The sequence below is a fragment of the Grampus griseus genome (assembly GCF_964374135.1).
Source record: "Grampus griseus genome assembly, chromosome: 19".
NCBI lineage: Eukaryota > Metazoa > Chordata > Mammalia > Artiodactyla > Delphinidae > Grampus > Grampus griseus.
This window is the reverse complement of record NC_139013.1, coordinates 910,301-981,789: the sequence shown is the minus strand read 5'-3', so window position 1 is coordinate 981,789 and position 71,489 is coordinate 910,301. Positions and strand designations below refer to the sequence as shown.

General features: G+C 44.5%; 3 protein-coding genes across 7 annotated transcripts in view; 2 read left to right on the top strand and 1 right to left on the bottom strand.

The window, feature by feature from the left end:
• The window catches only part of LOC309837080 (uncharacterized protein), a 21,157-nt gene extending 16,449 nt beyond the window's left edge, over window positions 1-4,708 (bottom strand). Inside the window, exons 1-2 of the mRNA XM_082677416.1 lie at window positions 4,482-4,708; window positions 1,789-1,918 (exon numbers count right to left, since the gene is read on the bottom strand). Of these exons, the coding sequence (XP_082533542.1) occupies window positions 1,789-1,918; window positions 4,482-4,520 (169 nt within the window). The 5' untranslated portion in view covers window positions 4,521-4,708. The remainder of the gene's footprint in view (window positions 1-1,788; window positions 1,919-4,481) is intronic.
• Window positions 4,709-15,472: 10,764 nt separating this feature from the next.
• On the top strand, window positions 15,473-32,652 carry ZNF671 (zinc finger protein 671). 5 transcript variants are annotated; one of them, XR_014298209.1, is made up of 4 exons: window positions 15,473-15,752; window positions 23,853-23,914; window positions 24,226-24,310; window positions 25,644-26,078. XR_014298209.1 is itself a non-coding variant. In XM_082677431.1 (4 exons), the coding sequence occupies exons 1-4, from the start codon at window positions 15,681-15,683 to the stop codon at window positions 31,946-31,948; spliced, it is 1,536 nt and encodes a 511-aa protein (XP_082533557.1). In that variant the 5' UTR covers window positions 15,473-15,680; the 3' UTR covers window positions 31,949-32,652. The 5 variants fall into 5 exon arrangements, 3 of the variants coding, with proteins under 3 accessions (XP_082533557.1, XP_082533558.1, XP_082533559.1); XR_014298210.1 differs by having other exon boundaries at window positions 25,120-26,078; XM_082677431.1 differs by lacking the exons at window positions 23,853-23,914; window positions 24,226-24,310; window positions 25,644-26,078 and adding exons at window positions 29,253-29,379; window positions 29,997-30,119; window positions 30,735-32,652.
• A 20,365-nt stretch (window positions 32,653-53,017) lies between these two features.
• On the top strand, window positions 53,018-61,119 carry LOC309836622 (uncharacterized protein; the record flags this gene model as incomplete). The annotated part of the gene is made up of 2 exons (XM_082676731.1): window positions 53,018-53,021; window positions 57,261-61,119. The coding sequence occupies 2 exons, from the start codon at window positions 53,018-53,020 to the stop codon at window positions 60,029-60,031; spliced, it is 2,775 nt and encodes a 924-aa protein (XP_082532857.1). The 3' UTR covers window positions 60,032-61,119.
• Between the last annotated feature and the right edge of the window lie 10,370 nt (window positions 61,120-71,489).

Sequence of the window (71,489 nt, the reverse complement as noted above, 5' to 3'; positions counted from 1 at the left end):
CAAGTAAGGAAATTGAACCAGTAAGCAAATCTTCCAACAAAAAAAATAGGCCATGACCAGATAGATTTCATTGGTGAAATTTATATTTTAATATGTAAAACACTGATATATAAGGTACTCTACAACTCAACAGGAAAAGAACAATCTGATTAAAAAGTGGACATTTTATCAAAGATAAAATGGCTGAACAGACATTTTATCAAAGATCTACAAATGGCTAACAGGTATATGAAAAAATGTTCCTCCTGGGTTTCCCTGGTGGTGCAGCGGTTGAGGGTCTGCCTGCTGATGTGGGGGACGTGGGTTTGTGCCCCAGTCTGGGGGCATCCCACATGCCGTGGAGCGGCTGGGCCCATGAGCCATGGCCACTGAGCCTACGCGTCCAGAGCCTGTGCTCTGCAACGGGAGAGGCCACAACAGTGAGAGGCCCGTGTACAGCAAAAAAAAAAAAAAAGTTCCTCTTCACTAATCATCTCACTGATCATCAGGAAAATGCAAATCAAAACCAAAATGAGGGGCTTCCCTGGTGGTGCAGTGGTTGAGAGTCCGCCTGCCGATGCAGGGAACACAGGTTCATGCCCCAGTCCAGGAAGATCCCACATGCCGCAGAGCAACTAAGCCCGTGAGCCACAACTACTGAGCCTGCGCTCTGGAGCCCACGAGCCACAACTACTGAGCCCGCGTGCCACAACTACTGAAGCCTGCATGCCTAGAGCCTGTGCTCTGCAACAAAGCCACCTCAATGAGAAGCCCGCACACCACAACAAAGATTAGCCCCCACTCACCGCAACTAGAGAAAGAATGTGCACAGCAACAATGACCCAATGCAACTAAAAATAAATAAATAAATTTATTAAACAAAACAAAAAACCAACACTGCAAGGACTTCCCTGGTGGTCCAGTGGGTAAGACTCCACACTCCCAACGCAAGGGGCCCAGGTTCAATCCCTCGGGGAACTAGATTCCACATGCAGGCAACAACTAAGAGTACACATGCTGCAACTAATAAGTCTGCATGTCACAACTAAGAGTCCACATGCTGCAATTAAATATCCCGCATGCCACATTGAAGACCCAGTGCAGCCAAAATAAATAAATAATTAAAAAAAAAACTTTGGATAAACGTATATTAAAAAAATAAATAAATAAACACTACAAACCTTGCAGTAGGACACTGAAAAGTAGCTCATCGTTCAAGTAAGTAATGACCATGATAATGCCTGCATGCCTGGCACAGGCAGGCACAAAGAAATGTTAGGTAAATGAAGGGATCAAGGGAGTTCCCTGGCGGTCCAGCGGTCAGGACTTGGTGCTTTCACTGCTGTGGCCCTGGTTCAATCTCTGGTCGGGGAACTAAGATCCCCCAAGCCATGCAGCTCAGCCAAGAGAAGAAAAAATATATATATAATTAAATTAAATTAAAATAAAAACAAGTAAATAAAAGAAGGGATCAAATCTTGGACACAGAGGTGAAAAGGATCTAGACACACTGACCCAGACAGAGAGAAGGAAGTAAGGTAGAATCCATTAAGCTCACTGCAATACTACTGGCTTGGAATCCTTTTCCTAAGAGTGTTCAATACAGCAGGTATCGGGGTTGATATTGCAGGAGAAGGTAGAGGGCAGTGCAAACAGCCCAGTCCTAGCTACCACAGCAACTACACGGAAAGCTTGGGAAGCAAGTAGTGCCCACAGTTCACATGTATAAGAACAGAGCACCCCCTGGGAAAAGGAGGGTGAGGTGGGATAGAGCCTAGTCCAGGACGCTGGGAAGGCTTTGAGTCTTACCCAGTGAGGATATAAGTGCAAAGTTCTCCAGCATCACATCGAGGTACAGGCGTCTCTGAGTCTCATCAAGGAGCCTCCATTCCTCCCAGGAGAAGTACACAGCAATGTCCTCAAAGGTCACACTGCACGTCTATGAGAGAGAAAGAATGAGCTATGAACATTCTCTCCCTAAGCTCCCACAATCCATCTCATCACACACCTATCCCACCTTCATCCTCTTCCAGAGCTCTCCACCGAACAGGAATTTCAGGCCTAAGTGCCACTGATGCCCACCTATCCCTCAGGGTCTCTTCATTCACTGTGTTCAGCCCTCAACACCACTGGACAGGACAGCACAGAGATGTCATCCAAGCTCTGGTCCTGGCCTGTAGGGTCCCATCCATCCTGTCAATCAATTCCCCTGGGGTCTCTAGGCTGTGACTCACAGACACAACCAAACTTGGGTTCAAGCTTCAACCTTCAGTCCCCAATAACAGGGCCCTGGTGCCATGAGCTAGCACTTCCTCTTAGTGTGCCCATCATTCTGTAGACTGTACCTCTCTCACATCTTCAGTCCCCACAGTTGCACTCCCACAACTATGCACATGGGGAAAACTGCTTTGAAGGCCTCCTTCATACTTTTATTGATCCTTGCTTCAATTTTAACCACCCAGAAGCACATGTGATTACAGATGCCCATGACCCACTTCCACTTTTGTGCTGCACTCCCTGTCCCCTCAGCGGCCATCACTGTCCTCTCTCCCTCAACCTTCCTTGGAATCCTGGCCCTGACAGTGTCCATTCCAGGCACAGTGACTCTCACAAATGACCATATTTGCCCCAGACCTACCCACCATCAAGATCAAACACACCACACCACACCACACCAAACCTCACCACAAAATTCTGGTGAACCTGTACATTAGTGAATTAGCAGGAGCCCTAGCCTCATCATCTTGTTTCAATTACTCCAACGCCTCCACAGCCATCTCATGTCCACTAATCTCACAAAAGCTTTAGTCGCCTGTCAAACCATTCTCTTCAATTCAGTTACCCATTCTCTTCCATATGGTTACCATGTTCACTTCTATCCTTCACCTGCATTTGTGTGCTCAGCAACCCTGATCAGGTGTGGAGCAGGGAAACCACTCATCATGCACTCTCCTCTTTCAGACCAGCGAACAGCATTGCCAGGATGACCTGCATTCCCCCACATAAATGGGATCCACAGTTCCTCCCTGTTCCACACAAGAGCCACCTTCCTCCCCAGATTTCCAGACACCCAACTGCTGCCTCCACTCGCTTTCTCTGAAACATCTCAGACTCTTGACAAGGCCAAAACAAAACATCTGATATTCTCAAGTAAAATTAACCTACCATAACTTTCCCATCTCAGTTGATGGAGCTTTCATCCCATTAGCTCCTAAAACCGGAAACACTGGGGTCATCCCTGACTCTTCCCTTTCTCTCCCTCACCCGCAACATCTAAAAATCTACTTGACTCTCCTTAAAACATGGATGGAAAGTCCAACTTCTTTCCCACCTCTGTGGCCACCACCCTGGTCCAACACTCATCTGGATTATAGTAAATGCCTCCTTGGCAGCTCCCTGCCTCTTATATTACTCATACAGTCTGTTCTCTTCTTTGCAGGCAATGGAACTCACTAAGACCTGCATAAGAATCAACCCCTTCCGCTTATCCAAACCTCTCATTATCTCCATAACAGACGTCCAAATTCTTGACAATTACAGACCTGATTCTTGACACTCAGCTCTTTGGTCCTAATAAAATGGAAACTGACTGTACCCTATCTCCAGCATAGTCATACGTCCAAACATTTGCGCATGTCAGTATCTGGTCCTGTCACAACATTTCACACGTGTTTATATTGACTGACAGCAATAGCAATACCTCCGTGTAACCCTTGGCCTGCACTCAGGACTGGGCTTGAGGTATCCCCAGGGTCCCCACACCCACGAGCTTGGAAAAAAGCAAGGAAGACGTTAAAGACATTACAATCCCAGACACCATTTGGGTGGTGTCAGGGACAGTGAGTGACTGGGACAACCTCCTCTTCCGTGTATAGGTTTCCTAAGTGCTTTTCATCCTTCAGAACCTGCGAAGAGGGGTAGGCAACAAGGACTGGGCTCCAGATGAGGTCAGGCCTCCCCTGTATCCCCGTCCAGCCCTGGATTCCGGTGACCTCGGGCTAAGTGACTAGCTTCTGCGTCTCAGTCCTCAATGCTGCTTCTTACTAGCGCCTTGGGCCTCACTGTCGTTTTCAGCTCCATTCTAGTTTGTTCTCTCTTTAATCAGTTTTTGGAAAACTTTTGAAACCCTAATACAGACTGTATTCCTCTTCTGTCCACTACCCTCCATGGCATCCAGGTCCCTCAGAATGAAGAAAAAACCTCTCCGCCAGCCAGTACAGGGGTCACGCTACCACACACTTCCCTGCAGATATCAGACGGACCCCAGGTTTCCCAATACTCCCGGCTCAATCCAACCTCCAAGCCTTTGCACCTGTCAATACCTCCGCCTGTCACCCTCTCTCACGCGGCCATCACACTATCAAAAACAGACCCACCCACGAACGCCCCACCATCCCGGACACCGCGTCCTGGGCTGCGAGCACGTGAGCAGGCGCCCCGCACTCGGGGCTTTAGTGTCTGGTGGGGTGAGGGCGGTGAGGGCCCGGAGGATGAGCGTTTACCTGAGGCGGGGTCCTCAGCGCCGTCGCTGCCAACGCCATCAGAGTCTGGGGGCAGAGCGGGGCCGGTAGCGGCGGGAGAGGCGGGTGGACGCGGGCACGGCAGGCCCGGGACACCCCCGGCGGCGTCGCTGAACTTCAGACCGGCCTCTATGCAGCGGAGACAGCGGCTCCTCTTGGACCTTCTCAACCCTGTCACCCAAGTCCCGGCCCAGCGTTCCGGAGCGACAACAGATACGAAAGCAATAAAAATGGCCGCCACGAAGAGGACGCCGGAAGTCCCACCCTGATGAGATGCGCACGCACGGAAATGCCTTTATCTTGACCTTTTATTGGCTCAACTCGGCGCACTACCTTCTGGGTAGTGTAGTTCCTAGCGATCTAGAGCCCCTCCCCCAACCCCCCACCCCCGCCCCAGGAAATGTGTTCTCCATCTTGACCACCAGAGAGTGGTCCAAGCGGTACTCTGGGGAGTACTTGAGAGTAGTCATCCTACATAGATGGATTTACTCGCTGTGAACGCAGGAGAAAGACGTAGTTTCATACTCCGTGAAGGTCAGCCTGCTACCAGGGAATAAAATTGAGATGCTCCCAAATCTACTTATCTAAATGGCTATATCATTCCACAGAGTAATTCAGACATAAAATAGTCCACCTATAGTTGGAGACATTGTGCTATTCCTCTTGAAATACGTGTAGCCCGAGGCATTAGTAAGTTTTGTAAATTCTACTATGATTGGCTGGGAACAAAGGAAAAGACTGTACAGAGACATGACTGAGAAGAAAGAAGATGGGTGTTTGGCCACCCTGAAACAAACATGATCTCTGCCTCTGGTTCCCACAGAAAACTCTACCTTGCCTATATAGTTAGCAATTGTGTCCTACCCATTGAGGAACACTTTTTTATTTATTTATTTATTTATTTGATTGCACCGGGTCTTAGTTGCAGCAAACAGTCTTCTTAGTTGCGGCTCACCAGCTCTTTAGTTTCAGTGTGTGGGTTCCTTAATTGTGACATGAGAACTCTTAGTTGCAGCATGCATGTGAAATCTAGTTTTCTGACCAGGGATTGAACCCAGGTCCCCTGCATTGGGAGCGTGGAGTCTTAACCACTGCACCATCAGGGAAGTCCCATTGAGGAACACTTTTATCCATATAATATTTCTTACTGTATATCCTTAAATATACTCAACTCCATTTAGTAAACTGACATCTATCTCAGATGGAGACCAATGTAACTAATGCTGTTTTGGCTGGGGTCAGTGACTGCAGCTTTCAGAGTCACAGCGTGTCTGTGTTACCGAACCAGGTTTGTTTGCCCCACATTCAGAAAGTAAAAGGCCAAGACGTTGAGGTTTGCAGCAGAAAAAGTGTTTATTCGTGTGGCATCAAAGGGAGGAGTCAGGAGAACTAGTCTCAGATCCACCCCCCAACAGGAGGGTGTTGAGATATTTATGGCCTAGAGGAGGAGGGTGGTCTCAGGCCTAGGGAATGTAGGCAAGAAAGAAGTGAAGAAATCTGTGTTCTGCACAGGCATATCTGAGCTACATGCTTCTTCATGGGAAACATATTCAGAAAATGGTAGCATTAGCATGATCTAAGGGTGGACACTCACACAGGCCCAGTTGAATGGTTGGTGGTCTTGACCAGTTTGAACTGGACAAGACTAACTGCATGTTCCTGAACAACAATTTAAGGAACTGTTACCATAGCCACCCATACCTCAGAGATGTTATCTGTAAGGATTTTTGATATATTGTCTAAGCTAGGTGAAGCTTGGAGGGTATGTAATTTGCAAAAACAATTAAAGCAAGAGTCAGTGAAGGTAGGTTACAGGATATTATTTATAAAGCAAGTTAGAGTTTCAGGGAACTAATTGATAACTGCCCTTGGTTTCATCTGCTAAGGGAACATCTGAACCCCATGATCTCATATTGTTGCTGGTAAGTGATTATCATTCTCCAGTGATTGCTGGTACAGCTCTGCAAGGGGAATTGAGATTATCTCAGAAAAACAATTTGAAATGCAAATATCAGGAAATTAGAAATAGTATTGAGACATTTATTCAAATATAATGTCAGAAATAGCTCTGGGGAAATATCATGGGATTTTTTAAAAAATAAATTTATTTATTTATTTATTTATTTATTTATTTTTGGCTGTGTTGGGTCTCCGTTGCTGTGCGTGGGCTTTCTCCAGTTGTGGTGAGTTGGGGGGCTACTCTTTTTGTGGTGCGTGGGCTTCTCATTGTGGTAGCTTCTCTTGTTGCAGAGCATGGGTTGTAGGCTCACAGGCCTCAGTAGTTGTGACACACAGCCTCAGTAGTTGTGGCTCACGGGCTCTAGAGCACAAGCTCAGTAGTTGTGGCACACCAGCTTAGTTGCTCTGCGGCATGTGGGATCTTCCTGGACCAGGGCTCGAACCCTTGTCCCCTGCATTGGCAGGCAGATTGTTAACCACTCCACTACCAAGGAAAACGGGATTTTTAAAAATAAATTTATTTATTTGGCTGCATTGGGTCTTCATTGTTGCGCGTGGGCTTTTCTCTAGTTGCAGTGAGTGTCGTTGCAGTGCATGAGCTTCTCATTTGTGGTGGCTTCTCTTGTTGTGGAGCATGGGCTGAAGGCATGCAGTCTTCAGCAGTTGTGGCATACGGGCTCAGTAGTTGTGGCTCGTGGGCTCTAGGGCGCAGGCTCAGTAGTTGTGGTGTACAGGTTTAGTTGCTCCGCAGCATGTGGGATCTTCCCCGACCAGGGCTCGAACTCGTGTCCTCTGCATTGGCAGGTGGATTCTTTTTTTTTTTTTTTTTTTGCGGTATGCGAGCCTCTCACTGTTGTGGCCTCTCCCGTTGCGGAGCACAGGCTCCAGACGCGCAGGCTCAGCGGCCATGGCTCACGGGCCCAGCCGCTCTGCGGCATGTGGGATCTTCCTGGACCGGGGCACGAACCCGTGTCCCCTGCATCGGCAGGTGGACTCTCAACCACTGCACCACCAAGGAAGCCCTGGCAGGTGGATTCTTAACCACTGTGCCACCAGGGAAGTCCTGCATGTATGTAATTTTAAAAGGGATGAATAAATGAGTTATGTAATGAGGGTAATTCAAGATTACATTAACACCTTGAAAGAGGCTCACAGAAGAGAAGGAGCACAGATCATGAGAAACACAGGTTAGTGTCGTGGTCCGAACGTGAGTTGGAAAAGAATTTCCAGACACAAGGCAGAATGTAAAGAGGATAGAATTTATTAGAGGGAATGGTTGCTGCCAGAACAGTGGGCCGACTTCAGAGTAGTCTGGGAGAGCCGACCCCAAACATGTGCTATTAGTCAGTTTTTATAGCCAGGGGAAAAAGGAATGTTCCAAGGTGAAAATTTCATTTTCTGATTGGTCGAGGCACATATACCTTCCTTCTGTAGGGTGGGAGTGGGACAGGGCAGATGCCTTTCCTTATTTGGGACGAGAGAGGATCAGGTCCCATCGCCCAGGTGGGCTCAGGAATTTCGTAACCATCGCAACATGGCAGGGAGAGTGACAAGAGCCCGGTAGGGTATGTGACCCTGAAACTTTTTCAGGTAGGGTTGTCCTTTCTTCCTGACCATTGTCTTTGGAGCACCACAGTCACAACCTGGACTTCCAATTGGTGCCTGAAGTCGGGTGGGGGGGGGTCATAGGAGGGTCAGTCTTGTAGGACTGAGCCCTTAACCTTGGAATCTGATGCTATCTCAGGGTAGACAGCGTCAGAATTGTTAAATTGTGGGACACCAAGCTAGTGTCGGAGAATTGGTTGGTATTGTGTGGAAATCCACCCCTCCCCCATATACATTGGAAATTGGGGCAGAACCTTCTGGTGGTAAGCAGAGAACCTTGAGTTCTAAATTGTAAAAGAATTAAGTTGAGCCCATGACTATGCTGGAAATTTGGCGACTGAGAAATTTTTGTTTTTACAAAGTGTATTTTTTTTTCACTCATGAGAAGCTTAAGGAGAATTAAACTTGGAGGGAAAGAAATAATCAGATGAAAATAGAAAGAGGTGAAAGTGTGGAAGGAAGCTACCACCTTGTGCTGTTTCATTGCTTCAAAACCATGTACTGAACATCTCACCAGCTTCAGAGACAGGTCTAGACGTGTGTTATATATCAGTGAAGAAAGAAATATGTCCTCCTGTAGTGTCCTTCAAAAGCCTTTATTGAGGAGAGTAACGAATAAGTCACAAAGAAAATGCTACATATTATAGTAAATTATAAGGTGACAGGTAGAAATGCAAAAAAAAAAAAAAAAAAAAAAAAGATCAGCACCAAGGAATAACAAGAATGTGGAGTCAGGAGGATTTCAGTAGGAAACAGAGGGCTGTTCTCATAAGGAGATGATATTTGAGCACACAGTTAAAGGAGGGGAGGAAGGGAATTCCCTGACGGTCCAGTGGTTAGGACTCTGCACTCTCACTGCCGAGAGCACGGGTTCAGTAATCCTTGGTTTGGGAACTAAGATCCCACAAGCCATGCAGCTCAGCCAAAAAAAAACAGGATTCACGGAGAAGAAACAGTCAGTACAATGTCCTAGTCCCAAGGTCCAGAAATTGGATGTGATTGTTGTTTGACATTAGTTTTTTTTAAATATTTTTTGATGTGGATCACTTTTTTAAAGTCCTTATTGAATTTGTTACAATATTGCTTCTGTTTTATGTTTTTGGTTTTTTGGCCACGAGGCATGTTGGATTTTAGTTCCCCAAACAGGGATCGAACCCTCACCCCCTGCATTGGAAGGCGAAGTCTCAACCATTGGACTGCCAGGGAAGTCCCTGTTTGACATTGTTAGTGATATACTTTGGTGAATTTTAATAATTCATACAAAATGTGCCTACTGTGTGCACAGTTCCATAAATACATCCATATGTCTCTACTGCAGACCTCCTTTCAACAACCTTCTCAACTTTTCCTTCCTTACCAGGGCAGATCATTGGCTGCTATCCTGGAATCTATATATATGGTCACCTTTGAATAACGATTCTTCCACACAAAATGGATGGCCAGATCATAGCATAACCCATTGGAAAAACGTTTCTACTCCATTATCTTTCAGGGACACCCTGAATGTGGCTGTGATGCGGCCACTGTCGATTTTACGTGCACCCATAAAACAAAATGAGCCAAGCAGAACCCCAGCTCAAGCTTTCTCCTCTCCCCTATGGCTGTGCAGGGCACCAAGACAGCCACGGAAGTGAGTTGTGACCATGTTGGTGGAGTCTCAACTACCTATTCATGCAGCCTAGTTGTGTTCTCTAGACCTGATCTGGCTCAATCCTGGCTGTACATTTCTACCTTATAATGGAATACAGCAGTGTCCGTAGACTTCATGACTTGGTTGGTCCAATCAGGGTCCTTAGACTTCATGACTTGGTTGGTCCAATAGAGCAACGACCCTCATAGTGGGTCGTTCTGGATGCATGGATATCTGATGTCCCCTACTCAAGTGTTCTGTTCTTATTCTGCTACAGTGACCCATCAGGAGCTGTTTCAAAATGATGTATAAATCTGCCCTGCAGATGGTACGGACTTCCTCCAGAGCCCCAGGAGGCTGCATTGTGATTGTGTGGCTGGTGCTTGAGAATACGATTCCTACTCAACTTGGGTGAAACTTATAGGATTTAAGCTATTATATTGTATGTTAAGTAGTTGAAAAAGAATTCACAGTGGCCAAAGTGAACGTCCATGTTAGTTGTTTTGAAACATCTGCTGTGGGATTGCTAGTGTTACTTTAGATAAAAAATTTGATTGACAATGTACCTCACTGAAACAGACAAAGCAAATGATAGAGACGAGACCTCCTGGGGCATAACCACTACACTCACTGACAGACTCCTTAAAAAGAAACTACTGGACTTCCCTGGCGGTCCAGCGGTTAAGACTCCATGCTTCCAATGCAGGGGATGAAGGTTCAATCCCTGGTCAGGGAACTAAGATTCCACATGCCTCATGGTGCAGCCGAAAAATTTAAAAAGAAAAAGAAAAAAGGGAGAAGGAAGGAAAGAAAGAAAGAAAGAAAGAAGGAAGGAAGGAAAGAAAGGGAAAGAAAGAAAAGAAACCACTGAACTGAACGACCTGAAGCCTCTTCACTGGAGGACCCCACTCCACACTGCTGAGAACTGTTCCAGACGGACACTGCCAGAGCCCTGTCGGAGCAGAAGGTGACCTTCCACTCACTCTTGTTGCGAGACCAGTTGCAGAACTGTTCCAGATGGACACTGCCAGAGCCCTGTCGGAGCAGAAGGTGACCTTCCACTCACTCTTGTTGCGAGACCAGTTGCAGACCTGGAGACAGCTGCTGGTGCTGAGATACCTCGTTCGCAGACGTAGTGGATGTTAACCCCTTTCCTATTTTCCCTACTTTGTGCTAATTGTGTGCAATAAACCCGAATGATTCTCGAGTTGAGTATTGGCTACTTTTGGTATATTTCCAATTCCGTGATTCTTACCTGGCCTTACTGCTGGGTCCTGCAATAAACATCCTATCTTGAGGAGGCCTTGGTAGCTGTGCAAGTTTGTGTTGTGCTGTTTTCATGACCCAAAATATAATGAACCGCTGGTATGGAGAGTCACGTGCTCAGGGTCTAGAGAGTTTCTGTTTCTGGGAGAGCCCAATGGGTAACTAGTCATTTGTTGTTTTGCTGTTTTAATGATTTATTTATAGAGTTGAGGAGGGCTAGATTTTTTTCATCAGAAGTTCAGGGGTAACTAATGACTATCATAAGTCGTCCAGAGACTCAACAGGGCATGAGATGGGGTTACTGAAGTTTCTTTAGTGCAGGAATCTCTGAGTGCACAAATGGGAGTGGCTGCTGATTTCAGTTTGGAGGTAAAATTTATAAATAAGAATATGTTGCCATCAAAAGTACTAAAAGATGTTGGACTTGTATGTCCATGATGAGTGTGTCAAATAAGTCTTTATGGAGGTAGATGTCCTCAATGTAAGGTCACACCTGTGCTCCTGGAGAAAGATGAGTACAATGATGATCCTGTCTGAAAGAATTGTGTGTGATGACAAAGCTGTTGATGTACCCGATGGGCATCCTGGAAAGGATGTATTGTGTCACTTCGGAGGTGAAGGCAAACTACAGCTGAGAGGCTGTTGATCTCAAGGGAATTCTCCCAGTTACCACACCACCTACACCAGGTTTTCAGCTCAAGCCTGACAACTAGTGAGCCTGGTTTAGGTGCAGAGGTGTCAGCTTCTGCTACTCCAGGGAGCCTTTATAAATAATTAGTCAGTTTGTCCAGGCAGACTTGCATGATGGGGAGAGATAGCATTGACTATTCGTCCCCTTACCCCTGCCAAGCTTTGACAGGGGCCAGGTCCTGCAGAGTTGTCACAGGCCCAGCAATTTAGGGTAGGAAGATAAAGTCACTCTTGGAACAGACAATGCAGAGCCTCACAAAGTATTGCCCACAGGACTTCCCTGGTGGTCCAGTGGTAAGACTCCAAGCTCCTAATGCAGGAGGCCCAGGTTCGATCCCTGGTCAAGGAACTAGATCCCGCATCATGCCACAACTAAGAAGCCTGCAGGCCACAACTAAGACCCGGCCCAGCCAAAAAAAAATACTAAATAAATAAATATTAAACCAAAACAAAAAAAATCCAAATTAGTGCCCACGACTGCCAGCAAAAGGTAGAGTTTTCCCAGTGTTAAAATAAAAAACAGAGACGAGCCTTGAAAATTCCGCGAGCAGACAAAACCAGTTTAATCTTACAAAAACAGCGCTTAATTTAGCTTATTTTGCAAGACTAATTTGTCCTGGGTCATTTCTGGCTATGCCTTCAGAAATTATAAGCAAAACTTGAACTGTTTCTCAAGGTTGGTGTGAGGTAACTACTGACCAATTTCCTATCATTTAAGAAAATTCTAATACCATAAGCAATCAATAAGATGAATAAACAGTCCCTGGTTTCTCATTATCTAAGTTGCTTTGTAACAATATACCCCTGCGTCTTATACTACATTTTGGTATGAGTGTTCCTCGTTTGCATACTGTCTTTTTGGTGTGTGTACAATAAACTTTCACAAATTACTGCTTTGGTGATTCATTGGTTTTATTTCTGTTATTCATGAACTTTTGACCTCAGATGGTGTTGCTAGTAATCCCTGAGCATCATGGGGCTCTCCTCCTGTCCCAAACTAAACCATTCTCTCCATGAGGACACTTGTTCTAAAAATAGAAATGCTGGATATGGTACAGTAATGTCACTGTGGCCACAAAAGTAAGGGAGAATGAGGCTTGGAAGGAAGAAGTTTATTTTGCTCACAGTGTCCAGAGGGGAGTTGTTACCATATGCCACCCAGTGCCATATTTCACCCAGGGAAAAACACCAGAGTTGTCAGGAGGCAGAAGAAATGAGGGAGGGGAAGGTCTACGCCAGATCCTTTATGGGGTTTCAAGGCAAAGGAAGGCAAGGGCAGAGTAAACAGTTTAAGATTGGGTACTTGAATAACTCATGTGAGACTTAGGGCACAGGGGTGATCTCTAGTTGCCTGGAGCCTGGCCCTGGGATGATTAGGGCAGAGGAATATTGTGGAGTAAGATATGTAATATGGATTAAACAGTGTTCCTTGTTGAGTAGGACACAGTCACTGTCAATACAGGCAAGGGAGACATTGGTTATCAATAGTCTGAAACCTGCACAAAGCACATAGCTACTATCGAAATTGAGAGGAGTCGTCAGTTAGATCCATTAAACTATAACTTGCTTAATAAATACTGAATTGTAAAATGCCTTCACTGATCAAATTTGCTTCAGTTGTTTCTATAAAAACTTGAATGTCATCCAAGCATCACACGGCCTAAACAATTAAGATGTTTGCCAGAGATTTTTTTCACGAACTTGGAGTCAGCTGGGTCCAGTTCAAGCTTGAGCCAGTCAAGACTGATTGGGACAACAAACTCTTCAACTGGGCACGCACAAGTTATCCAATCAGTTACCATTTGACATCAGAGGGCCAAAGACTCCACCCTTAGAACATGCTAACGTCGCCATTTTCTGAACATGTGTCCCATGGAGAAGCATGTAGCTTTGTTGTGCAAAACCATGATTACTTCACCTTTTTCTTATCTCTAATCACCTTCCCCCATGCTCCCCACACTTCAGGTTTATCCCATAAGTATTCAGAGCCTCTCACCTTCAGGGAGATGGATTTGCGATTTGTTCTGTCTCCTTGTTTGGCTGCCTCATGAATAAACCCTTTATCTGCTCAGCTTCATTCTCTCAGTTTTCATACTTCAGTACTCAGGCTCAAAATTACCTTTTTACAGCTATTGTAAATGTTTCCTCAGAGCTATTTTCTCCACTCTCTTCAAATACCTGCAGAATCATTATCAATAACTCTCGGGAATTTTTTTCACTGATAATGTCAACTCCCTGTGCAGATCCCTGGTGCACACCCCTGGTGATCACGTCACAGCAAGGAGATGACCTCATGGTGTCCCAAACATTTATCTCAGGTATCATATGACCCATTTTGGGCTCATGCTCCCAATGTGATGATGATGGTCACTGTTCAGGCAGGAAATAGCATTCAAATGGTAGCACTTCTTTTCTAAGAGGTCTCAGATGTTAAAAGCAATTCTATATATGGTGGTATTGTTACAGACCAGAGTTCTTGGCCTTCCCCAATAAATAGAAATTGACTAGAGTCCAGACAAGAAATTCAGGCAAGGCTTTATTGAGACCCCTGCTGCAGCAGGGGGCAGTGAGAACAAACAACAAGTTCCCTTGCTTGCCGGATCCCCAAGGGGGAGCAAGCTTGTTCCTTATATGGGGTGAGGGAAGGGGTGTGTCCAGGGGTCTGGCTGGAGGGGCGGCTTAGGTGTTTTGCCCACACCTTATGTGGTGCTGTATGCAGGGGGGCTTGCACAGTACCCTGCTCTTGCTCCCAACACCCTGTTTTTGCTCCAGGCCCTTCAAAAATGGCAGTTGGGTTTTTTTGGTCTCTTTGTATCTTTTGGTTCCAGAATTTGCCCCAACCGAGCGTGCACGCAGTTATTTTCAGTCCCATACAGTTTCTTCGTATTTTGTTGCTTGAGGAAAGGTGTGTCCAGGTGCAAGAACTTCAGCACTGCAACAAAGGGTCCCAGGTCCCAGCCCGTCTCAGTATACCAAGTAAGAAATATTACCTGGAAAAAAGTGCTGCTTCCTGGGATGAATACAATCACTGATTATACAGGCAGGAGAAAAGTTTTCTGAGGAAATCTATCTACTGGCTCCAGAGTACCTCAACATCCCTCTCTCTTCTTCCACTCCATGGCCCTGTCTGGAATATTTCCTCTTTTGTCCCTAACAAGAACTGAAAGTAACAACACTGAACCTAAAGCTTCAGTCCAAATGTATTTTTTTTAACATTAAAAATACATTTATTTATTTGTTTTGGCTGCGCCAGGTCTTAGTTGCAGCATGCGGGATCTTTAGTTGTGGCATGCATGTGGGATCTAGTTCCCCGACCAGGGATGGAACACAGGGCCCCTGCGTTGGGAGCGTGGAGTCTTACCCACTGGACCACCAGGAAAGTCCCCAGAATGTATTTAAAAGGCAACAAGGTAATGGTTACTAGCTCCCAGGTATGAATGGACGAGAGAAACTTGGTGTGGTGTGTCCTTTTGGTTTTGCAGCTTTCCAGACAATCCGAAATAATATGACTCCAAACACTTATTTAATTAGTGCAGACAGCAATCCACTGAATCTGCGTGCGGGCCCTTGAAGAGGAGCTAAGCCTCGCCCATCCTCGGGAATTAGGTGTACCACTTACAAACTCCTTTTGTGGTACCCAGCCTTTCCCCAGGAGCTCAGGCCCAGGCCCTGAATCTGAACCTGTGCCTAGGCCGATGGTTCACCAAGAACTACATTACCCAGAAGGCTCTGCGCCACACGTCCAATGAAGACCCGGGAGAGGGGCGTTTCCGTGCGTGCGGAAGACGTCGGAGCGGGACTTCCGGCATCTTAGGCGCAACCAGACATTTTGTCGGTTCTTGTGCGGATCTAAGCGCTAGGGGGCTCTTGAATGCTTGGTCTGGACCGAGGGTGGAGGAATCGGGAAGACGCGTGAGTAGGCGTTGTCCCCCCCGCTCGGAGGCGAGACAAAGTTCGGCGGTGGCGACGCCTGCCTTGACCCTGCCGCCGGGACAGGGCTTGGGACCGCGGTATCCAGGTCCTCAATCCGGATGCCTGCCTCTCCCTGCGCACTCCGCCCACAGACCCCGATGACGGCGGCCGCGCTGAGGGAACTCCCTCAGGTACACGCTCCTCCTCCGGGCCCTCAGCGCCCTCACCCCACCAGACACTAAAGCCCCGAGTGCGGGGCGCCTGCTCCCGTGCCTGCAGCCCAGGCCCGGTGTCCGGGATTGTGGGGTCCCTGTTTCTGACAGTGTGATTGTGCGTGTGAGAGGGGGTCAGGCAGAGGGATCGACAGGTGCAAAGGCTTGGAAGTCGGACTGAGCCAGAGGCATTTGGGAGATCGGGGATCCGTGTCGTGTCAGCATCGAGCAGGATGTGAGGAGTCACACCTGGGTTGAGGAGTTGTATTTTCATTCTGAGGGCTCTGGGAGTCATAAGAGTTTCGAATAGAAGGAGTACTTGATCTGAGTGGAGATTTTAAAACTATCCCACATTTTGCGCTGGGCGAAACAGATTAGGTTGGGGCAGGGAATGTGAGGATGAATGCGTGGAGATTGGTAAAGACGCCACTGCAGCGGCTTCAAGAAATGTTTTGACGGTGGATGGACTCGAGAGCCAGGAGAGGGGGAAGAAGTGATCAGGTTCTGGATTTATTTTAAAGATACCAACAACAACATTTCCTCCTGCATCAGATGAGGCTGTGATTGATAGTAAGTGAAAAAACAAGTTTTAAATTTTTTCTTTTTTGTTTTCATGGACATTTTTTTTTTTTTTTTTGCGTTGTATGTGGGCCTCTCACTGTTGCGGCCTCTCCCGTTGCGGAGCACAGGCTCTGGACGCGCAGGCTCAGCGGCCATGGCTCAAGGGCCCAGCCGCTCCGCGGCATGTGGGATCTTCCCGGACCGGGGCACGAACCTGTGTCCCCTGCGTCGTCAGGCGGACTCTCAACCACTGCACCACTAGGGAAGCCTTCATGGACATTTTGAAAACGGAAATCAGGAAGTCAAACTAGAGAGCAGGTTTCAGAGTGGACATGGTTGATTCTGAGATATCCCAGAGTGGAGGTGTCACATGAGCAGCTGGACTGGAAGGTCTGGCGTTCTGCAGAAGGGGCTGGGTTGGAGATGTCCACAGGGTGTAGAGAGTGGTCTGGACTAGGTCAAGGCCTGGAGATCAGATTTAGGGGTAGCAATCCTTTTTTTTATATATAAATTTATTTATTTTTAAAATTTGTGCCTGCGTTGGGTCTTCGTTGCTGCGCATGGGCTTTCTCTGGTTGTGGCGAGTGGGGGCTATTCTTTGTCGCGGTGTGCAGGCTTCTCACTGTGGTGGCTTCCCTTGTTGCGCAGCACAGGCTTTAGGCGCACGGGCTTCCGTAGTTGTGGCTCGTGGGCTCAGTATTTGTGGCTCGTGGGCTCTAGCGTGCGGGCTCAGTAGTTGTGGCACACGGGCTTAGTTGCTCCGCAGCATGTGGGCTCTTCCCAGACCAGGGATTGAACATGTGTCCCCTGCATTGGCAGGATGATTCTTAACCACTGTGCCACCAGGGAGGTCCCATGGGTAGCAATCTTAAGTATGTTATTTCAAATGGTCCTTGGGGTGAGACGGGAGGGCTGTGGATGGAGGTGGGGGGGGAGGGTGGGCATTTCTGAGACTTCCCTCCACAAAGGAGGGGCATTCTGTTTATCCAGTGTCTGCATGAGGAGAATGCTTTGTAGGGCACAAGGAACCTGGCCTGGCAGAAGAAGATGGGGTGTCGTAAAATAGCTGCCTGATGACAGTTACCCTTGCTTTTGAACAACCTGTTGTAAGAGAAACACACACTGAAAATCTCCTCCAGTGTCAGGAGTGATTCCACTTTACTCAGTCTTGCCAAAGCCACAAAATCCCTCAAATGCCGTATGATAGATTGTCCCAGCCTGTGTGTGTGTGTTTAATTAATTTTTATTGGAGGGTAGTTGCTTTACAATGTTGTGTTAGTTTCTACTGTACAGCAAAGTGAATCAGCTATATGTAGACATATGTCTCCCCTTTTTGGGATTTCCTTCCCATTTAGGTCACTGCAGAGCACTGAGTAGAGTTCCCTGAGCTACACAGCAGGTTCTCATTAGTTATCTCTTTTATACATAGTATCGATAGTGTATATATGTCAATTCCAACCTCCCAATTCATCCCACCACCACCCCCTTTCCCTCCTTGGTGTCCATACGTTTGTTCTCAAAGTCTGTGTCTCTATTTCTGTTTTGCAAATAAGATCATCTATACCATTTTTCTAGATTCCACATATATATGTTAATATACAATATTTGTTTTTCTCTTTCTGACTTACTTCACTCTGTATGACAGTCTCTAGGTCCATCCACATCTCTACAAATAACCCAATTTCGTTCCGTTTTATGGCTGAGTAATGCATTGTATATATGTACCACAGCTTTATCCATTCCTCTGTTTATGAACATTTAGGTTGCTTCCATGTCCTGACTATTGTGAATAGTGCTGCAGTGAACATTGGGGTGCCTCCTTGTGTTTTAGTCTTTGTTATTTATTTATTTATTTGGTTGTTCCGGGTCTTAGTTGTGGCGGGATCTTCGATCTTCATTGCAGCTTGTGAGATATAGTTCCCTGACCAGGGATCGAACCCGGGCCCCCTGCATTGGGAGCACAGAGTCTTAGCCACTGCACTACCAGGGAAGTCCGTCTCCTTGTTCTTGACTAAATGTTCCAAGGAGGACATGCTTCTTGCCTCACAGGAAGTTCCTACCAAAGAATTCCTCTAACAAGTTGTCCCAACACAGGAAATGTTTCTGCCCACACTTCTGTATACTATTTGTAATTTTAATTAGTGTAGGAGAGGCAAAATTCTATCTCTGCCAATCTTAGGTTTTCAGCTGGGTCTCCTTAAGAAAAAAACAGACTAATGAGAAAAACAGTATATTAATATGTGCAGCACACAACACATGAGAGAAACCTAAACCAAAAGTAACTGGAATTGGTGACTTAGAATTCTAGTTTATATTAGTATCTTCGACAAAGAAGAGTAAATTTGTAGACAAATGACAGAATGAAGAAAAGCAGTTTTAGTGCTTCCAAGGGCAGCAAACCGAGAAGGTAAATATGGAGGAGGAACCTAATATTGTGTGGTTTGATTGCAGATTCCTTTGGTGCCAGTCTCTGTGCTGATAATCTGTCTCCAATAAAAGGAGAATTTATATCTTGCCTTTAGGTAGAAAAGGGGGAGCTTTTTCTGTGTTTGCTGTTTCTCACTGCCTTCAGCTCAAAATAATTTTTATGTCAAAGAGGCATATTTTGGGGTGATATTATTCTGATCTTCTTCATGAGCTACAAAACAGCCAGGAAAGATAGTTTGTGTTATTGAAATTCCTATATTATTCTCCCTTTGTATACTCTATCCAATTGATTTTATGAGAGAATTAAGCATTAGTTTCCCAAGGAATCCATTGTAGGTAGTGAACTGATTATTCTTATATGCATTTAGACTGGTCCTAGGCATGTACTTTCCTTCGGGTATTTAAGACAGTATCCACTGAAACCATTTTCTGTGGGCACAAATTCTCTCATGGAACCCCATTTGAGAAAGGCTGCTAAAGATTATGGTCTCACCAATTCTATTGTGTATGGGTGGGTTTTCTTACACCAATAAGCAATTCTCCCACGTCAGCTGAGTGTCCTATAATTCAAGTCAATTCTGACACTGTTTACACAGAGATAGCATCAGATCCCACAGGTTAAGGTCTCAGTCCCATAAGACTCCCCCCACCCCACACACACCCTTTCAGACACCAGTCGTTAAGTCCATGTTTTCACCTGGGTTTCTGAACTGATTGGAGGTTCCAACAGCCTCCTTTTCAGGTTCAATCAATTTTCTTATAGTGGCTCACAGAACTCAGAGAAACATTTTACTAACTAGATTACCAGTTTATTATAAAAAGATATAACCCAAGAACAGCCACATGAAAGAGATGCATACAGGGAAAGGTATGGGGAAAGGGTGCAGAGTTCCCATGCACATTGCTCTTCCTGCATCTCCATGTGTTCGTCAACTTGGAAGCTCTCTGAACCCTATTCTTTTGGGGTTTTATGGAGGCTTCATTTCACAGGCATGATTGATTACATCCTTGACCATTGGCGATCGAACTCAGTCGCCGACCGCTGTACCCCCTCAGAGGTCAGGGGCTAGGACTGAAAATTCCAACCCTCTAATCATGTGGTTGGTTCTCCTGGAAACCAGCCCTACCATCCTTTTGTGCTTTCCCAAAGTAACCTCATAAGGGCATTTTTATTGCTCTTCTCACTTAGGAAATACCTAAGGTTTTAGGAGTTCTGTGCCCAAAACCTGGACAAAGACCAAATACGGGAACTTCCCTAGTGACACAGTGGTTAAGAATCCGTCTGCCAGTGCAGGGGACACGGGTTCGAGCCCTGGTCCGGGAAGATCCCACATGCTGCTGAGCAACCAAGCCCGTGCGCTACAACTACTGAGCCTGTGCTCTAGAGCCCGTGAACCACAACTACTGAAGCCCGTGCTCCACAACAAGAGAAGCCACTACATTGAGAAGTCCGTGCACCACAACAAAGAGTAACCCCCACTTGCTGCAACTAGAGAAAGCCCACGCGCAGTAACAAAGTCCCAACGTAGCCAAATAAATTTATTTTAAAAATTAAAAGACCAAATACGTATTTATTGTTATAAATCATATTATTACACTGCTCTAGTAAACAAATATACATATATTCATAGAGAATTCATAAAACTTGAGATCTGTGTTGTGGCTTCATTTTCCCTTTGTGAATGTAATTTTTCAAATGTTCAACTGTGTAAAATCAAGATGAATGTGTATCTTCTGAATGTTATAGTATTATTATTTTTTTAAAATATTGACATGTCGTGAATTTTTAAATTTATTTATTTATTTATTTATGGCTGTGTTGGGTCTTCGCTTCTGTGCGAGGGCTTTCTCTAGTTGTGGCAATCAGGGGTCACTCTTCATCGCGGTGCGCAGGCCTCTCACTATCGCGGCCTCTCTTGTTGCGGAGCACAGGCTCCAGACGCTTAGGCTCAGTAATTGTGGCTCACGGGCCCAGTTGCTCCGTGGCATGTGGGATCTTCCCAGACCAGGGTTCGAACCCGTGTCCCCTGCATTGGCAGGCAGATTCTCAACCACTGTGCCACCAGGGAAGCCCTGAATGTTATATTTTTAATATCATTTATATGCTTATTCTTTGTCTGATTTATCCCTTTCTAAGAAGATAAGAGCAAGTAAGTTATACATTTGTACCCACAATTCTTTTTCAGTTTTATTGCTTTAAATATCTCATATATTTAAATTATAGGGAGAGATTGTCAGACTGTATTAAATGCATGGGCAAACTCCATGCAACGTATAACAAATGATCCTTAATTACAAACATAAGTATATGCTAAAAGGAATGGAATGAAATAAGACATGAATATTAACCATAAGAAGGTTGGAGAAGTGGACTTCCCTGGTGGTGCAGTGGTTAAGAATCTGCCTGTCAATGCAGGGGACACGAGTTTGAGCCTTGGTCCGGGAAGATCCCATATGCCACGGAGCAGCTACGACCATGCGCCACAAGTACTGAGCCTGAGCTGTAGAGCCTGTGAACCACAACTACTGAAGCCCGCGCACCTAGAGCCTGTGCTCCGCAATGAAAGGCCACCACAATGGGAAGCCTGCACACCGCAACGAAGAGTAGCCCCTGCTCACTGCAACTAGAGAAAGCCCGCATGCAGCAACAAAGACCCAACGCAGCTAAAAATAAATAAATAAATAAATTTATTTTAAAAAGAGGGTTGGAGAGGTTATAGTAATATAAGAAAATGTCAACTTTAGGAAAAATAACATTACCAAAGATAACATAGGGACATCTTATTAAACACGTAATTTAAATCAAGAAGATTTTAAAATGCTAAATGGGGAATTACCTGGTGGTCCAATGGTTAGGACTCTGTGCTTCTACTGCAGGCGGCACAGGTTCTATCCCTGGTCAGGGAAGAAAGATCCCACTAGCCATGTGGTGCTGCCACAAATGAATGAATGAATGAATGAATGAATGAATGAATATGCTAAATGTATTTGTACCTGAGAACAGGCTTTCAAAACTCTTTCAATAATTAATAGAATAGGCAGGAAAACCGTAAGGATATACAAGACATGACCAATATCATCAGCTAACTTGATTCAGTAGATATGTATAAAACATTACTCCAGTCTATAGCAGAATACACATTCTTTTCAGGTACACATGGTACATTCCTCCAAGATAAACCAAATGCTAGGGACATAAAATAATTTTCAGTAAGCTTTAAAATTGAAGCAGTATAGAATATATTCTCTAAATAAAGCAAAACTAAATTAGAAATTTTAAAATATCCTAGAAAATCCACAGACATTTAAATTTTAAAGAACTGTTAAGTATCAAAGAGTAAAAGAAATAAGGAAACCAATAGAAGATAAATTAGGAGCATATTTTTGTGAAACAGGCAAGAATAATTTTTTTTTTAACTTTTTTTTGGCCGTGCCATGCAGCATGTGAGATTGAACCTGTGTTCCCTGTATTGGAAGCACGGAGTCTTAACCACTGGACTGCCAGGGAAGTCACAAGAACAATTTAAATGTATCAGTAACAAGCAAAATATATTGTGTCGAAAATTAATGAATGTATTTCTTTTAGAATTGCAGCCTTCTATTCTGTAAAGCCCGTGACAGCCAAAATTTAAAGCGTGAAAGACTGGGGCTTCCCTGGTGGCGCAGTGGTTGAGAGTCCGCCTGCAGATGCAGGGGACACGGGTTCGTTCCCCGGTCCGGGAAGACCCCACATACCACGGAGCGGCTGGTCCCGTGAACCATGGCCGCTGAGCCTGGGCGTCTGGAGCCTGTGCTGCGCAACGGGAGACGCCACAACAGTGAGAGGCCCGCGTACTGCAAAAAAAATAAATAAATAAACAAAGAGTGAAAGACTATCTTGAATGTCTAAAACTGCCAAGGGATGAACACACAGGGCATAGGAGGAAATCGTATTAGTTAGAACAACAAATACAACTCCAACCTAAATGACCAAAATAGGAGCAATCAATGGAAGAAGGAATCAAGGTGATTATCAGGCATATGACAAGATTTACAAACACATTGATATTTTAGAACTGCATACCAAATACAGCTGTCTTTACAGAACACATAATAGAATGTAAAGATGGGCTTCCCTTGTGGCGCAGTGGTTAAGAATCCGCCTGCCACATGCCGCAGAGCAGGTAAGCCTGTGCGCCACAACTACTGAGCCTGTGCTCTAGAACACGTGAGCCACAATTACTGAGCCCACGTACTGCAACTACTGAAGCCCGCGTGCCTAGAGCCCGTGCTCCACAACAAGAGAAGCCACTGCAGTGAGACGGCTGTGCATCGCAACAAAGAGTAGCCCCCCTCGCCACAACTAGAGAAAGCCTGCGCGTGGCAATGAAGACCAAACACAGCCAAAAATAAATAAATAAAATTAATTAATTAAAAAAATAGAATGTAAAGAAAATTGTAAGACATCTGAAAATTTTAGTAGAACTATCCTCATGAAAATAGATATAAATATCATTAAGATAGTATTAGCAAATAAAATTCAGCAGTGTGTAAAAAGAATTATATATCATGACCAAGAGAGATTTCTTTCAGTGGTGCCAGGTTTGTTTAATATTAGAAGAGCAAAGAATGTTATCCAACATATTAACAGGCTAAAGAAAAAAAAAGAAGAAAAATCATATCATATCAATTGATGCAGAGGACTCACTAGCATAACAATGTAGCAAAGTGCTGTGTACAGTTCTCTTTCTCTTTATATATATGTATAAATACACGTGTGTGTGGTAGACAGGGATATAGATGTAAATGAACTGTGTTCTATATGTTAACAATACACAGAAAGCAAAAATTGAATGATTAAAATTTACAAATCTATAGTATAAAAAATACTTAGGAATGAATATAATGAAACATGTACATGTTCTTTCATTATATTCATTCCTAAGTATTTTATTGAAAACTACAAAGTTATTTTCTCAGTATTACTGAAAACTTCAAAGTTTAGTTGAAATCTACAAAAACACTTCTGCTGAGGGAAGTTAAAGATGATCTAGACAAATGGAGCAATCTTTTCCATAGAATTCAGTGACTGCACTTTTTCCCTTTTCCCAGGGTTTAGTGCTCACTTTGGACCCAAGTATCAAGTGGTGGAATCCTGTTGGAGACTGGATCTGGTAAGCTTGAGTCATGGGAATTCAGGCTGAGCTTCCACTTACTACACAGATCCAACTGGAGCCAGTTTACCTTAGGATAGTTGGGGGAGGGGGGGTCTGGTGGGGGTGAGGTTCTGGTTCCTGGAGGAATTGAGCACCTGAAACCCTCTGAATCAAGTCAAGAGAATGTGGATGGTCAGGAGTCATTTTCTGTCCTCCATTGGGAAGGGTTTGAAGCACTGTTGGAAGAATGACCAGAGGATGTCATGTAATTCCCCAGGTAATAATCCCAAAAACCATGTGCTGTGAATACTGTTATTTCCCCGTTTCAGAAATGAGGGGACTGAAGCTTGGAGGAGTGAGGCTTTCTGCATAAGGTACTATAATCAGTAATGGGGTTACCAGCTGCAAACCCAGGTAAGCCTCCCCCTAGAGCTCAGCCTGTGAAGTCAGACACTGGACACCATGTGCTAGATTGCATTGAATTTGAAGCCAAACACAACATGATTGGTTCTAATGCAAGTTCAAAGATTGTGAATTTGAAAGTAAGATATAGAAGAATTATGCTACAACACTATGCTGTACTTACTCCTGAGGGAAAAATTTTTTTAGATTATTTATTTATTTATTTTATTTTGGTTGCATCGGGTCTTAGTTGTGGTATGTGGGATCTTTCATTGCAGCGTGTGGGTTTCTCTCTAGTTGTGGTGCGCAGGCTCTGTAGCTGTGGCACGTAGGTTACAGAGCATGTGGGCTCTGTAGTTTGTGGCATGCAGGCTCTCTAGTTGAGGCACACGAGCGCAGTAGTTGTGGCGCATGGACTTAGCTGCCCCACAGCATGTGGGATCTTAGTTCCCTGACCAGGAATCGAAGCCTCATCCCCTGCACTGTAAGGCGGATTCTTTACCACTGTACCGCCAGGAAAGTCCCAGGAAAATATTTCTTAAACTGTAAATCTTGAATCATCTTGTCTAGAACATATCCCTAGTGCAACTGGCTACCTGAAATTGATAACGTCATTCTGTATGTGTGATTATTTTTTTCTTGAAATAATTTTAAATGGCACAGATTGTACACTGCTATCCTGTAAAATTTTAAATCATTCCTGTTAAGGCTACTCGTAGGTTCAGGGTATGTGTATGTGAATTTTTTCTTTTTCTTTTCTTTTTTTTTTTCGCGGTACGTGGGCCTCTCACTGTTGTTGCCTCTCCTGTTGCGGAGCACAGGCTCCGGACGCGCAGGCTCAGCGGCCGTGGCTCACAGGCCCAGCTGCTCCGCGGCATGTGGGATCTTCCCGGACCGGGGCACGAACCCGTGTCCCCTGCATCGGCAGGCGGACTCTTAACCACTGCGCCACCAGGGAAGCCCTGTGTATGTGAATTTTGACAGATGCTGCAAGTAGGCAGCCTTGACTCACCTCCTACCACATGGGTACCTGAGAGCCCAGGTTTGTGATGATAAGGACCATGTATTCAGCACTAATCATGCACCTTGCACTGGTTTAATCACTTGATACTTAACCTCACCAAGGTATGGGCACTATTTTTTTCTGCTGTTTTAGTGAATGGACGTTTATGTTTGAGGAATATTTAAACAATTTCACAGAGGTCTGCTAGGGAGGTTTTGTCTTCATTTTACATTTCACAACATGGAGGTGAAACTGCTGGCCTTGGGTCCCAAATTCGGAAGGATGAGGCTGGGATTTGCAGGCTGTGAACCTCCAAAACAGCTAGCGTTGTATCACGCTCAGGATATGAAGCGCGCACTGGAGATTTTATATGAAGCCGACCCCCACCGGAGGAAAACTGCTGACCGCAAGCACGTAGACCCCAGACGGGTTGAAACCAGAAGATTGCTGATGCTCGAAACTTCACCTTGATGCCAACCAATCTGAGAATTGAACACAAGTGGATCATGCACCCTGCAGCCCCTCCCTCACATGGCCTTTAAAACCTTTGTCTCCTAACCAGCAACTTGGAGATGGTCTTAGGACATTAGTCCACCAGCTTCCCAGATTGCTGGCCTCCTGAATAAAGCAACTTTTCCTTTTCCACCAACACTTGTTTGTCGAGTATTGGCTTTTCGAGTGGCGAGCAGCTGAACTCGGGTTTGGTACCAACCTCATCCAGTTACAGAGACTCTGAGGTATGAAATGCAGCCTGAGGCTCGGGAGCAACTGGCAGGCTAAGACAGTAGGCACTCAATTCCTTTGCCTTCCACCTTCTGACCACAGGCTGCCCCTCAACACCTGGTGTCGAGGTGGAGACTGCAGTACCCAGAATTCTCAGTGCCACAGGGTGTCAGCTCTCTGCCAATCATGGCCCAGGAGAGGGGCCTTTTTCTGTGAGCACTTCACTTTGGGGCAGGGCTTCCGGTACCCCATCTCGTTTCTGGGGTTGTAGAATCCTGGAGACGGGAATAGCACCTCCATCCCCTGGTGTGATATGGGCTGTTCCGATCCCTTTTGCCCACAGGCTCCAATGACAGTGGCCAAGCTGATAGCTGAGCCCTCACCTTCCCAATATGTGGGATTACGTGTCTTTGCTCTCCCCTGTCCCAGCAGTTGTGTCTGCAGGCTCTGAGGAGGCAGTCTCCGTCTAAGCCATCGTTACATGGAGAAGTTTCTGTAGAACCCAGAGAGATGAGGGATGGAAGGCGTCCCAGGCATGTTCAGATGCTTGGAGTTGAAGCTGAGCTGTGAGTGTCCAACAAACAATTAGTCTCTTTCCTTTCTGGGGGAGACAACATGGGGACAGGTTTCAGGCCTGAAATGGCCAGCTGAGCGTCTTGCCCTCTATTCTGAGGATGATGGGAGCCATGGGGAAAGTGGAGCAGAGTCTCAGCAGTCTTCCTCTGGCAGCAGAGAGAACAGACAGTGAAGGGCTAGAGTGATGGTGGAGACGGAGTGATGGTAGGTGTGGAAATTATTCACATTTATTCAGAGCTTGCTAATAGCAAGGGGGTTGGGCATCATCACTTGCCTTTGGCTGAGGCTCGAGGGCAGGGGAGAGGGAAAGCTGACTGGCCCCTAAGTTGGAAATGGGTGTAAAGGGAAGAGGGCAGTTTTGGGGTTTTTTAAAATAAATTTATATATATATTTATTTTTTGGGTCCTTTGGGTCTTTGTTGCTATGCACGGGCTTTCTCTAGTTGAGGCGAGTGGGGGCCGCTCTTCGTTGCAGTGCGCGGGCTTCTCATGGTGGTGGCGTCTCTTGTTGCGGGGCATGGGCTCTAGGGGCATGGGCTTCAGTAGTTGTGGCATGCAGGCTCTAGAGCACAAGCTCAGTAGTTGTGGCGCACGGGCTTAGTTGTTCCGCGGCATGTGGGATCTTCCCGGACCAGGGCTTGAACCTGTGTCCCCTCCATTGGCAGGAGGATTCTTAACCACTGTGCCACCATGGAAGTCCCAGGAAGGCAGTTTTTATGAGATTTCTGACCGTTTCGGTTCAGTTGCTGCAGAGGTTATAGGTGAGAATTTTATTTTTATATATGGTCACACCACAGGGAAATCAGGGAGGAGACTACTGCAGCAGTCTAAATGAGCATTGATGGGCTGCACCAGAGTGATTGCTGTGAAGGTGGCACAGAGGTTGTGTTCTCATGCTGATACTTTACTAGGGCTGATTTTATTTTCTGAAGTGGATTGTGAGAGAAGGAAGTAAAGGAGAGATGACCCAAAGCTTTGGGTTTAGCTGCTGGAAGGATGGAAATGCCAGCCACTGAAATGGGGAGGTCTGTTGTAAAGTTAATTTTCAGATAATTAAGTGTAGGAAAGTTGTGACTGGTGTGGGGACAACATGTATGTGATAAGCAGCTTAATGACCTCCCAAAGATGTCCATTTTCTAATCCCTAGAAGCTTCGGACGTGTTATCTCACATGGCAACAGGGACTTTTTTTTTTTAATGTTTATTTATTTATTTGGTTGTGCTGGGTCTTAGTTGCAGCGGGCAGGCTCCTTAGTTGAGGCTCACTGCTCCTTAGTTGTCCAAACTCTTGGTTGCCGAACGCATGTGGGATCTAGTTCCCTGACAAGGGAACGAACCCAGGCCCCCTGAATTGGGAGCGCGAAGTCTTAACCGCTGTGCCACCAGGGAAGTCCCGCAACAGGGACTTTATATATGTGATTAAGCTAATGATCTTGAGATGGACAGATTATCCTGGGTTATCCCGTGGACCCAGTGTAATCACAGGAGGATCAGAATCAAAGAAGGAGATTTGAGGAATGAAACAGATGTCAGAATGATAGTTGCTGACTTTGCCGATGGAGGAAGGGGCAAGGACTCAAGGATGCAGGAGGTTTTTTAGAAGCTAGAAAAGCTAAGGAAACAGATTCTTCTGTGGAGCTGCCAGAAGGAATATAATGCTGCTGACATCATTTTTTTTTTTTTTTTGGTCTTAGTTTCGGCAGGCAGGCTCCTTAGTTGTGGCATGCAAACTCTTAGTTGTGGCATGCATGTGGGATCTAGTTCCCTGACCAGGGGTCGAACCCAGGCTCGCTGCATTGGAAGGTGGATTCTTAACCACTGTGCCACCAGGGAAGTCCCAATCCTGCTGACATTTTGATCTTTAGCCTAGTGAAGCCCATTTTGGACTTACAACCTCCAGATGTAAGATGATAAATTTGAGTTGATTTAAGCCACCGAGCTACTAGTGATTTGTTACAGCAGTAATAGGAAACTTAATACAGTGTACAACTGAGAAATGGAAGAGGGCTCAGAGTAACTGAGGTGTGCATGTGGTTCTGGGTGCCCGTGATTTGAAGAAAGGAAAAGGGCCAGATTGGGAGGGTTTTAAAGCAGGAATGGGGGCTTTGGCAGTGGGGGCCACTGGAGGTTTGGGACAAGATAGCATCCTGATTGTATTGCCAAGTGTTCTCTCCATGCTGTGTACAGAGTGACATCTGGGGAGTCCAGGGTAATGTCTGTGGTGTGGGCCAGAAAGTTGGTTTTAGGTAGCTGAAGATGTGAGGCAGGCATGGTCCAAAGAGTGATGTGCAGGAGAGGAGGGAGTGTAAACTGATTGGCCTAGGACCCTGTTTTGAGGGGCTTAAGTGAAAAGAGTGAGTGCAGGTTTAGGAAGTATGTCCAGGGAGTATGCTGTGGGGTTCCCCAGGGGAACTGGGCCAGGCTCAGAGCTTAAATGGCATCTATCTCCCAACCTGCTTGTTGTTGCTGTGGGCTGACACAGTGATCACTGGGGGTAGTCAGGAGAGAGAAAGGACCGATGGTATCAATGCCTGGTACTTCGTTTGACTTGGGGACCTCGGGACATGGGTGAGCAAGACATTGTTGTGCGTAGGTAGAGTGGGGATACTCACTTGAGACACTTTTCATGGACCTTGCTGTCCCCATCTTTGCAGGGCTGTGCCATCTCTGAGGACGTGTTTGTGTACTTCTCCCGGGAAGAATGGGTGCTCCTTGATGAGGATCAGAGACTCCTGTACCGGGATGTGATGTTGGAGAACTTTGCACTTTTAGCCTCCCTGGGTAAGACCCTCACACCAACTCCATCTCCTTTCTCCTTTCCCACAGGGACCACTCTGTCCTTCCCACACAGCTTTCTTGCCATGTTTCCTGGAGTAGGTGCCATGGCTGCCAGGGCTATGCTCGATGGTGTGTCCTCACTTCTTACTGAGCAGCCCCGAAGCCACGCAGCAAAAGGTTTGGGGGTCACAAGACATAGTTTTCCCAATGGAACCCATAGTCTTGGTCACTTTCTGGGCTGGTGAATCTGTCTAGAATTATGACACCCCTGTGCCCAAGGTTCTGCCCCTTTCCTCCAGGTGACATTTTCTGGGGTTCCATTATACCAGGAGTTACAGGCACTCACATAGTCACTACTTATGTAGACTCTTGGATGCTTCCTTCATGGTTCTTTTTGTAATAATTATAATTATTATTATTATTTTGGCTGAGTAGTGTGGCATGCAGGATCTTAGTTCCCTGACTAGGGATTGAACCCACACCCCGTGCAGTGGAAGCACAGGGTCTTAACCACTGGACTGCCAGGGAAGTCCCAGTAATAATTATTATTCTTTAACTTATGGTCTGTCATAGGGTGGGTTTCTCTGAGCCAGTACTCACCAGTGCTGGGTTTCGCTTAGGAATTACATCCTCCAGATCATATTTAGTCACGCAGCTGGAGCAAGGGGAGGAGCCCTGGATGCCTGCCCAGGTGGATATGACTCCAGCCACAGAGAAAGAGGTTCAGAAGGGACCTGGACCTGGTGAGTGGACACCAAGGAAGGGCATGATGTCAAGGTTGGGTTCAAATCCAGAGATATTGACTGTTTCCACCTGTGTTTGATTTCAAGGCCTGTGGACACACAGTGTTTCTACATGTCCTTCCCCATTCTGGACACTGTGACTTATTTCTAGTCTGATTTCTAGCCCCTGGCATCCACCTTGCATCCATACCTCCTTACTGCTCACTCCGCATTCGTCTGCAACATTGGCCTGCACTTAATGTGTCACGAGATGTGCACATATCCTTCAGTAATCTTTGAACACCAGTTGCTTACTTGTGATTGTAGTTTCCTGGGCCTGGACATGCCCTTCTGCCTAGCACTCGCCTGTCCCAACAGCCAACGTCCTACTGGAAACTGTTTGCTCTATTCTGTCCTCATTCTGCCCTCATGTCCTTGCCTTCAGGAGGCCTCCCCCATTCTGTGACCTTCAGAGGCCCTGCACTGCATAGCAATCCCTTCCTCAACCTATCCCTGCCTCTCTGTCCTGTAAACGGTCCCATGGACTTATCCTCGGTGTGTTAGATACATTTATGATGGGGTTGTCCCCTCCTTCAAAGTCAACATGCATCTCATTGGGCACTTCTCTGCTTTCAGGTTGTTGGTGTGGAGTGGAGGCTGAGGCTGTTTCCTCTGAGCAGAGTGTTTATTTAGAAGGAGTGTCACAGTTCAGGACTCCTGTGGCAGGTCTGAAAACCCACCCATGTGACATGTCTGGCCCAATATTGAAAGACTTCTTACATCTGACTGAATACCCATGGGGGAAAGCCAGGCAGGAACCACACATATGTGAGGCACATGGGAAGCAGTTCTGGTTCAGTGCAGACCTTCACCAGCACCACAAGCAGCACAGTGGAGAGAAATTCTTCAGGAGGGATGAGGGCAGGGACACTGTGAAAAGCTGCAGAATCTGTGTGCCAGAGAAGACCTACATACATGGTGAGGGCAGAGTGGACTTACCAGCCACCTCTGGCCTTCAGCACCAGGTTTCTCATGACAGAATGAAGCCCCATAAGAGCACTGAGCTTGGGGGAGCCCTTAGCACTGGACAGAAGCTTCATAAATGTAGTGAATGTGGGAAAGTGTTCACTCGGAAAGACACACTTGCAAGGCACCAGAGAATCCACACTGGAGAAAGGCCTTATGAGTGCAGCCAATGTGGGAAATTCTTTAGCCAAAGCTGTGACCTTTTTAAACATCAGACAGTCCACACTGGAGAAAGGCCTTTTGAGTGCAGTGAGTGTGGGAAGTTCTTTAGACAAGTCTCTGGTCTTGTTGAACACAGGCGAGTTCACACAGGTGAAAGGCTCTATCAGTGCAGTAACTGTGGAAAATTCTTTAGCAGCAAGTCTAACCTCATTCGACACCAGGAGGTTCACACAGGAGCAAAGCCTTATGTGTGCAGTGAGTGTGGGAAAGAATTCAACCGCAGACACACACTGGTTCTGCACCAGAGGACTCACACTGGAGAAAGGCCTTATGAGTGCAGGGAGTGCGGGAAGTCCTTCAGTCAAAGCTCCCACCTTAACGTACACTGGCGAATTCATAGCAGTGATTATGAATGCAGCAGATGTGGGAAAGCCTTTAGCTGCATCTCCAAACTCGTTCAGCACCAAAAAGTTCACTCTGGAGAAAAGCCTTACGAGTGCAGCAGATGTGGGAAAGCCTTCACCCAAAGGCCAAACCTTATTCGGCACTGGAAGGTTCACACTGGAGAAAGGTCCTCTGAGTGCAGGGAGTGTGGGAAGGACTTCAACCACAGACACACACTTGTTCTCCACCAGAGGACTCACACTGGAGAAAGGCCGTGAGAGTACAGTGAGTGCAGGAAGCCTTTTAGCCAGCACTCCCAACTTGCTGTACACTTGAGAGTATCTAGCAGTGCTTGTGAGTGCAGCAGACGTGGGAAAGCCTTCACCCAAAGGCCAAACCTTATTCGGCACAGGAAGTCCATGCTGGACAAAGGCTTTAGAGTACAGGGAATGTACTGTCTCCTTGTTCAACCTAACAACTGTCCCCAGAGTGAAGCCCTGAATGTGGGTTTTGTGAGAGAGCCGTCAGTCAGAAGTGAAACCTCATACATACAAACATCCACAACAGGAAGATTCCTGATGAGTGCCACACACGTGAGGTGCTTTTAGAAGCTGTGGCGCACATTCTAAACTGCTTAGTGCCTTTCCCGGTTGGTAGAAGGCATCCTGCTGTTCCCATCTGTCAAAGTCCCACAGGGTGTGTCAGTTACAAGCTTAGGCAGACCTCTGCCATCTCTCCAGTCCCTGGAAGGAGTCATGACTGGCCTCAGTGGCCTACAGGGGGCGTCATTTTCACCCTTTGACTGGCTTAGGTGTGGAAAGAATCAGCTCATAAGATGGGCTCTCCAGGGAGCTTGCAGAGATATACCTTCGTGTATTTCTTGGTCTCATTGTGGATGTATACAGTCTCCAAGTCCCACAACCCTGGAACTCTGTGTCCCACATTTGCTCGTGTTTGTACAATAATAAAGTCCTTACTCTGAGCTGCCTTTAATCTTGAGGGCTCTGTTCATTGTGTGGAGTGTGTTGAGGACACAACTGTGTTCTACCAGCATGAAATGATAAACAGATTTTGTGGGAATCCTTGGTTTTCTGTGCTTCAGAGAGGACAGCATGATGGCAAAGAATAGCTGTCCACTATTGGCCCAATTTGCATTGCTACCCAAGACCTTCTAGGAATGACTTCAGGGCTCTGTGAGACATACCATGTGGCCTGGAGGCTAGTTTTATTTGTGGGTCCATAAGTAAGTATGAAGAAGAGCAGTTGGTCCCTTGTTCCTATAGAATGTTTCCTATTCCCAAGCATTATTAAGAGGCAGCTGGCCTCTGGTACCTGCCAAGGAGCCTGAGTTCAGAATTCGGTAGGCAGGTGTCACTGGCTGGAAGACCTACAAGAGCCAGGTGGAAACCATATGGTTCAGAAACATTGGGTGTGAATAATAAGTAGTTGGAGAGATTACAACACCCTAGAGAGATATACCTGCTAAAGGTACCTGCTAAGATATTCTCCTGCTATGGCTGTGTAGGATGAGAAGGTACAGAAATTGTCAGGACCTTCAGAGCTATTATCTATCCTATGGTCAATATCACTTGCAGGACAATCTATAAACATTTTGTGGATTCCCTTAGATTCAGTGAATCAAGTCAAGGCTATTGCTGTGCAGGCAGGAAAATGGTTGAGAGAATGGAGATCTAGGATTCCAGAGATGTGGGTTTTGTGACTTATCCAGTGTTTTTGGTGACTCCCATTGAAAGAGGTTTATTATAGGGCTGCCTGTAGGATTTAGCTTGTCCTTTCTATTTTCTTAAGGTGGACTGTGTCATTTATTTGAGAACCCCCTTCTAATGTAGTCATTTATTCTGTAAGTTTCCCTGTAAGTAGTACTATATCAGCAGCATCCCATAAATTTTGATATATTGTGCACTTGTTTCATGTAAGGTAGAATTTGTTTAAAACTGGACTGGAAAAGTTCTAACTTTATCTCTAGGGACTTCTGAATATCTGGCTTTGACCCTTTGCTAAGATAAGGACAGCAGGATTTATTTTGTGTTGTTTAATATCCAAAGATCCTGTGACAACTCTAGGGTCACTTTGATTGCTAATGGTAATGTTTATGCAGTCTGGCTCGACTGTTACCAGAAGGGCATAAAAATCCCTGCTGGTATCTTCTGACTTGAGCTCTCCTCAAGCCACAGTTCACCACTCAGATGTCTGTGGCTTAATTTGGAAGTGAATCACAGCACTGTGTGAATAAGAGTCTGGGAAACTGCCTGGAGGTCTCTGACCCCCAATATAGTCTTGCATTTTCTTTGTCTTTCTATGTCACATGCTTTGCTTTATTTTTTTTGTCCGTGCTGTGCAACATGTGGGATGTTAGTTACCGAACCAGGGATTGAACTGCGCCCCCTGCAGTGGAAGCCGGGGGTCACCAAGGAAGTCCCTCCCATGCTTTGCTTTTAAGAAAACCTCATAGGAGTCCGCTCTGTGGAGTCTTGAAAATATCTTCAATTATAATACTTGTGGGGACTTCCCTGGTGGCACAATGGTTAAGAACCTGCCTGCCAATGCAGGGTACACAGGTTCGATCCCTGGTCCAGGAAGATCCCACATGTCGTGGAGCAACTGAGCCTATGCGCCACAACTACTGAGCCTGCGCTCTAGAGCCTGGGAGCCACAACTACTGAAGACTATGCGCCTGAACCCGTGTCCCGCAACAGAAGTCACCACAATGAGAAGCCCGCGCACCGCTCGCTGCAACTAGAGAAAGCCTGCACGCAGCAATGAAGACCCAATGCAGCCAAAAATAAATAAATAAATAAATAAATTAAAAAAATACTTGTGAAAGGTTTGCACTTGGTGATAAGAATACAATATTTGATACGACCCCTTATTTTAATTCAAATAATGACTAAGTGGTTTTTGTGCAGAAAGAAAGACAGAGGGTCGTGAGGAAGGATTTTTGTTAACAAGCTGGTTTCCAGGGCATCCCTGGGTTGAGTTTGCGCAAGAGCTGCACTCAAGACTAGGAGGAGAAACATATGTGAGATGTGGAGTCTGTAGGTCCTGCTAAATGGATTGCAAATGAAATACACTGAGGGGGACTTCCCTGGCAGTCCAGTGGTTAAAGACTCCAGGCTCCCAGTGCAGGGGGCGCAAGTTCAATCCCTTGTCAGGGAACTAGATCCTGTATGCATGCTGCAACTAAAAACAAAAACAAAAAGATCCTGCAGGCTGCAACGAAGACCCCGCACAGCCAAATAAATAAATTAAAAAAAAATACACTGACGGGCTTCCCTGGTGGCGCAGTGGTTGAGAATCTGCCTGCCAATGCAGGGGACACGGGTTCGAGCCCTGGTCTGGGAAGATCCCACATGCCGCGGAGCAACTAGGCCCGTGAGCCACAACTACTGAGCCTGCGCGTCTGGAGCCTGTGCTCCGCAACAAGAGAGGCCACGATAGTGAGAGGCCCGCGCACTGCGATGAAGAGTGGCCCCCGCTTGCCACAACAGGAGAAAGCCCTCGCACAGAAACGAAGACCCAACACAGCCATAAATAAATAAATTTAAAAAAATACACTGAGGGGATGTCAGCCAAGAATATGGTTCCTTGGCTGCTTCCCACCCCCTATTCTAGCAAAAATATAGCCATCAAGGAAGCAGCTAGAGGATATTAGAGCTGTAAATGGCACCCCATGATTCAGAATGATACTGTACCTTTTATCTCCCTCCCTCTGAGCCAGCTGATGATTGACACCACGATAAAACCGGAGACCAGGGAATTCCCTGGCGGTCCAGTGGTTAAGACTGCGCTTTCACTGCCGATGACTCGGGGTCAATTCCTACAAGCTGCGCGGCATGGCCAAAAACAAAAACAAAATGGGAGACAGTATGATGTGAGGCATGATGTTATGGATCTCCTTAGTCAGCTCTGTTGAGGAGGGCTTAATGCTGGGGAGAAAGGTAAGGATTATTCAGAAGAAAGGTAACAATATAAATAAGATGAAAGAAACCTCAGAATTGAATCAGAAAAAAATGTTCAGGTGGTTCGTGAAAAGTGACATTAACAAGAAGATAGATGGAGTGGCTACTAAAATTGTGATGGATCACTGTAAAAAAAATAGGTAATCTGTTCAAATAACTGGGACAAATTCAATTCATCCTAGTCTTAACTAATTTTTTAAGTATTAAGATTATAAAAAGGAGGAATCTTATCTTTTCAGAACCTGTTCTGATTATAACCAGCCAGGGAAATGTGGAGGATTATGACTGAGCAATAGGCAGGCCAGGGTCTCATGAACTCCAGATGGGACCCCAAGTTCACTTTTATTGATATTGGTAATACAAAGACGTGAGGACGTAAAAAAATTTATAGTTGCTAGGCCCTGATGATCAGTGTATTGTTATAACTTAAATAGCTAACAAAAAACTTAGAGGGCAATATAATTAAAGAAATATGGTAATACTATAGAAGGCTTGCAGGTGAAAGCACGGTTTATGAAGGAATTTATGGGCAGACATTATGTATGGTTGTTGCCTCACTCTGACTGTAATGCATTATTGGAATTAAAATTGCCAATAGGAGTAATAATATGATTAGTAAAGATTTAAGCCAAGATCCTCCTGAACCAAGCCATTTTCCCAGTATTTCCCACAAACTGGTATCAATCAGAGTGGAAATTTGATTCTTCATATATTATAAGATGGGTTATCTTAGAAGACTCATCAGGGACTTCCCTGGTGGTCCAGTGGTTAAGACTTCACCTTCCAATGCAGGGGGTGTGGGTTCGATCCCTCGCCAGGAAGCTAAGATCCCACATGCCTTGCAGCCAATAAACCAAAATATAAAACAGAAGCAATATTGTGACAAATTCAATCAAGAGTTTTAAAAAAATGGCCCACAAAAAAGAAAAAAAAAAAGACTCATCAGACTTTATAAAAACACAACATTCATCATGGATCATAACACAAGTTCCCCCTTGGGAAGCAGTTGATATATAGAGGGCCATGCAATTCTGTAGGATCACTTTTATCATGGAGACTTCCAAATTGAGCAAGCTAATGGCTTGATTACTATCGTTTAAGTCTTGCTGGGCGAATTTTGTTAAAGCCTCTATGTGAATAATGAAATCTTCTACTCTAAGTGAAGGAATAAATACTGTGGCCAAATAATCATGTTGGAAAACTGATAGAACCCAGTGAGCCCACATTAAAGGCAAGTTGGCAGGGGCTGTTTCTGAGGCTACCCATAGATGACTTTAAGCCCAAGGGAAACCAAATGTGCATCTTTCTAACCAACTCAGGAGGAGCCAAGGCCATAAACTTGTTCCATAATTCCACTGAATCCCATTAGGAACAACCCAATATATTTAACATCCTGCGAAAAGGAATATTTAGGGTCCAGGTTCAGAACAGGTATCATTTTTTAAAAATTAGATAATACCCTTTTTAAAAATCAATTTATTTATTTATTTTTGGCTGCATTGGGTCTTCGTTGCTGCTTGCAGGCTTTCTCAGGTTACGGTGAGCAGGGGCCACTCTTCATTGTGGTGCACAGGCTTCTCATTGCAGTGGCTTCTCTTGTTGCAGAACACAGGCTCTAGGCGCATGGACTTCAGTAGTTGTGGCGCACGGGCTTAGTTGCTCCGTGGCACGTGGGATCTTCTGGACCAGGACTCGAACCCGTGTCCCCTGCATTGGCAGGTGGATTCTTAAGCACTGTGCCACCAGAGAAGTCCCAGAACAGGTATCATTAATAGGCCATGTTAGAAGGTCCCATTTAGTGATATTGGGAGTGGCTTACACAGCACTAGAATTTCTTCTAAGATAAATCCCTAAGGGCTAGCCAGTCTGAACCCTGGAGAGGTGAAATCCACTGGGGTAGTCCAGAAGTGCTGGACATAGGTAATTGGTCACAAACCCAGCAATTGAATTGAATTTTTGAAACTTGCATATTATTGAGACAAAGGAAAATAAGTTTGGTTCACAAGGAGAAGTCTGAGCAATTAACAAAGTAATTAGTATACAGGCCTGGTCTGGCATTTTGGGTCAGCTCTCTATTTCCAATGTTGTCTTCTCATCCTGGTCTGGTAGTGCTGGTCTCAGTTAGTTGAAGCCAAGTGTTAGAAACAAAGACTTGCATTCAGGAGAGGTGGCCTGATATGGCCCCTTCCAATGTGACTGTAAAGAGTCCTTTATCTGATGTTTTTTTCAATACGCATAATCTCCTGGTTGCAGGTCATAGGGCATTCGACCTTCATCCAAAGATAGATTACTGTGTGTTGGGCTGCACCCCACAGGCCTGCAAGCTCTGTACTTTCCCAGCCTCAAGACTGAAGAGACAGCCCAGAGTCAGTGACAGAGATATCAATAGTTTATTGGATAGGGGATCTTAACAAGACTGAAGTAAAAGGTCCTGGACCAACATCCCACTGTGATAGCAGGCAGGACATGGCAGCAAACTTCGCTACTTGGGGGAGAAGGAGGCTACCGTTTATAGGAGGAATTGACGTCAGGTTGCCTCAACAGTTACCAGGGAAACCAGCAGATGAGGCCGGGGGCAAGCACATAAGCAGTTACTGATTAAGTCCTATAATTAAGAGGATTGGATAGCCGTGTGAGTGAAGCAGGGACTGGTCAATCAGGGGAGGTACAGAGAACAAGAACAAGCCAGGGTTCAGCAGCCATCTTGAATGGCTTGACTGTAATAAGCTTCAGAAACAAACTTAGAATATCCTTTTAATAATTCAGTTAAAATTTACAATAATGTAACAGTAATGAGGAGCCATCCAGGAAGTGAGTCTCAGACAATTAAACAACACTAGAATTCAATAAGTATCAACAAAGATTGATACTTATTGATACTTATATTGGGGACTTCCCTGGTGGCCCAGTGGCTAAGACTCTGTGCTCCCAATGCAGGGAGCACGGGTTCGATCCCTGGTCAAGGAACTAGATCTCACATGCCGCAACTAACATGCAACTAAGAGTTCGCATGCTGCAACTAAAAATCCCGCATGCCACAACTAAAGATCCCGCATTCTGCAACGAATATTCCGCACCAGCAATGAAGATCCCACGTGCCGCAACTAAGACATGGTGCAGCCAAAAAAAAAAAAAAACCTCATATGTTGGGCTTCCCTGGTGGCGCAGTGGTTAAGAATCCACCTGCCAATGCAGGAGACACAGGTTTGAGCCCTGGTCCAGGAAGTTACCACATGCCGCAGAGCAACTAAGCCTGTGCGCCACAACCATTGAGCCTACGCTCTAGAGCCCGCGAGCCACAACTACTGAGCCCGCATGCCACAACTACTGAAGCCCCCGTGCCTAGAGCCCATGTTCTGCAACAAGAGAAGCCACCGCTGTGAGAATCCCTGAGAAGTCCGCTCATCGCAACAAAGAGTAGCCCCCACTCACCGCAACTAGAGAGAGCCCATGCGCGCAGCAATGAAGACACAATGCAGCCAAATAAATAAATAAATACATTTATTTTAAAAAGAGATAATTAAGTTAAAATGAGGTAATTAGTGTGGACTCTTATGCAATATGACTGGTGCCCTTATAAAAACAGGAGATGAGGATACAGATGCGCACAGAATTAAGACCATGTGAAGAAAGGAAGATCACTATCTACAAGCCAAGGAGAAAAGCCTCAGAAGGAACCAGTGATGAACCAAGTCCAGATTTCTTTTTTTTTAAATTTTTTAAAAATTAATTATTTATTTTTGGCTGCATCGGGTCTTTGTTGCTGCATGCAGGCTTTCTCTAGTTACTGCGAGCAGGGCCACTCTTTGTTGCGGTGCACAGGCTTCTCATTGTGGTGGCTTCTCTCGTTGTGGAGCATGGGCTCTAGGCGTACAGGCTTCAGTAGTTATGGCACGTGGGCTCAGTAGTTGTGGCTCCCAGGCTCTAGAGTGCAGGTTCAGTAGTTGTGGCTCACGGGCTTAGTTTCTCCGCGGCATGTGGGATCTTCCCGGACCAGGGCTCGAACCCGTGTCCCCTGAATTGGCAGGTGGATTCTTAACCACTGCGCCACCATGAGGGAAGCCCCTGGAGGCTTCGCCTTTTTTTTTTTTAACAACTTTATTCGAGTATAATTGCTTTACAATGGTGTGTTGCCCCTGGAGGCTTCTTAAAACACTGGTACTTGGACCTTTCTTCCAAGGTGTCTGTCAATAGGTCTGAGTTCTGAACTGAAAATTAGCATTTCCAATGGGTCCCTAGGTGATGCTAATGGATAGGGTCAGTGCAGAGATGAAACTGTGAGAAGTTGTCTCAGAAAGGCCAGGCTGCCTGCCTCTCAGCCCCAGTCTGTGGGCCTGTAGATATGCAGACTCTAAGAGAACAGCAGAGTTAAGTTTTCTAATGGACACCCAGTGAGAGTCTCTGCAGTGAGCCAAGCAGGCCAATGGCTAAAAGGACTGGACCTCCTGAGGACACCTGTGGGAGCCCCACACACTGAAACCATGTAGCACCTGCTTCTTTTGCTTGGAACTGTAATTAAACAAGGAAGCCATTAGACTGAGGTGGCTCCAATGTTTTAACAGCCTTGTAAGCAAAGGGAAACCTGAACCAGAGTAAATTCTTGTAAATGCCTCCAAGGGAAGAAATAGAAACTTAAGAACAACTGATCAAAAACAGCCCACTAGGCTTTCCCAAATAAGGCTATGCCTTAAGCTAGAGGCAATCAAATAATTTCCTTGTTTTGTTTCCCTTCCTGCTCTGCAAAAGTCTTCCCCTAGTTTTGGTTTGGTTTGGGGCTGTCCAGTTTGAACTGATGTTTGCTCAAAAGATCTCCTCAAAATTTTAATGTACCTCACTTATCTTTTAATAGAACAACAACATAAAACCTCACAGGGCTCATCCTTGCTCAGTTGTGCTCTTATTAAGGAGTCTTCCTTACTGCTCTGTGTAATATTACATCCCCTCCCCTCTGCTCAGGAAAATCGCCTTCTCTCCTTGTTTCCATTGCAACATATTCTAACATACTATATAATTTAGTATTTCTTATTTCATGTTTCTTGTGTTTTCTTAAACATAATAGAAACTGCACAAAGGCAGGATCTTTGTTTCTCTTGTGCCTTAATTTCTCACATGCACCTAGAAAAAGATCCTGAAAATCCAGTTTGTGCCCGATGATCATTTGTTAGAGCAGTGAATAAACATGACACCTCAATTTCTCTCTTACTTTTACTATTCCAGGCACTTTTTTTTTCCCCATGCATCATGCAGCATGCAGGATCTGAGTTCCTGACGAGGGATTGAACTCATGGACTGCCAGAGAAGTCCCTATTCCAGGTACTCTTAATGTCCTCTTTAACTATCACTGCAAAGTAGTATTGCTCCATGTTTTCAGGAATGAAAGAATCACATTTTGGAGATGAAATTCACACAATTATTAATGTTTAGGACAATCACATGCTCAGCTTGATTCTATCATTTTTGACTTCACAGTGCTTCCTTCTAAACATGTCTGAAATTTTTTCACCCTTTACTGATGTGTCCTTAGAGCTATTTCTGCTACTGTCTTTAAAGAACTACATAAACATTATTAACTTCTTTCTGAAATGCACATTTTGCAATTGTTTTTCTGAGATAATCTCAACTCCACATACAAAACGTCATACCAGGGCCTGTAGAAATAATCATCACTTCCTAGCAGAAAGATGAGATCATGGGGTTCAGATACCCTTTTATTTCAGGGTTCACGTGCTGCCTTTTGCATATGTGCTTCAACTGAAAAATCACACCTTCTGTGCATTACCCAAACTAGCATCAATTAAGTTGCTTTTTGTTTGATTCCTAAGAGGAATTGCATGTATCTGGGGATATGGATAAAAAGTATTACATGGATAAAAGTGTTCCTCAATGAGTGAGACAATCCCTAACTATACAGGCAAGAGAGAGGTTTTGCGTGGAACCAGAAGCAGACCTTGTTGTCCATCTTTTTCAGGATGGCCCACCATTTGTTCAAAAGAAAACCACAGGCTCAAAATGGGTTACTTATGATAGGCCATGACACAAAATTGGGCCTTGATACCTAACCTAATTGAAGCTTCAACTTTCCCTGGGAATGTAGCCTTAACCAGTCAGTTAAGAATTTTCTGGTTGGCACCAATGAGGTAATCTGTCACATGGGGCCTCTCCATCTCCCCAAGGGAAGATGAGGTAACCTGGCACATAGACCCTTTCCATTCCCCAAAGGTAGGTTACCTAAACCTTAAATCATCTTTTTTATTGATGACTTCCTCGTTGTACCTTAAAAAAACCTTTCCTGTTCTGTAGCCCTTTGGAGCTCCCCTCTACTCATTCGTTAGATGGGATGATGCTTGATTCGTGAACCAATCTCTAAAGCCAATTATATTTTTAAAATTTACTCAGTTGATTTTTTTTTTTGATTCTGAAACCCGGTGTTGAAGTTTTTGTTTGTTTGTTTGTTTTTTAACATATCCCTCTTCTTTCTTGCCAGTCAGGACCTGAATGGGATCTTTTCTATTGTTCTTAACCAATCACACTGAAACTCACAAAACTGACTCTAATGCTTCAGGCTACAAGTATTGGAGAGCAGTAACATCAATTTTCCAGCTATGTATGTACTCATTTATGTCTGAATGGCTCTGTCGAACGATGTGCCGCTTACCTCAGTTGTGGACTGAAGAGGAACACACAACCTAATAGTTTCTAGTTTTTTCAGGGATCTTACTCAGGACTATAGCTCTGGAGACAACCTTTCAGATCGCTCTGAGGAACTGCTCCATAGAGGTAAGGGAGAATCCAGGATATAGAGGAGTTTTTTGTTTCTTGCTTTTTTTTTTTTTCTGGAAAAAACAGGTAGTCGAACATTAAGGGACTGCTGGTAATCACAAAGAACAGACAACTCAAGTTAATGATTTCAGTGCTTTTCTGTGTATGAGAAGATGCAAGAATCTGGCTTCCTTGAAACTCGTCCTTAGATATGCATCTTAACTATTAAGGGTCATTGTCCAAATTACAGAGTGCTTCCTGCCTTTCTCCATCTTGATTTCCCCTCAGGGCACACCTTTGGGGAACGGCTGCAGTGGGGGCTGGCTTGATCCTTTTAGAAGTGGAATGGGTGGGGGGGGGGCAAAATTCTCTGCCCACACAGTAATAGAATTTGGAAACGTCTAAAATAATAGACTTGTCCTCTGAGAGCAGGCTGAACTTCAAGGAGTCTAAAACAACGTCTCTTCACGCCTTTCACAAGGAGCAAAGCCCCTCCCTCTGGGTAGGAGCACCATTTCTCCCGCATTCCTCGGGGTACCTCCCAGCCAACGTTCTGGCGGTAAGGATGGAGAACACCCTTCCCTGAGGTCTCCAGAGCTCTGAGAACGATATTACCCGGAAGAGCCTAGGCACAGAGACACCAGGCATGAACCAATGAGGGATCAGGATGAGGGCTTTCCCCGAGTGAGCATGCGTCAGGGGCGGGACCTCCGGCATCCTGTCCTGGCGATCATTTTGCTTGGTGGGGGGTCAGGCGGAGCAGGGAACTGTGCTCGGATACCGTCGTCCTCTGTCCGGGGCTGTTGTCCTCACGGCGTAGTGTGGGAGGAAGGGGACACCACCTAGCCAGCCAAGTCGCGCTCATTTTGGCGTCTCTCTCGTTGGCTCGCTGGTCGGGAACGGGAAGGTCCGAAAGGAGGCTGTGTCCCCGCTGCACAGAGGCGTGTCAAGTTCGGCGATGCAGTCCGGGGTGCCGCGCGCCAGACCCGGGATAAGGGACGCCGCTCCCAGCCCTCTGAGATCACAGAATCCGATGGCGGCGGCGCTGAGGGACCCGCCTCAGGTAAACGCTTGTCCTCCGGGCCCTCACCGCCCTCACCCCACCAGACACTGAAGCCCCCAGTGCGGGGCGCCTGCTCACTTGCCCTCAGCCCCGGCCGCGGTGTCCAGGACGGTGAGGCGGTCGTGGGTGGAGTTCTGTTTCCGACAGATAGTGCGTGGTCGCGTGTAGAAGAGGGTTACAGGCGGAGAGGAGGATACACGGAAAGGTTGGAGGTCGGGACCGGGGTACAGCAACTCTGTGCTTTCTGTTAGAAGCAAGATGCAGTGGGGCCAGAGTCAAGCCTGCACTGTTGCTGCTTGAGAAGTTGGCTATCTGTTATACAAGTAATATGAGGTTTGAATCGCAGGTGGGAGGTGGTCTTCCCCAGATCAAAAGAGGCTACAACTAGTTGCAGACAAGAGATCAACTGTGGGAGTAAGGGGGGAGGCAGGAAACACAGGAAGATTAATTGCAATAACCTAGGTGAGTGTTGATGGACCAGAGTGACTGTCCTGGAGTGTGATAAGTTCTGGATCCAGTTTTGGAGAAAGGCCAAGCCAATTGTGGGTGTTGCTGATGACAGAAAGGAAGTAGTGATGGATGACCGGAAGGTTTTTGGCCCTTATTAGACAAAGGGATGAAAACTTCATCAACTGGATGGGGACGTCAGCAGCAGGTTAATTTTCCTTGGAAATATCACAAGGTTGTTTTGGCTCTGTTAAAGAGTCTGAGATGTTTCAGAGAAGAGTGAGTGTAGGCAACAAGTGGGCAGCTGGACATGCAGGTCTGGAAAACTGGGGAAGGCGTTCAGGAATGGAAATTTTCAAAAGTGATGTCTACTGTGTGGACCAGGGTGGAGCTGTCTCACAATTAGGGGGCATGCAGGTTATAGTGGCCATGGTATTAGTAGGTCAGAAAGACTGGTGTGTGCTGAGGAGTGGTTCTCTGGCTCAGGGCCTGGTTGGGTTTGCTGGGCATTGAAAACCCAAGTGAGGTAGAGAAGTGGCAGTGGGAACGGTATGGGAGAGAGGTTGATCTGGCGGGAGGCCGAGGCTTCCATGGGATGAGTGGACGAGTGACAGCTGAGGAGACTTAGGAGTAATTGAGACAAGAAGGCAGTGAGACTGGGTCTGTTGCTTATTTAGTATTACTACTATGTGGCTTCTCCAGAATTTTGTGGTGAGCTTTGACGGGGTGTGGGACGTTTGAGGCTTGCTAGTGGATATGGTCTGCGGCAAATGTCGTCATTTGTTGGTCACTGTGACTGGCAGGGAGATATTTAGGACTGGGTTTTTTTGTTTGTTTTGTTTTGTTTTTACAAAGATTGAGTTGAGACAGAGAAGAGTGTTGTGGCTGCTGAAAGGGCAAAACTGGCAGTAAAAAAAGTTGAAGAGAGTTGAGGGAATATGAAATTCACATGTGGTTCTGGGTGGCTAATAATGAAGCAAAGATTAGAGGCAGTTGGGGAGATCTTCTAAGCAGCGTTTGTGGCTTACTCTGGTGTTGGATCCATCAGAGGACTGGGGTTGTACCGAATCTTTTTTTTTTTTTCTTTCTTTCTTTTTGCGGTACGTGGGCCTCTCACCGCTGCGGCCTCTCCCGCTGCGGAGCACAGGCTCCGGACGCGCAGGCCCAGCGGCCATGGCTCACGGGCCCAGCCGCTCCGCGGCATGCAGGACCCTGCCGGACTGGGGCACGAACCCGTGTCCCCTGCATGGGCAGGCAGACTCTCAACCACTGCGCCACCAGGGAAGCCCTGTACCGAATCTTGTTTGAATTTCTCAAGCCCTCTCTGGATGCCAAGCGCCAAATATGTGGGTATGTTCAGGGAGAATTCTATGGTGTGGTGCATGGATGTGGCAGTGCTGTGGAAGCGCAACTGTAGGGTCTGAAATTGTGAGAGAAATGTCATCTACAGAATGATGTGCACATGGAGAGGAAGTGTGAGCTGATGGCCCCCAGGCCCTGCTGTTGAGGCTGTACCGGTGAAGCATGAGCTGACATTTGGCTGTGTCTGGATTCCCACAATTTGGGAGACCCCAGGGGAATTGCTTGGCTGGAGGGACGGGACATTGCAGGTCAAGCCTAGAGCTTAGATGGCTATGTGCCCCCTACCTGTTATTGCTGAGGACTGAACAAAGTGATTAATGGGCTGTGAGGAGACAGAGGGAGTCAATTGCACCAGGACCTGGCATCCTCTCTCAGGTGGGGAGCTCTGGTGGAGGATGACTGGAATAGATATGAGGAGATGGATTGTGGGTTCTCAGAGGGAGAATGTTCAAGCTTTCATCTATCCCCTTCATGACAGGGTGGTGTGACCTTTCCGGATGTTGCTGTGCGCTTCTCCTGGGGGGAGTGGAAGCTTCTTGATGAGGCTCAGAGACGCCTGTACCTCAGTGTGACGCTGGACATCTATGCACTTATATCCTCGCTGGGTAAGACCCTCACCCTCCCCAGTGACCTGGGCTAGGCTCTGTATCCTGCCTCACCCTCACTCCCGCTTCCCGAAGGACGTGTTCTGTCCACCCATGTGGTGTAGAGACAGCTTGTTTCCCCAGTAGTCTGTGTAGTTGTTGTGGTAGGTAGAAGGCTGGGGTATTTGCACTGTCATCTTCTCTCCTGCAGCCCCAGTCCTTGCTATTCTGTAAATTTATTGACTGATTTATTTATTTTTGGCTGCATTGGGTTTTCTTTGCTTCATGCGGGCTTTCTCTAGTTGCGGCAAGCGGGGGCTACTCTTCGTTGTGGCGCTCGGGTTTCTTATTGCGGTGGCTTCTCTTTTTGCAGAGCATGGGCTCTAGGCACGTGGGCTTCAGTAGCTGTGGCACACGGGCTTAGTTGCTCCACAGGATGTGGGATCTTCCCGGACCAGGGCTCAAACCCGTGTTCCCTGCATTGGCAGGCGGATTCTTAACCACTGCGCCACCAGGGAAGTCAGGCTTTTGGGAATCTTAGTTCCCCAACCTGAGATTGAACCTGGGCCCTCGGAAGTGAGTGAGTGCATGGAGTCCTAACCACTGGACTGCCAGGGAATTCCCTTATGGCCATTTTAACAATACTAATTCTCCCAATCCATGAATATTGGATGTATTTTCATTTGTTTCCATCTCTAATTTCCTTTATTAGTGTTTTATAATTTTTATTGTACACATTTTTCTGCTCCTAGGTTAATTTTCTTCCTAAGTATTTATTGATCTTGATGCTATTACTGCGATTGCTTTCTTCGTTTCTTTCAAGATAGTCCATTGTTACTGTGCTGAAATGCGAGTGATTTTTGTATGTTGATTTTGTATCCTGCAGCTTTCTGATTCTGCTTATTCATTCTAACAGTTTGGTGGGAGACTCTTTAAGGTCTTCTATACATAAGGTCATGTCATCTGCAGAGAAGACTTTGCTTTTCAGATTTAAATCTGTTATTTCTTTTTGTTGCTTAATTGTTCTGTGTAGACTTTGGTACCCTGTGGAATAAAAGTGATCAGAAAGTGACAGTCCTTGTCTTGTTCCTGATTACAGAGAACAAGATTTTAGCTTCTACCATGAATATGAAGTAGGCTGTGGGTTGTCATATTATATGGAGTATATCATGGTGAAGTCTGTTCCTTCTGTACCGAATTTGTTGAGAGTTTATATCATGAAAAGATCATACGATTTTATACTCTACTTGCTAGGGTGGTGGGGTATTGCATACGTTGATTTGTGTACCTTGAGGCATCCTTGCAACCCAAGGGTAAATCAGACTTAATTAGGGTATATTATCTTTTTCTTGTGCTGTTGAATTTGGTTTGGTAGTATTTTATTGAGGATTTCTGTTTAGGTGTTCATCATGAATATTGGTCTGCATTTTTTATGTAGTGTCCTTGGGTAGCAGGGTAATGCTGGCCTCATAAAATGAGTTCAGAAGTTGTTGATGCTATTCAATTTTGGAAGTTTGTGGAGGATTGATGCTAATTCTTTTTAAATGTTTTCTAGAATTCACCAGTGAATGTATCTGGTCCTGGGATTTTCATCCCATTCATTTCTTTTTCTTTTTTTTCTTTTTTTTTTTCATGCCATCACTGGACCAACAGGGAATTCCCTCATGATTCAGTCTTGGTTGTTCATAGGACTGTATTCATTTCTTCTAGGTTATGCAGTTTGTTGGCATTTAACTCATCATAATAGTCTCTAATGATCGGTTGCATTTCTGTGTTATCAGTTGTAATGTGTTTTTAATTTCTGATTTTTCTTTTGCAAAATTAATTTTATTATTTTTTTTTTACATCTTTTTTGGAGTATAATTGCTTTACAATGGTGTGTTTCTGCTTTATAACAAAGTGAGTCAGCTATACAAATACATATATCCCCATATCTCCTCCCTCTTGCATCTCCCTCCCACCATCCCTATCCCACCCCTCTAGCTGGTCACAAAGTACCGAACTGATCTCCGTGTGCTATGCGGCTGCTTCCCACTAGCTATCTATTTTACATTTGGTAGTGTATATATGTCCATACCATTCTCTCACTTTGTCCCAGCTTACCCTTCCCACTCCCCGTGTCCTTAAGTCCATTCTCTACATCTGTGTCTTTATTTTCTGTCCTGCCCCTGGGTTCTTCAGAATCTTTTTTTTACTATTATTCCATATATATGTGTTAGCATACGGTATTTGTTTTTCTCTTTCTGACTTACTTTACTCTGTATGAGAGACTCTAGGTACATCCATCTCACTACAAATAACTCAGTTTCATTTCTTTTTGTGGCTGAGTAATATTCCATTGTATATATGTGCCACATCTTCTTTATCCATTCATCTGTTGATGGATACTGAGTTTGCTTCCATGTCCTGGCTATTGTAAATAGAGATGCAATGAACATTGTGATACATGATTCTTTTTGAATTATGGTTTTCTCAAGGTATATGCCCAATAGGGGCATTGCTGGGTCGTATGGTAGTTCTATTTTTAGTATTTTAAGGAGGCTCCATACTGTTCTCCATAATGACTGTATCAATTTACTTTCCCGCAAACAGTGCAAGAGAGTTCCCTTTTCTCCGCACCATCTCCAGCATTTATTGTGTGTAGATTTTTTGATGATGGCCATTCTGGCTGCTGTGAGGTGATACCTCATTGTAGCTTTTTCTTTTTTTTTAATTATTTATTTATTTATGACTCCATTGGGTCTTCGTTGTTGCACGGGGGCTTTCTGTAGTTGCGGCGAGTGGGGGCTACTCTTCATTGTGGTGTGCGGGCTTCTCATTGCGTTGGCTTCTCTTGTTGCAGAGCATGGGCTCTAGGTGCGCGGGCTTCAGTAGTTGTGGCTCATGGGCTCTAGAGTGCAGGCTCAGTAGTTGTGGCACACAGGCTTAGCTGCTCAGCAGCACGTGGGATCTTCCCAGACCAGGGCTTGAACCCGCGTCCCCTGCATTGTCAGGCAGATTCTTAACCACTGCACCACCAGGGAAGACCCCTCATTGTAGTTTTGATTTGCATTTCTCTAATGATTAGTGATGTTGAGCATCCTTTCTTGAGTTTGTTGGCAATTTGTATATCTTCTTTGGAGAAGTGTCTGTTTAGATCTTCTGTCCACTTTTGGATTGGGTTGTTTGTCTTTTGATATTGAGCTGCATGAGCTGCTTGTAAATTTTGCAGATTAATCCTTTGTCAGTTGCTTCATTTGTAAATATTTTCTCCCATTCTGAGGATTGTCTTTTTGTCTTGTTTATGTTTTCCTTTTCTGTGCAAAAGCTTTTAAGTTTCATTAGGTCTCATTTGTTTATTTTTGTTTTTATTTCCATTTCTCTAGGAGGTGGGTCAAAAAGGATCTTGCTATGATTTATGTCATAGAGTGTTCTGTCTATGTTTTCCTCTAAGAGTTTTATAGTATCTGGCCTTACATTTAGGACTTTAATCCATTTTGAGTTTATTTTTGTGTATGGGGTTAGGGAGTGTTCTAATTTCTTTCATTTACATGTAGCTGTCCTGTTTTCCCAGCACCACTTATTGAAGAGGCTGTCTTTTCTACATTGTATGTTCTTGCCTCCTTTATCAAAAATAAAGTGACCAGGGCTTCCCTGGTGGCGCAGTGGTTGAGAGTCTGCCTGCTGATGCAGGGGACACAGTTCGTGCCCCGGTCCGGGAAGATCCCACATGCTGGGGAGCGGCTGGGCCTGTGAGCCTGTGTTCCGCAACGGGAGAGGCCGCAACAGTGAGAGGCCCACGTACCGTAAAAAAATATATCTATATATGGTGACCATATGGGTGTGCGTTTATCTCTGGGCTTTCTTTCCTGTTCCATTGATCAATATTTCTGTTTTTGTGCCAGTACCATACTGTCTTGATTACTGTAGCTTTGTAGTATAGTCTGAAATCCCGGAGCCTGATTCTTCCAGCTCCATTTTTCTTTCTCAATATTGCTTTGGCTATTCGTGGTCTTTTGTGTTTCCATACAAATTGTGAAATTTTTTGTTCTAGTTCTGTGAAAATTGCCATTGGTAGTTTGACTGTAGATTGCTTTGGGTAGTATAGTCATTTTCACAATGTTGATTCTTCCAATCCAAGAACATGGTGTATCTCTCCATCTGTTTGTATCATCTTTAATTTCTTTCATCAGTGTCCTATAGTTTTCTGCATACAGGTCTTTTATTGTCTCCTTAGGTAGGTTTATTCCTAGGTATTTTATTCTTTTTGTTGCAATGGTAACTGGGAGTGTTTCCTTAATTTCTCTTTCAGATTTCATCATTAGTGTATAGGAATGCAAGAGATTTCTGTGCATTAATTTTGTATCCTGCTACTCTATCACATTCATTGATTAGCTCTAATCGTTTTCTGGTAGCATCTTTAGGATTCTCTATGTATAATATCATGTCATCTGCAAACAGTGACAGCTTTACTTCTTCTTTTCCAGTGTGGATTCCTTTTATTTCTTTTTCTTCTCTGACTGCTGTGGCTAGGACCTCCAAAACTATGTTGAATAACAGTGGCGAAAGTGGACATCCTTGTCTTGTTCCTCATCTTAGAGGAAATGCTTTCAGTTTTTCACCATTAAGAATGATGTTTGCTATGGGGTTGTCGTATATGGCCTTTATTATGTTGAGGTAGGTTCCCTCTATGCCCACTTTCTGGAGAGTTTTTAATCATAAATGGGTGTTGGTATTTTTTAGTCTTTTCTCTTTTTTCTTTGTGTACCTAATGGCTTGTCAATTATTTGTCTTTTCAAAAAAGAACTTGTTTCTTTATCTTCTCTTTTTTCTAGTTTCTGGTTTTATTTATTGCTGCTCTGATATTTCTTATTTCCTTTCTTCAGGTAATGTTGGGTGTAATTTGTTCTTTCTTTAGTTCCTTGAGACATAAATTTGTTTGAGGTCTTTCTTTTTCTAAACATGAGCATTTATTGCTCTAAATTTTTCACTTTAAAAAATATATATATCTTGAGACCTATTTTATTTGTTTATGTTTTTGGCTGTGCTGCATGGCTTGCTTTCAAAATTTTCTATTTGTGATTGCTTTTTTTTAAGGTGTATAGCAAAGTGATTTGGTTATAGATCTATATGTATATATCTATATATCTATTTTTAAAATTCTTTTCCATTATAGTTGATTACAAGGTATTGAATATGGTTCCCTGTACTATACAGTAAATCCTTGTTGTTTATTTTATATATGCCAGTGTCCATCTGTTAATCCCATACTCCTGATTTATCCCTCCCTCACTTCCCCCTTTGGTAACCATAAGTTTTGTCTGTAAGTCTGTGTCTGTTTTGTATGTAAAGTTCATTTGTATTATTTTTTTAGATTCCACATGTAAGTGATATCACATAATATTTGTTTTTTTCTCTGATTTACCTGACTTAGTATGATAATCTCTAGATTCATCCATGTTGCTGCAAATGGCATTATTTCATTAATTTTTAATGACTGAATAATATGTAATTGCCTTTTTTTTTTTTTCCTGCACTGCAAGTCTTGTGGGATCTTTGTTCCCCGACCAGGGATTGAACCCAGGCCCAAGCAGTGAAAGTGCTGAGTCCTAACCACTGAACCACCAGGGAATTCTCTGTAATTGCTTATTTTTTTAACATTTATTTATTTATTTGGTTGTGCTGGGTCTTAGTTGCAACAGGCAGGCTCCTTAGTTGTGGCTCGCTGCATTCTGAGTCGCGGCACGCAGGCTCCTTAATTGTGGCATGTGAACTCTTGGTTGGAGCATGTATGTGGGATCTAGTTCCCTGACCAGAAATTGAATCTGAGCCCCCTGCATTGGGAACGTGGAGTGTTAACCACTGTGCCACCAGAGAAGTCCCTGTAGTTGCTTTTTGACAGTTTTTTTATGTGCTTCAGTGAAGTTCCCTTTGATCAAACCTGTGAGCATCAGGACATCTACTCTTCTTCCTGGATTTAGAAAGTTTTCAACCATTGTTTCTTTAAATGTGCTTACTACCACTTTCTGTCTTATCTTTCAAGGGCTCTAAAAATACAAATAATGTTTTGCTTTATATTTCATAATCCGCATAGGCTTTCTTTACTTCATTCTTTTCCTTTTTTCTCCCCCTCACTGGATAATTGAAACACCTGTTTTCATGTTCCTAGATTTTTACTTTTGCTTGATAAAATTCACTGTTGATACTCTCTCCATTGTGCTTTGTTGTTTGTTTCATTGTATTCTTCAGCACCAAAATTTCTGTGGGCTCATTTGTTTGTTTGTTTTAAATGGAAGAGTGTCATCATTTTATTACAATTAATGCTCAACAAATGAAAATAATTTTACCAACAGGTTTCATGCCCTATAAATGAAAGTAATTTACTAACTCAGAATTTTTGCAAGTACATGAAATTTCCATTTTATTATACGGTTTTATATTAAACTAGTCAAAGCATTTCCTACATGTATTCCAGTATAGCTCTTTTGGAATGATTTTCATCAGTCCTAACATGTGAGTGTACCAAGGATCTTGAATCTAAACGAACTTTCAAATGACTAACTTTTAGGTAAACAAGAAATAAAGTCATCAGATTATTGGGACTACTCTTTCTCAAAAGATACTTGTTGAAATGCCTCTTCTAATACAAGAATTTTGTGTTTGAACATTCAGAACACAAAGGTAGAACAAAAGTACAATAAAAGAAACTTCTGAAGCTTAAGCCTATATTCATAATTCTTTGACAAAAGCAAAGCATCCTTCCTGCAATTTAAATGGGTCTTCATACTTTTGTTCTCTTCATCTGTGTCTTTATTTCTGCCTTGCAGACCTGTTCATCTGTACCATTTTTCTAGATTCCACATATATGAGTTAATATATATGTATGGTCACAAAGGGAGGAAAGTGCAGGGGGTGGTGGTGGGATGAATTGGGAGATTGGGATTGACATATATACACTAATATGTATAAAATAGATTAATAACAACTTGCTGTATAAATTTTTTTAAAAGTGTCTTCAATATTTCCGTCTAGTTTCCATCTAGTCACAAAATAGATGCCTAAGGCATATACTTCATATATATACCATTTTGGTTCTGGTTGCTTTCATTATTCTTGAAGATTTTAATACCCATACAAGTCCAAAGGTGTAAGAACACATAAACTGTTCTGGTAATGGGTAAGATCAGACTGTTAAAACACAAGGTGGTTGTGCTATTTCATTGCTGTAGGAAGTTTTCTTTCAGAAACCGAATAGAATTGTCCTGCTGAAAAACCAGTGCAATAAGGCCAGTCAGTGTAGAGACAGTCTTCCTTACCACATATTAGTTGACACCCTACTGGTATTAAGAGGATTTATTTGTTGTGTGTCTGTATGTATATGTATGTGTGTGATCATATATATAATGATCTGGTATTGCTCCATTTCTTTTTATTTTGATGTGTCTTCTTAGCTGCCTGTGGTATCACATTAATAATTCCATCAATGGGTACAGATGAACCTATTTGCAGGACAGGAAAAGAGAGGTAGACGTAGAGAATGGACATGTGGACACTGGGGGGAAGGGGAGGGTGGGATGAATTGGGTGATTAAGATTGACATATATATACTATGTGCATAAAATAGATAGCTAGTGGGAACATGCTATAAAACACAGGAAGCTCAGCTCAGTGCTTTATGACGACCTAGATGGGTGGGATGGGGGGTTGGGAGGGAGGTCCAAGAGGGAGGGTATATAGGTATAGATATAGCTGATTCACTTTATTGTACAGCAGAAACTAATACAACATTGTAAAGCAATTATACTCCAATAAAAAAAGTAAAAAAAATCCCATCAATGGTTTGATAGGCAATTCCCACATATTCATTTATCCATTCATCTGTTGATTCTTCACATCTGAGTGTCTTTTCGGAGAGTGGGCATGCTAGAAACTGCAGTATCATTGGTTGAAAGTGTGGGGTGATTTCTCCATCCTTTTGTTCCTCTCAGCCAACGTTCATGAGCCTAGTGGGTGCTGGTACTTATAGGCAACTGGATAAAGGTGAACCTGTCCCCTGCAGCTCTTAGGTGTGGCAGCCAGGGACTGTCTCTCAGTGCACCCTCGGCCAGTCAGTTTTGTTCTTTTTCATTTCTGTCTTTTTGTTGAGCAACTTGTTTTCTTTGTGTATTGTTTACCTTACTTTGTCGAATTGTCTATCTGTGTTTTGTTGCTTCACTGAACTTTGTTCAAACAATAATTTTGAATTCTTTGACCGTTTGTAGATCTCTATTTCCTTGGGTGTGGTTTCTGATAAATTATGGTATTTCTGTATTGGTTTCATGTTTCATTGATTTTTTGTGTTTCCTGTAGCCTTGCATTTATGTCTGCTGATTTGATGGTGTAGTCATTTTTTCCCTTCGCATTACAGTGTTGGTGGGGAAAGACCTCCACTGATGGTGAGTGCAACATTGGGCTGTGGTCATTCTGGCTCCAGGGAAGGTCCAGCTGTGTTGGTCTCTGTGCAGCTTCTTCACCTGAAGTCAGTGTCAGCAAAGATATCAGGAGTCCTCAATCAACCAGGCTGAGGGTGTCCAAATTTGGTGGAGAAGGCTGCTGAGGAATTCCTGATCTCTTTTTCTCCTATGGAGTACTTTGTGGGCAAGGGGATCCCTCCTGGTGCCCAGTCGGCTCTTGGGAACCCTATTGGTTGTAGTGGCACTGGTGTCTAGTATGTGGGTACCTGTTGAGCATCCACAGAACTGGGATGTTGTGTACAGGCACTTGTGGAGCGACAGTGGTTCTGGAGTCTGGGTCACTGGATAGCCTTCAGCAGCCTTGACTTTGGTTTTTTTATTATTATTTTTATTTTATTTATATTTTTGGCTGCCTTGGGTCTTCGTTGCTGTGGGCAGGCTTTCTCTAGTCGTGGTGAGCAGGGACTACTTTTCGTTGCAGTGAGCAGGCTTCTCATTGTGGTGGCTTCTCTTGTGGTGGAGCACGGGCTCTAGGTGCGCAGGCTTCAGTAGTTGTGGTACGTGGGCTCTATAGTTGTGGCTTGTGGGCTCTAGAGTGCAGGCTCAGTAGTTGTGGTGCATGGGCTTAGTTGCTCCATGGCATGTGGGATCTTCCTGGATCAGAGTTCGAACCCATGTCTCCTGCATTGGTAGGCAGATTCTTAAGCACTGTACCACCAGGGAAGCCCTTGGCTTTGGTTTGTGATGTGTGACTATGCAGGGAGCAGCTATGGAGTCTGTGTCTGGCTGCACATGTAGATGGTGGCTGTGGGTCTGTGGAGCTGGCTTGTCTATAGTGAATTTGTCTCCAGTGCCTGACACACTGGAGTACATGGTGTAGCTGTGGAGTCAGGGTCTGGAATGCCGACACACACAGCAGGTGCAGCACCTCTGGTTCCAGGACATGTACAGGGTTGGGGGGTGTGGCAGCCCTGATCCTGGATTGGTACAGCAGGTCCAACTGAGGGGTGGCCCAGTAGTTTCATACTCACCAGGGCATCCACTATGGTCATGGTTGTTGGATAACTCAGTGGCGAAAGCTCCAGTGTCCACTGTAGAGCAGGCAACTGGGGTCTTCTGCAGCGCAGGCCACTTGGGACTGCAATAGCACCCAACCTGTGGCTGATAGAGGTAGCCCAGTGATAGCCTGGCCTCCATTTCCTAGTCATCTCCAGATGTCTCTGCTAAGACAGTCTCTCCAGAAATCCTTTCTGTGTGCATACTCCTTTTTTTTATGCTCCACTCTGTTGTAGTGTGTTCTTAATTGGACTCTCGAGCCTTCCAGGGCTAATTAATTTCCTTCATGAATAACTGTTTAACTGGTGGTGAAGGGCGGTATCTCCTATTCTACTGTTTTGTTGACGTCACTCACCTTGTGCTCTTTCCTGGGTCTGCTGTGTGCTGAGTTGCTCTGGGACAGTGCTGGCCATTCACTTGTTCTTTTTCTTTCAGTGCTTGGTTCCAGGTACTTGCACAGTTAGGGCTTAGGGCAAAGTAAGGTAAAGGACTCTTAGAAGAGTCCTTTGTGAATCATGGGATGGACATGACTCTAGCCATGGCAAGGTGGGCTCAGAGTTGGCCTGGTTCTGGTGAATTACAGCTGGGGAGGGTGTGACATAAGGGCCGTGTTAAGAATATACCAGGAACCCAGGGACTTCCCTGGTGGTGCAGTGGTTAAAAATCCGCCTGTTAGGCTTCCCTCGTGGTGCAGTGGTTGGGAGTCCGCCTGTTGATGCAGGGGATGTGGGTTCGTGCCCCGGTCCGGGGGGATCCCACATGCTGCAGAGCGGCTGGGCCCATGGGCCCTGGCTGCTAGGCCTGCGTGTCCGGAGCCTGTGCTCCATGACGTGAGGGTCTGCGGTGATGGGAGGCCCATGTACTGCAAAAAAAAAAAAAAAAAAATTCCACGTGTCAATGCAGGGGACACAGGTTTCAGCCCTGGTCCAGGAAGATCCCACATGCTACAAAGCAGCTAAGCCTGTGCGTCACAACTACTGAGTCTGCAGTGTAGAGCCCACGAGCCACAATTACTGAGCCTGTGCACCACAACTACTGAATCACATGTGCCTAGAGCCCATGCTCCGCAACAAGAGAAGCCACTGTAATGAGAAGCCTGCGCACCGCAACCAAGAGCAACCCTCACTCACCGCAACTAGAGAAAAAGGCTGTGTGCAGCAATGAAGACCCAATGCAGCCAATCAGCATATATATATATATATATATATATATATATATATATATATAATCTTTTTTTAAAAAAACAACAAAGACTATACCAGGAACCTGTCCTTGTTCAACGAGAATTTTGGTGCCATTGCCAGTGTCCACACCACATTTCTACCTTTATGCCTCCACCTTTGACCCTTTGCCAACCTGTCAGTTCAACTACTTTGTCATTTCTACTGTGATTTCCAGCCAAGTGAAAATCTCTACCTCTCTGAACTCCACATCTCACACATTTCTCTCACCACCCTTTCTCTATTACTCTGTAACCTTGCCTTTCATATGTTCTGCTGTGAGATGTGTGAACATATGCTTAAATTGACCTCGAAAAGCACATAATCTGTTGTGATTGTGTTTTCATGGCCTTGATCACACCCTTCTACTGTGCTTCACATCAGCAGTAGAAAAGGTCCTGCAGGAAGCTGTGGTCAGAGAAACAAGCCCTAGACCCTGCTTCTCTTCCTTATGTCACACCCTATTTTTGTATCTTTCCCCTGTTGAGGTCTCTACCATTTTCATATTGTGAGGACCCAGGAATGCACAGCAGCTTCTGCTTAAACTGATTTCCAGCTCCCTAGTCTTGAAAAGTATCTCATTTGCTTGAAAAGATTCATTCTTAGATGAGATAGCTGCACATTTGTGGTGAGTTTGCTCCCTCTCTGGAGTCAACGTGTACTTCAAGAGTGTTTCTTTGCATTCAGGTTGCTGCTGTGGAGCAGAAGGTGAGGAGACATCCTGTGAAGAAACTGTTCCTGTAGGAGTGTCACAGGCTGGGTCTCCTAAGGCAGCTCCATTTTCCCAGAAGACACACCCCTGTGAGATGTGTGGTCCAGTCTTGAGAGACATTTTCCAGTTGGCCGAGCATCAGGGAACACAACACAGCCATAAACTGTTGAGATGTGGAGCATGTGCAACAACATTTTATATGCCTTTGAATAGCATTGTACACAGGGCTTCATTTTTCAGGAGCCACAGATTCCAAGTGTCACAGAAGCCTCTTACTTCTAGGAAGATCCGGGCCAGCGTGGGACATCTGCAGCAGCAGACCACTCATACTGTGGAGAAGCCAAGCAAAATCACCCAGTGTGGGTCAACTTCACAAGGCAGGAAAAATCATCACACCTGGGGAGAATGCAAGAAAGCCCTCAGCCCCAAACACACACTTGTTCAGGACTGGTGTGTCTACACTGAAAGACAATGTTTTGTGTGCAGTGAATGTGGGAAAACATTCAGGTACAAATCCGCATTTGTTATGCACCTGAGAGTACACACTAGAGAAAGGCTTCATGTGTTTAGCAGAAGTGACAAATCCTTTAGACAAAGCTCAACCATCAGTCAACATCGAAAAATTTATACTGGTTCAGGACAGGACAAGTGCAGCAAATGTGGGAAATCCTTAACTCAAAAATGTGTCCTCATATATCCCCAGAGATTGCACAGTGGAGAAAACAGTTCTGTGTGCAGCGACTGTGCAAAGTCTTTTTCCCATAGCTCTGTGTTCATTCGACATAAGAGAGTATTTTCTGGAGAAAGGTTTTATAAGTGTAGTGACTGTGTGAAATCTTTTACCTGTAGGTCTGCCCTCATTTATCATCAGAGATCTCACACAGGAGAAAGGCCTTATGAGTGCAGTGAATGTGGGAAGTCCTTTACCACTAACCGCACCCTCCGTTCTCATCAGAGATCTCACACGGGAGAAAAGCCTTATAAATGCACTGAATGTGGAAAGTCTTATACCTCTACCAATGCTTTCCGATATCATCAGAGAGTTCATTCTGGAGAAAGGCCTTATGAGTGCAGTGAATGTGGGAAATCTTTTATGTCTAGGTCTGCATTCATTTCTCATCATAGATATCACACAGGAGAAAGGCCTTATGAGTGCAGTGAATGTGAGAAATCTTTTGTCTCTAGGGCTGCCCTCAGATATCATCAGAGATCTCACACAGGAGAAAAACCATATGAGTGCACCGAATGTGGGAAATCTTTTACCACTAACTCTAACTTCCATTATCATCTAAGAGTTCACACTGGAGAAAGGCCTTATGAGTGCAGTGAATGTGGGAAATGTTTTACCAGTAGCTCTAACCTCCATTATCATCAAAGCACTCACACTGGAGAAAGGCCTTATGAGTGCAGTGAATGTGGGAAAACTTTTATTACTCCTGCTATTCTTCGTTACCATCAGAAAATTCATTCTAGTGAATGGCCTTTTACGTGCAGTGAATGTGGGAAATCTTTTACCTCTAAATCCAACTTTTGTTATCATCTGGGGGTTCATTCTGGAGAAAGGCCTTGTGTAAGGTGCAGCGAATGCGGGAAATCCTTTACCAGTAGCAGTACCCTCCGTTATCATCAGAGAATTCATTCTGGAGAGAGGCCTTATGAGTGCAATGACTGTGGGAAATGTTTTATGTCTGGGTCTGCCCTCAGATATCATCAGAGATTACACACAGGAGAAAGGCCTTATAAGTGCAGTAAATGTGGGAAGGCTTTTAAAACTAGCTCCAACCTCTGTTATCATCAGAGAGTTCACAGAGGAGAAAGACCTTATGAGTGCAGTGAATGTGGGAAATCCTTTACTTCTGTCTATTATCTGTGTAATCATTATAGATTTCATTCTGGAGAAAAGCCTTATAAGTGTAGCAAATGTGGGAAATCCTTTACCCTTAGGAATAGCTTCATTCAACACCAGAAAGTTCACACAGAAGGTCTTTATGGATGTAGTGAGTGTGGGAAACCTTTTCAGAGTAAGTGTGGGCTTATTGAACACCAGAGAATTCACACAGGAGAAAGGCCTTACAAATGCACTGAATGTGGGAAATCTTTTATTACTAATTACCTCTTCCGTGTTCATCAGAGAAATCACACTGGAGAGAAGCCTTATAAGTGCAGTGAATGTGGGAAATCTTATACCGCTAGCTCTACCCTCCGTTATCATCGTAGAACTCATACTGGAGAAAAGCCTTACAAATGCACCAAATGTGGGAAATCTTTTACCGCTAATAACCATCTCCGTGTACATCTGAGAAATCACACTGGAGAGAAGCCTTATGAGTGCAGTGAATGTGGGAAATCCTTTACTAGCAACTCTAACCTTCATTATCATCAGAGTACTCACAGTGGAAAGAAACCTTATGAGTGCAGTGAATGTGGGAAATCCTTTACCAGCAGCTCTAGCCTTCGTTATCATCAGAGTGCTCACACTGGAGAAAGGCCTTATGAGTGTAGTGATTGTGGGAAATCATTTGTCCAAAGAAATCTCCTCATTATACACCAGAGAGCTCACACTGGAGAAAGACCTTATAAGTGCACTGAATGTGGTAAATCTTTTACTCATAGCTCCACCCTCAATTATCATCAGAGAGTTCACAGTGGAGAAAGGCCTTTTAAGTGCAGTGAATGTGGGAAATCTTTTATTAACACCTCCAAACTGCGTTGTCATGAGAGAGGTCACACTAGAGAAAGGCCTTAAGAGTGCCCTAAATGTGGGAAATCTTTTATGAGCAAATCCTTCTGAGGATTGGAGAGTTTACATGAGAGAAAGGCATAGATGTACAGGGAATGTGCAATTTCCTTGTTCAGTACAGAGGCAGTGGAGAAAACTGAGGGGCCATTGGTCTGAATTGAATCTCACCTCAAGTGCTTCTGAGGGCATGAATTTTTTTCCCTTACTCAAATTAGAGATTATAGGGTATTGAGGCACTGTTGGAGAGTGTGTATTCCTCCAAGTCTACAGAGAACTATATTTCCCAATGTCCACAATTCTTTGAGCTAATGTTGCTATTTGTAAGACCATTGGGTCCAGGGGAAACCATAATTGGTACAGAAACTCTGGTTTAGTAGGGAGTGGGGGACATTGCAGCCAACTAGATGGAATGTACCTCTTCTAAAAGTGTATCCAGATTCTGTGACATTGACTGTGCAGGATCAGTTTATACACTGATTCTAGTGAATTTCACTTCAAGACCCTTACTGCAGAGGCAGGAAAGGAAGAGAAAAGGGGATGTAGCTCTTGTGATCTAGGCAGCATGCCTGTTGACTCAGGTAGAAATGTACTTCATTGCTCTTCATATTTGCTATCACTGAGGGAAGACTGATCCCCAGAGAGCACAAGGAGAGCATTAGTGGATTCAGTATATGGTTGCCAAACCTATTTTCCAAAGGGAGTGAGACATACAGATTTTTTCATCTTGAGACAATCTTTAAATCTATATTAAAGTATAATTTACATGTACTAAACTGCATATGTTTGAAGTATTACAAGTTAATAAGTTTTCACCTAGGTATGAATCTCAAAACCATCATCAGAGTTCTGATACTGCCCATATTTACCTCATGACCTATTATTATCTCTCCTTGCCCTTCCCACCTCTCCAGGTAATCACTGATGTACTTTTCCTTAGAATAGATACCTTTGCTTTTTTTTTGAATTTATCTAATTGGAATCATAAGCTGTTTACTGGGTTTTTCTTCTGAGTTCCTTTGTTTCATAATTATTTGAGATTCATCAGTGATATAAACGAATAGCTCATCTCTTTATTTTTTGATGAGTAGCATTCTTATTTGGATGTACCACTGTTAGTTTACCCATTCATCTTTTTATGGGCATTTAGGTTATTTCTAGGTTTTCACTCTTGAAAATAAAGCTGCTACAAACATTTGCATCAGTTCTTTATGTGGATTATGTTTCTTTTATCTTTTATTGATAACTCAGTGCAGTGTCTGAATCACTGGGTAGATGAACGTGTAACTCCTGATGAAACTAAGAAACTGGTCTAAAATGACTTCCCATTTTCATTCCCATCAAAACTGTAGGAGAGTTCCAGTTTCTCAACATCCATGCCAATCGTTAATGTCAGCCCTTTTAATAAGTGAGTAGTGCTATCTCAGCGAGGTTTTAATTGGTTTTAATTGCATTACCCTAAAGATTTGTGATTTTTTTTGTGTGTGTGGTACACGAGCCTCTCACTGTTGTGGTCTCTCCTGTTGCAGAGCACAGGCTCTGGATGTGCAGGCCCAGCAGCCATGGCTCACGGGCCCAACTGCTCCACGGCATGTGGGATCTTCCCAGACTGGGGCATGAACCCGTGTCCCCTGCATCGGCAGGCAGACTCTAAACCACTGTGCCACCAGGGAAGCCCAAGATTTGTGATTTTTAGCATTTTTAATGCTGTATATCTTCTTATTTATTTATTTTTGGCTGCATGGGTCTTAGTTGCTGTGCGCAGGCTTTCTCTAGATGTGGCGAGCAGGGTCTACTCTTCGTTGTGGTATGCAGGCGTCTCATTGCGGTGACTTCTCTTGTTGCGGAGCTTGGGCTCTAGGTATGTGGGCTTCAGTAGTTGTGGCTCACAGGCTCTAGAGCACAGGCTCAGTAGTTGTGGCACATGGGCTTACCTGCTCCGTGGCATGTGGGATCTTCCCAGACTATGGATCGAATTGGTGTCCCCACATTGGCAGGTGGATTCTTAACCACTGTGCCACCAGAGAAGTCCCTGTATGTCTTTTGTACAATTCCTGATCATATCATTTGTCTAATTTTTTAAAATTAATTATCCCTGTTTCCATCACTTAAGTCTGGGCATTGTGTAAAACAATAAATCTAGCCCTGCTTTGTAGCTTTTGCCAATTTCCAAGGTATAAATTCTCCCACTATGAAAGTGGGATGTTCTCAGAGAAGGAGCTGAAAAATTCTACTTGGGTCCCCTGGATGTTGGGTGGAAAACTAAACTTAGCATCTTGTTCATTATAAGGGGTTTTCACTCTCTGAACACTCTTCAAAGTTCCTTTTATCTTTCCCTTTCTGTAATTATTGACTGATGGTCTCCAATAGGTATTTACCCTTCATGGAGTTCACCACCACTTGGGGCTGCTTTTCCAGACATCCCAATTGGTTGGTGGGGTCACTGTGGGTCTCTCCATCCCTGGTGAGGCTTCTCAGAAGGACTCGTGCCCAGGAACACCAGGTGGAAGGTCCTGCCGGTGACCATGGGGGAAGGTTCCCAACCTGGTGAGGCCTTTTACTCAGGCCCACATGCTCCATGCCACCGGCCATGTTTGATCTGAGGTGGCATTTCAGGACAGCGGGGAAGGGGTGAGCCATGTACGGCACAGAGTGGGGGTGGCAGGAGGGCAGTGGTGGCCTGAGGACCCCGGAGACACCTAAAGGTGTTGGCGTCTGCCAAGGAGATTTAGGAAGGACCCTAAAGTTTCCATTGTTCATCCCTAAGGCGATGCCCTGCCCAGAGTTCTTGATCCCTCTTGCCATTGGAGGTCCCTGAGCAATGCGTGACAGTGCAGGCAGGATGCAGGCTTGTTGACCTGCTGGCAACTCCCCACCTTCTGCCCCACCTGCCTGGTGTAAAGGCCAGGGATTTCCTCAATGAAGTGGAAAAATCAAGGCTCAACCTTTGAGGCAAGAATCAGAGATTAAGTCTTTTTTTATTAAAATAAATTTATTTATTTATTTTTGGCTGCATTGGGTCTTCATTGCTTCATGCGGGCTTTCTCTAGTTGCGGTGAGTGGGGGCTACTCTTTGTTGCGGTGCACGGGCTTCTCATTGCGGTGGCTTCTCTTGTGGAGCACGGGTTCTAGGTGCGCAGGCTTCAGTAGTTGTGGCACGTGGGATCTAGAGTGCAGGCTCAGTAGTTGTGGTGCACGGGCTTAGTTGCTCCGTGGCATGTGGAATCTTCCCGGACAAGGGCTCGAACCCATCCCCTGCATTGCCAGGCAGGTTCTTAACCACTGCACCACCAGGGAAGCCCAGAGATTAAGTCTTTGGAGCAAATTAGAGACTCAATCTCAGTAGCAATTAGGTTGTCCAAGATACTTAGTTAAGGAAGAAATTAATGTCAGACAAGGAAGCACAGATCCAGGAACCTTAGTACTAAGCAGGATAAATGCCAAAAAATGACATGTAGACATAATTTTGAAATTACAGGAAATCAAAGATTTAAAAAATCCTAAAAGAAGCCAGAGGGGGAAAATACTCATTGAGGAATGAAGTTAAGAATTATATCCAATATTTCCTCAGAAACCATGCAACAAGGAGAGGTGTGAAATATTTAAAGTGCTGAGATGAAAAATAAGTCAACCTTGAATTCTGTACCATCAAAATTATCCTTCAGTAATGCAGGGAAACCAAAGCCTTTCAAAGACAAAAACTGAGGGAATTTGTTCTCAGTAAACCTACTGTCTTAGTCCATTTGGGATACTATAACAAAAAACCACAGACTTGTTAGTTTGTTTGTTTGTTTGTTTTGTTTTTTTGCGGTACGCAGGCCTCTTACTGCTGTGGCCTCTCCCGTCGCGGAGCACAGGCTCCGGACGCGCAGGCTCAGCGGCCATGGTTCATGGGCCCAGCTGCTCCGCGGCATGTGGGATTGTCCTGGACCGGGACATGAACTCATGTCCCCTGCATCGGCAGGTGGACTCTCAACCACTGTGCCACCAGGAAAGCCTGACTTGTTAGTTTATAAAAAAAAATAAACATTTTTTTCTCATAGGTTTGGTGGCTGTGGAGTACAGGTTCCAGCATGGTCGAGTTCTCTGGTGGGAACCCTCTTCCTGGTTCATAGTAGGTGGTTTCTTGCTGTGTCCTCATGTGATAGAAGGAGCTAGGGGCCTCTCTGGAGCGTCTTTTATAAAGGGACTAATTCCACCCATGAGGGCTCTATCACCTTATGACTGAAGCATCTCTCAAAGTCCCCACCTCCTAATACTAGCATCTTTGGGGGTTATTCTTTCAACAGAGGTTTTGGAGGGACAACACAAACATTCAGACCATAGCACCTGCCTTGCAAGAAATGTTAAAAAACTTTAGAGATGACAAAATGATATAGGTCAAAAAGTCCAATCTACATAAAGAAGAGCAGTGAAGAAGTAATAAATGAAGGAAAAATAAAATATAATTTTTCTTGTTCTTAATTGATCTAACAGATAACAATTTGAAGTAGTAATACCAACAACATATTCTATTATGTATGCTTATCTGTATGCATGTCTTGTGTGTGTGTGTGTGTATGCTTATGCTTTTATATAAGTGAAATGAATAACATCAATAATACAAGGGATTAGAGGGAAGAATTGGGATTATTTTATTATTATGAGGTACACTACATGAAGTGGAAAAGGCGTTACTTGAAAGTGGACTTGGATTAGTTGTCGATGTTTACTGCAAACTATAGGAACAGCTAAAAATATAACTGATACGCTAACAAGATAAAATGGAATCATAAAACACTCAGTGAAAACCACATAAAGCAGGTAAAGAGTGTGAGACAAAAATTCAAAGAGCAAGGGCAACAAACACAAATTAGTAACAGATGTGGTATATATTAATCCAACTCTATTAGTAATCACTTTGAACAGCAGAAGACCAATTACAAGAGATTTTCAGAGTAGGTAGAAAACCAAGATCCTACTATATGTTGTCTATAGAAACTGTCTTAAGCTTCTAAGTTTGTAATAATTTGTTGCAAGGGCAATAGAAAATGAATAGAGGGGGAATTCCTGGTCAGGGTTAGGACTGGTCCAGTGGTTAGGACTCTGCACTTCCACTGCTGGGGGCCCGGGTTCAATTCCTGGTCAGGGAACTAAGATCCGGAAGCCCATGGCATGGACAAAAAAAAAAAAAAAAAAAAAAAAGAGGAAAATGAATAGGGAGCAGAAATGCAAAGAAATGAGGTAATTGAGAAAGTCAAAGTTAGTGAACCAAGTCAGAGAGTTCTCACATTGAAGGTTCTGACTGTGTGACATGGTGGGGTCATGTCAGTGTGGTAAATAAAATGCTTTATTTACTGTGGCTTCATTGCTTAACAGTGTCCATCAGCTATTTGTCATCAGACAAAAGAATAATGACATATTAATGTTTCATCATAAAATTATTCATTTCTGACTGGGTTAGAAATGACCTTATGACTACTGGGGGCAAAAGTTAGTTGGTTATCTACTTAGATAACTGGAAATCATTCAAGTCTTTGTCATTTACTGAAACATACCCTTGACGCTATTGTAAAGATTCTGTGAATGGAGGTATGGGAAGGACACAGTCTCATTACAGATTATTGCATGAACTTAATCGCAATAAATATTTACAGATTGTATTTAATTTTAGAAATATGCAATCATATTCCCAGTATAGTATGAGGGATTGGAATTAAGCTATTAAATCCTACCATTGGCATAGAGACAACTATAGATCAATGGAACAGAATATAGAGCCCAGAAATAAACATGTGCACATATGGTGAATTTGCTTACACCAAAGGTGTCAAGAATACACAATGAGGACTGGATTGTCTATTCAATAAATGGCGTTGGGGAACAGAGAGACACAAAAGAGCAAAACTTTAACCCTATCTTACACCATACACAAAAATCAACTCAAAATGGACGAAAGATTTGAACATATCACCTGGAACTATAAAACTTCTAGAAGAAAACATAGGGTGAAAGCTCCTTTTCATTTGCCTTGGCATTGATTTTTTTGGGTTTGACACAAAAAGCAAAGATAATAAAAGCAAAAATAAACAAGTGGGAGTACATCAATCGAAAAAGCTTCTGCATAGCAAAGGAAACCATCAACAAAATGAAATGGGAATATACAGAATGGCAGGAAATATTTGAAAATCATACATCTGATAAGGGGTTAATATCTAAAATATATAAAGAACTCATACAACTTAATAGCAAAATAAATAATTTAAAAATGAGCAATGGACATATTTTCCAAAGAATACATAAAAATGGGCAACAAGTACATGGAAATGTGTTCAACATTACTAAATATGCAAAGCAAGGCCATAATGAAATATCACCTCACACGTTAGAATGGCAGTCATCAAAAAACAAGGGATAACAGTGTTAGGTTGTTGAGAAATGTGAACCCTTGTCTACCGATTCTGTGAATGTAAATTAGTGCAGCTACTGTGGAAAAAAGTAGAGAGTTTCCACAAAAAATTAAAAATGGAACTACCCTACTATCCAGCAATTCCACATATGGGTATAATTCTAAAGGAAATGAAAACAGGATATTGAAATGATATGTGCTCTCCCACGTTCATTACAGCATTTTTCACAATTCCCAAGATACGGAGACAACCTAAGTGTCCATCAGTGGACGAATGGATAAAGAAGATGCGATATATATAGGGAGCCCATATATATATGAATACTACATAGCCATGAGAAAGAAGGAGCTCTTGCCATTTGTGACATCAATGGACCTTTAATGCATTGTGCTACATGAAATAAGTGAAACAGAGAAAGACAAATACTGTATAGTATCACTTTTATGCAGAACCTTAAAAAGTCAAACTCATAGAAATAGAGAGTATAAATGTTATTGGGGTTAAGGGGGGCAGTGGAAGAAATAAGGAGAGTTTGGTGAAAGGGAACAAACTTTCAGGTATAAAATGAATAACGTCTGAGCATCTAATGTAAAATACAATGAGTATAGTGGATAACACTGTATTTTATAACTGATATATGCGGAGAGAGTATTACTTAAATGTTTTCTCTGTCTCACACACACAAGATGAATATATGAGGTGATGTCTTAATTAAATAGATGGGGGGATTGTTTTCAATGTATCCATATGTCAAATCAGCACGATGTACACATTGGTATCTTATAGTTTTATATTATAACTCAGTATATCTGATTAAAAAATAAAATAACAAAATGAAACCATAAATAAGTCAACCCACCAGACATGTCTTTTTTTTTCTTTCTTTTTAATCTTTTGGCTGTGCAGCATGTGGGAGGATCCCAGTTGCCAGGCCAGGGATTGAACCCTCACCCCCTTCACTGGAAGTGCTGAGTCTTAACCACTAGACCACCAGGGAAGTCCCCAGACATGTCTTTCTTTATCAAACTAACAAATATCACATCTATTTGACACTTCCTACTTTTAAATTATCTGACAGATTTGTAGGAAGACCCTGATTTGTAGAAAGGGAGTTATATGAATTATTCACTGAAATGAGGAATCCAAACTTATTCCAAATCTTTCAGAGATTTGTATTCCCCAACTCATTTTATGGTACTAGCGTAGCATTCTCATAAAACTTATTAAATTTAGCTGCACTTCCAGAATGTAGAACAAGTTAAAAGCATCCCAGTAATTCAAGAATCGTTTAGTATTAGAAAATACATTAATAGCATTCAATATACTAATGAATTATACGTTTATCTTAATAAATGCAGAAAAAATAGATCTATTCACATTAGAAAACAACACAACTATGCAGAAAAAATATATATATCATTAATTAGTCAAAATGTATCAAAGAAAACACTACAATAAACCAGCATTTTAGTAATAAAATCAGAGATTTTGGTTTAAAATTAGCAAGCAAAAAAAAAAAAAATTAACAAGTAAACAAGGTTCTCATTATTAGTGCTTATATTAAATATACTGGACATTCTAGCTGGTGCTATGACACAGACAATAAAGAATTAAAATAACTGGAAAACGATTTACAGACCTTTAATTTATATCAAAATGTACGATTATCTACATAGAAGAATTTCAAAAAATTACGTCATGAATATCTGGCATATTTACACTTCCTCAAGTTTGCCATATTTAAGATTAGTATCCGGAAATAAATTACAATTCTACAAATGAGAATCATAAAGGCATGAAGGAAATTTTTTAAAATGTTTGCCTTATAACCAAGAAAAATTTACAAATACTCAGGATAAAATGAACAAAATGTTTCCTTACAGAATTTGCACTGCTGCCCCTACCATCCTGGGAAAGATTTGTCATCCTAATTCATGGCCTGGATGCCTAATGGCGATCAGCTGCAGAACGCATCCCTACCACCCTTACGTTTGGCCCCTTTTAAGAGGGTCGAGTCACTGCTCTGGCCGTGGACAGGGAGGAGTCATTTCCTGGCGCCCTTTGAGGTGGACCCTGGCCTTTTTTCCTGGAAACTGGGAACTGCAGGATCCAGAGTGCCCTGCGTTGAAGGCTGCGTCGCTGAGCCAGTGAAGGCGCAGAAAAAGGGATTTCCGTTTGGGCACAACTCGTAGGGGACGGGACTTCCGTCCCCCTCCCCAAGGCGGCCATTTTCTTTTCTTTTCTTTTCTTTTTTTTTTTTTTTTGCGGTACGCGGGCCTCTCACTGTTGTGGCCTCTCCCGTTGCGGAGCACAGGCTCCGGACGCGCAGGCTCAGTGGCCATGGCTCAAGGGTCCAGCCGCTCCGCGACCTGTGGGATCTTCCCGGACCTCCCCTGTATCGGCAGGCGGTCTCAACCACTGCGCCACCAGGGAAGCCCCCAAGGTACCAGGGAAGCCCCCAAGGTGGGCATTTTAACTGCTCTGGTTCTGTTCAGCTCCGGAGCGCTGTGTCAGGACCGGAGTGACTGGAACGGGAGGTCCGGGAGGAGGCGCTGTCCCCAAGGCACAGAGGCGGATCTGAAGTTCGGCGACGCCGCCTGGGGTGCCTGGCGCCAGGCACGTGAGACGGACCGCCATGCCCGCCTCCCCCAGACTCTTCCGCCGCTCCCGGCCCCGCTCCGCCCACAGTCCGATGGCGGCGGCGTTGAGGTACCCGCCTTAGGTAAACGCTCGTTCCCCGGGCCCTCACACCCCTCACTCCACCAGACATTAAAACCCCGAGTGTGGGGCGCCTGCTCACATGCCCGCAGCCCAGGCCACGGTGCCCAGGACAGCGAAGCGGTCGTGGGTGGGGCCCTGTTTATGACAGCGTGATGGCGCGTGGGAGAGGTCACAGGCAGAGGTACCCGCAGATGCGAAGGCTTGGAAATCGGCCTGAGGCGGGAGGATTCAGGAAACCTAGGGTCAGCTTTCTGCTTACAGGGAACAGTGTTAGTGGAGTTAGACCTGGTGTAACCGACCCAGGATTGTACTTTATTGCGAGGATTCTAAAGGCCATGGGGTGTTTCGAATAAAGGAAGATAGTATCTCCCGTCAGATGTTTGAGCATTCCCAAGAGCCGTTTAAAGGAAGAACAGGGTGGAGAGGGTTGATGAGGACATTGAGGTCCTAGGAGGTTGAATCTTTGTTCAGGGTCCCACAGCTGGTAAGAGGCAACACTGAGCATTGAGGCCCAGAAGTTAGTCAGCCAGCCTGAGGTCACCTGGCTCCAAGGCCAGGCAGGAGTACATACAGTTAGCCCCTCAAATCCCACCATGGACACATTCCTTTAGGACCTGCCTCTTCACTCAGGTTCTCACGGTTAGAGAAGTGCCTATGGAACCTGCACAGGGAAGTAGAGGGTGTCCCATTGCCTCACCAGCCCTGCTTTCACTCCTATGTTCCCTGGAATTGTGGTGTCCTGAGATGCTTGATGCCATTTTTCCCCCTCCTTGAGTCTGGGCATGCAGAAAAACTCCAAGCCCAGTGTCCCAAGTCCATGCTACAATTATATGGAGGTGTTCCCATTTCTGGCAACCATTGTAAACAGGTGTGTATGGTTAACCCAAGACATGGTACCAGGATGTGCAAATGCTTAGAGGTAAAATTGAGCTCAGGAATATTCAGGAACCACAGGTATCCTCTTTTTACAAGTAGGAGTAAATAGTAGGTGGTTTGGAGTCAGGAGGGGAACAACTGCCTGAGATGTCAGGTGTGTGTTCTAGAGGTTTGGCTCACGGTAGGGAGGTGATATGACCAAGGCCTTAACAGGCTTCATTTGGGTTTAGAGTGGAAAACAGACTGTGGGCTTGAGAGAGGAAGAAGGAACATCATTGTGGAGGCTACTGTCATAGTCCAGGTGAGGGTTAATGGAGCAGGGGCGTGCCTTAGGAAATGTGGTTGTATTCTGGCTTCATGTTTTTAAAGGGGACAGCTAGATTTCTAACATGGGTGGTGAGGGAGTGAAACGCAGGGATCAATGATGACCCCTGGCTTTGCAGCTGTAGGGTTGGAAGCTGCATCAGTTGAGATGAGCAAGTTGGTAGTAGGTGTAATATTCACTGGGTTTAGCAGGAGCTTTTTTTGGACCATGTTAAGAGTCTGAGATATTTCAGACACCACTGAATAAAGGCATCAAATGAACATCTAACATACAGGTTTGGAATTCTTGGGAGTGATTCAGGTTAGAGACATCCAAAATATAACTAGAGTGTGGACCAAGGTGAATGACATGTGGCTCACATTAAGAGAGGCAAGCTTCGGGTTGTGGTGGCAAAGCTTTTAGGGGGAGATGTGTGGAGGGTGGGGTCAGAGGATTGGGTCTCATGCTTGTGTACCTGGGTGATGGTGTCAGCCTTCATAAATGTAGGTAAATGGCCATGAAGGTTTGGTGTATGAGACAAGAAAGTCTGGCAGGTGGCCAGAGCTTCCAAGAGAAGAGTGGACATGAGATGGATGTAGAAGCAAGGGTAATTCATGCATATGACACTCAGGCCAGATCTGGTGCTTATTCACCACTATATAGGCTCACCAAGATTTGTGAGGACTTTGGTAGGGTCTGGGGTGTTTCATTCAACCTGGTATATATGGCCATGAGCAAATAAGGTCATCTGTGAGAATCACTATGCTTGGGGAGGGTGAGTAATGGGGCTGGAGTATGAATGAAGGTAAGGGAGCAGAGAAGTGTTGTCATTGCCGAGGGACAGGAAGGGCAGCACAGAAGTAGCATGGGACTGTGAGTATCTGAGATCCACACGTGGTTCTATTCCTTAAATTTGAGGCAAGGATCAGAGTCATGCAGTAAGGCATTTATAGATGATTTCTGATGCTGCCATTGGGAATTGTGGGAGGTCTGTGGTCATATTGGGTCCTGCTTGACTTTACCAGTTGTACTGTGGATGCTGTCTGCCGAGTTGTGGTGTAAGGCCTAAACCCAATATGATGTGCTTCCTTCACGCTTGGTGAAACCTGGGTGTCCTCAAATGGCCTGAGTGCAAGTTCCTCTCCCCACAGTGTTCCTTCAGATAACGTCTCCTAGC

Coding starts and splice junctions, on each gene's coding strand:
- ZNF671 (XM_082677431.1), top strand. CDS start 15,681: ATGCCTGCCTCTCCCTGCGCACTCCGCCCACAGACCCCGATGACGGCG. Junction 29,380..29,996: donor TGCACTTTTAGCCTCCCTGG/GTAAGACCCTCA, acceptor GGTTTCGCTTAG/GAATTACATCCTCCAGATCA. Junction 30,120..30,734: donor TCAGAAGGGACCTGGACCTG/GTGAGTGGACAC, acceptor CTCTGCTTTCAG/GTTGTTGGTGTGGAGTGGAG.